The sequence below is a fragment of the Medicago sativa genome, chromosome 7 (genome assembly GCF_051527215.1).
Source record: "Medicago sativa cultivar Bolivia chromosome 7, Bolivia_mono, whole genome shotgun sequence".
Taxonomy (NCBI): Eukaryota; Viridiplantae; Streptophyta; class Magnoliopsida; order Fabales; family Fabaceae; genus Medicago; species Medicago sativa.
The window spans coordinates 4,782,953-4,846,393 of record NC_140755.1 but is presented as its reverse complement, the minus strand read 5'-3'; the positions used below and the strand labels follow the sequence as shown (position 1 = coordinate 4,846,393).

The window sequence follows — 63,441 nt, the reverse complement described above, 5'->3', positions numbered from 1 at the left end:
GCCATGCGCAGCCGTGTCAGCATCAGTTTTTAGATCAATGCAGTTCCTTATTATTGATAAATCCATGTCGACAAGAATGCGTGCAGAGTGTCCAAAAATTCTGTTCTTCGTAACATCATCAATTGCCAATGATGTGCCTACACCCGATGCAATTTCGAACAAAATTTGTGTACGCTAGTATTCTTGTGGTAAGTCCATTAAGAGGATCCAAACTTGTTCGCACGTCTGTTTCTGTGTATGTGGACAGAAATCAGCTAACCATTTGATAAGCCTCAAGACCCCAGGTTTGAGATTGAATGTTCCAATCGCCCAAATCTTTCTCATGTCTTCTATGGAGGGAAACTGAAACTCGCAAAACCCTTTTTTCAATGAAATTTGTTTCCAAGCACCAATTTCTCTCCAAAGAGAGAAAAGTTTCTTGTATAATTCACGTGCAGTCACCGGTGCGTCCCCCTTTTCCAACAAAAGACGGCCATGAAGATGTTTTTTGGCGTCTTTCAAACCATTTTTGTACTCTTCCTGGATGACTTTGATGCAGATAGCATCACCTTTGATGGATCTTCATGGAAGTCGGCTAGTATGTATGCCACAAGCGTTAGAAACTGCTTGTGCAAAGGCTTTTTTCGACTGTGATTTCTGTTTCGGCACCACAGCAGATAGTGGTGCCAGGAACTTCCAAGGGCAGATCATCTAGACAAGACAGTGATGATGATGATGACCATAATTGATGATGAAGCAAGGTCAGCGATGAGTATTGGTATGAGCCTTGATCCAATCTTGCAGCTTTTTTGAGTTAAACCATAGCAATCTGCTCACAATTCACTCTAGTACGTGGTACGGATTCCGTTACACGTTACAATATACATAATTGGTTCACTATCTAGGTTCGTGGTACGTCCTAATATTTTATTTGGTACGGCCGTACAGCTAACATTAATTTTTTATCATGCCTAGTTAAAAATAATAATTCTAACAGCTTACAATGATAAGATAAGAGAAGTCCATTTTTCAAAAAAAAAAATCAGTAATCATGTTGCTCCTCATGTTCCTAAACTGATAAGGTGTGTGTGTTGTGTAATCATGTTGGCTTATAAATAAATACATGATTAAATACTAATGTGTAATCATGAAGTTATTATTTTTAAAGTTTATAAGATTTGTTGAATTTGACAGTTTTACTAGTATTTTATTGTTAGGGGTTAATGGGATAAAGGGCAAGGTGATGCTTTGAACATGATTTACATGATATCTATGAATTTAATCATTGGAATTTGGAGCTGAGATCTCACTTTGTGGTTTTTATATGATGTCTTGAAATGGATTTGGTATGATGAGTTGGTTGTTTGTTTTTGTTAATTATCTAGTCTTTAACGGAAAAGCTAGATGGATGTTAATTATCAACCATAGATCTCAATTCTCAATTTGTATGATCATGCAAAACTACTGTTGATGCCTCCTCCACTAGAGGTTATCATCAACTTACTTTGAAGCTATATATGACAGATTTGGTTAGCTTAATGTTGCGATTTAGAGTGTGATTTACTCTCTTGATTTGTGAAAGTACAAATGTGAAAAATAAATAGCTTTGATGAGCTGTTGTTGTTTATGATGGGTTGTTTGATTTTCCATTTTTCACCTCAGCTGCAAGAGATCAAAGGTTGAGATCAAATGTGAAAAAGTCCCACATCCGGGAGCTTTTAAACAATAGATAGGAAGTTTTTATATATAAAATGATAGCTCCATTTCATCCTACCACAAAAATCATCCACAAGTGCTATAGTAGCATAACAAAAAATGGTTAAAAACCAACTTTTGTTCAAATTATATTCACATTTTCTTTCTTTTTTTCAAGAAAATAAAAAAGAAATGTGAATAGTTTTATCAAAAAGTTTGTTAAACTTGAAATTAGTTAAAAATTAATCACATTAAAATTGAAGTTTTTAAAAATATTTTTTATTAATGGTATGGAAAACACAAAATAATGCATCAATTTGTACTATTTCTCTCTCTATCTCTCTAGTATTTAAATGCGTCAAAAAAACTAATAAAAAACTCTCTAGTATTTAAAAGGACAAAAAACGATCGAAAACAAATACACAAAATACATGTGATACAATTTATTTTGAACATACCAAAATAAAATTATACACCCTCTGGTCACTAGTATAAGCAAAAGTTTAGTTTTTAGATTCATTTCTTAAATGATGTATGTAGTCTATAATAAAGATCATATACAACATTAATTGGATGAATGCAAAATATAAAATTTTGTTTATAATAGTGACCGGATGGTGTATTAACTATTTATTCCAAATAGCAGCAAAAAAAGCTAACAACAACAGGCACAAAAAATGAAAATCATAAATGAAATTATGATTTTTTGCTTTCAACCACCGATAAGAGAGCATTTTAACTTTGTCAACAAGAGATTGTTGCTCTCAATTATGTTACGATGCAATTAAATCAAATTTCTTCATATTTTATGTTTTTCAACAAGAGATTGTTGCTCTCACAATTGTCACCATACAATTTATTTTAACTTTCCACAATTTTAGGCAGAAAATCGTGACACGATTGCAGAATCATGTTACGATGCAATTAAATCCAATTTCTTCATATTTTTTGCTTTATGCACCTCCAAGTTGTCTCAAATTGCTACAGATTCCATACGAACATCAACATAATTCTAAAAAATTATGTATTGACAGCATGTCGTCAATTGTATAGATTTTTCCTTCTACTAGAAAAAAGTGGAAATTTCTATTTTTCCAAATTACTCAAACACAAGGTAACCATTTAAGATGTAACGACGTGCGCAAACATTCAAAAAAAAAAAGTCATAAATGGATGAACTGTATTAACTGATTCGAAAGGTACACCATATTAACTGCAATGCAACAACCAATGCGACACTATAGGCCAAATGCAACCAAAGATATCACAACCCAAAAGAAGATAATAATTGTATTTTTTTGAGGGATAAGAAAAAGAAAATGAAATGTTTCTCCTCGTTTTGCAGTGATAAAATTGAATTTAAATGATTTGATTTTGTAAAGTGAATTATGGCTAAAGATCAAATCATTTATTTTTTGATAATTTTATTTAAAAGTGAGATAAACAACAAATAAAAATGTAAAAACTAATTAATTCTAAAATATTAGCCTTTGCCAAATTCTAAAATAATCTCTGATTGTATACCACTGTTTCAACATCAGAGGTTATTTTAAGTGGCATCTAGAATTTCGATTAGTAAAAAATTACCAAAAACCCACACAAGTCACAAACCCTCTTCCCTCTCGACTCTCCTCTTCGTCTCCGCCTCTTCACGCGCCGCCGGTCCTCCCTTCCCTTTCCAGTCTCCAGCAGCTCTCCCTCCTCTTCTCTCTCTGTTAGGTAAATCCATAAATGTTGATTCATTTCTATTGTTCAATGTTGTTGATTTCTTCTTCCTGTTGTTATTGAATGTTGAAATTGCTGTTAAGATACTGATAAAATAATTGAATTATTAAAGAATTGTTGAATTTGTGTAATTCAGGATGGTTAACACTCGATATAATTATGTGCATGATCAGAAATATCCATCTGAAGATGTTGACATACACCATATAGTTTTGAGGAGGAATGGTGGGAAATACTTTTTTGTGTATGCTTCAGCACTTCTTGTATTAGCGTGTGGCATCTATTTGTATCTTTTTGAGGTATGTATGTCTGTCTTCAAACAAATTCTATGTTTGGTTCTGTAGTGGTAAAAATTTATTTTTAGTGAATTGATTATGTAAAATTGATTCTGGCTAAAACTGAGTTGAAGGTAAAGTGGTTTATGTTTTGGATATTTTCATGTAAACAAACATAAATTCATTTTGTAGCTTCAAGTGGAATAAATTTTTAGTGTAAGAATCAATTCTAGCTAGAATCGGAAGCTACAATTTCTAGCTTCAAGTGGAATTCATTTTGTATCCAAAATCAATTCTACTTTTAGAGGAACCAAACATGTGAAAATCAATTCTACACCTCTAGAATCAATTTTTGCCCTCTCCAAAAGTTGAACCAAACATACACAAAATTTCTTTGTCTGGTAAAGACTTGAGTTGGTCCTTGACAATTTTATGGTGACCCAATTTGGTCTTTGACAATAAATAATACCAAATTAGTCTATGACATTTTTTAAATTGGGGACAAATCAGTCTCTATGTTATTATGAGTCGGAACTAATTCTAATTTGTCCCGTGTAAAAACGCTAGAGACTAAATTGGGTATTATTTTTTGTTGCGAGAAAATTGTCAGGGACCAAATTGGGCACTCTTTCTGTTTCAATGACTTGAGGATTTTGATTTTTTTTTTTACTTTTTTGTCGCTTCTTTTTTGCTTGTTTATTATCTACCTTCTGTTGATAGGAGAAATCGATTAGCCTTGTGTATTACAGCTTGCTTTTTGACATATTTCTTGTCAAGTTGTTACTTCGCTCGCCAGTTAATAAAGGTGAGGAAAACAAATCTATAATGTATGTTTTATTTTTGAAACTTATTTGAGTCATTTTGACAATGTTGTCATTTTCATGCAGAGTCTGTTGTGATTATGCCAGCTTTTGGAGTACAGCTTGAGACTCACCATATGAGGTGATTTTTTTTGTTAATCGGTGTTTTAGTCAGTAATCAACACTATATTAAGATACATTGAAAGCTTAGTGTAGGATTATGTAACATGTTTTGATTATGCCAATGCAGAGTCTGTAGGATTATGCAGAGTCTGTTGTGATTATGCCAATGCAACACTATAGACCAAATGCGACCAAAGATATCACAACCCAAAAGAAGATGATATTAAAGACTTAAAATTAGGTTCCAAAAAGTAAGAAATAGAAAATGAAATGTTTTTCTTGGCTTTGCCGTGATAAAAATTGAATTTAAATGACTAATTTTGTAAAATGAATTATAGCTAAAGATTGGATAAAGGTCAAATCATTTACATTTAGATCATTTAATTTAAAAGCGAGATAAACGACAAATAAAAACGTATAAAAATAATTTTCTTCAAAAAAATGTAAAAATAGAATTACTTCAACGTAAGAGGTTATTTCAATTACACAACAAAACTTATTTAGAATTTCGATTAGTAATAAATTACCAAAAACCCACACAAGTCACAAACCCTCTTCCCTCTCGACTCTCCTATTCGTCTCCGCCTCTTCACGCGCCGCCGGTCCTCCCTTCCCTTTCCAGTCTCCAGCAGCTCTCCCTCCTCTTCTCTCTCTGTTGGGTAAATCCATAAATGTTGATTCATTTCTATTGTTCAATGTTGTTGATTTCTTCTTCCTGTTATTGAATGTTGAAATTGCTTTTAAGATACTGATAAAATAATTGAATTATTAAAGAATTGTTGAATTTGTGTAATTCAGGATGGTTGACACTAGATATAATTATGTGCATGATCAGAAATATCCATCTGAAGATGTTGATATACATCATATAGTTTTGAAGAGCAATGGTGGGAAATATTTTTTTGTGTATGCTTCAGCACTTCTTGTATTAGCATGTGGAATCTATTTGTATCTTCTTGAGGTATGTATGTCTGTCTTCCAACAAATTCTATGTTTGGTTCTGTAGTGGTAAAAATTTATTTTTAGTGACTTGATTATGTAAAACTAAGTTGAAGATAAAGTGGTTTATGTTTGGATATTTTCATGTAAAACTGAGTTGAACAATAAATTTTAGTGCAAGAATCAATTATAGAATCGAAAGCTACAATTTTAGCTTCAAGCAGAATCAATTATGGAGCCAATATAAATTCTTCTTTAGAGGAACCAAACATTTCAAAATCAATTTTGCTTTCTCCAAAAGTGGAATCAAACATACAAAAAAATTCTGTCCAATGAAGACCCAATTTGGTCCTTGACAATTTTCATTTTTCTCGCAGCCCAATTTAGTCCCTGACATTTTCTAATTGGGGACTAATTAGTCTTGCTTTCGGGGACTAATTTGTCTTCTGTATAAAGAATACAACAACAACAACAACAACGCCTTATCCCACTAAGTGGGGTCGGCTACATGGATCAAATGCCGCCATAATGTTCTATCAAAGACCATATTTGGATCCAACTCATTGACCTCTAAATCTTTTCTAATGGTTTCTCTAATAGTTTTCTTAGGTCTTCCTCTACCTCTTTTAACCTGACTCTCCTCCATTTGATCTACTCTTCTTACCACGGCGTCTACGGGTCTTCTCTCTACATGTCCAAACCATCTAAGCCTATTTTCTACCAACTTTTCTACTATAGGTGCTACCCCCACTCTCTCTCTAATGATGTCATTCCTAATCCTATCATGTCTAGTCTTACCACTCATCCAACGCAACATCCTCATCTCCGCTACGCTTACTTTACTCTCGTGTTGGCTCTTAACCGCCCAACACTCCGTACCATACAACATTGCCGGTCTGACTTCTGTATAAAGAATATTGGGATTAATTTTCTGTTGAGGACTAAATTGACCGTGAGAAAATTGTTAGGGACCAATGTGGGTCTTCACTCTTTCATTGTTCAGTGACTTGAGGTTTTTTAAAATTTTGTAACTTTTTCCGTGCTTCTTTCTTTATTGCTTGTTTATATACCTTCTATTAACAGGAGAAATCGATTAGCCTTGTGTATTACAGCTTGCTTTTTGACATATTTCTTGTCAAGTTGTTACTTCGCTCGCCAGTTAATAAAGGTGAGGAAAACAAATCTATAATCATAATGTATGTTCTATTTTTGGAACTTATTTGAGTCATTTTGACAATGTTGTCATTTTCATGCAGAGTCTGTTGTGATTATGCCAGCTTTTGGAGTACAGCTTGAGACTCACCATATGAGGTGATTTTTTTGTTAATCGGTTATTTAGTCAATAGTCAACACTATATTAAGATACATGAAAAGCTTAGTTATGGATTATGTAACATCTTTTTGTAAAGGATTGTGCACTTCATAATTATTGTGTTTCAAAGAGAAGGTTGGGACATTGGAATGCTGATGCTAGTTCAGGGTTCTTGTTTGTTTGTGGGATATGGATTCCTTGCAGTCAGGGAAATGCCATATTCACACAGGCAAGATCTCATCCACCATTTGATTCATCCAACTGTCCACTTTATTTATTTTTCTTTTCAGTCTTAAACCCCGAAGGAGTCGTTTCTTTTGCTCTAATACTCACATTTCCCGTTCTCTGGACTTCGAGGCCACGCCGAGGACACCTCTAGGATCAGATGATGTTCAGCTGCGTCACAACACCATCTTTTGAGTACACCTTTTGTCTCCGGTAATGGTTTTTCCTAGGAGATCCAATGTACAAGTTATGGTTTCAACCATCTTCTACGACAGAGAGTATAGGAGGAACCTATGTTCCAACATTTGACACGAATTTTGTCGCCCACTCCAGCATTCGCGACGTCAAGTCGGCAACAAAGTACTTGCATGGACTCAAGTTGCCGCTAAATACATTTGGAATAATTCAGGATTTTATGCTTTGGGGCTTTGTTAGAAAGTAACTCATACTGCTGAGAGAAATTGTGTTTTGAGTTTCAGTGAGATTTTAGATTAAAAACCAAGGTTTCAGTGGGGTAAACTGTGCTCTCTGCTTTGGGGTTTCAGTGGATAAATTTTCCACCTATAGCATTAAGATCCCATTTTCACAGGGGAGAGCAACTGCTATACCAACATTTGTAGCTCAAGTTGTATCAGATCCGTGTCAGTAAATTGTATCAGATTTTTTTATGTTAACTTGTATATCAATCTGTTCATTTCCGTTTATTGTATCAGATTTGTCAATGGTGTTCAATCACACGTCTTCATTAAATTTGACAGTGCTTTTTTTTGGCTCAAAACTGAAAACTAAAAAGGAGTTTATACGGGCCTTTGGATGAATCAAATGGTGGAAGAATATTTGACTGTATGAATGTGGGATTACCCTGACTGAAGGGAATCCACATCCATATATTTGTCATGAAAATATCTTCCAAGTTTTTCAGCTCATTTAGCTAGTTATTTTGTTTGGCTTTCATAGTGAGCACTCTAATTCCAGCATGGCTTTCCGATATTCATTTCTATCATTTGCTTATTTTATTTTCAATTCTTTGTTACAGTGGAAAAGTCATCCGACGCTTTGTTCCCATCGACAAGATTCTAAAACCTGTTTTACTAGAATGTGTGACTCCAGTGACTTGCTACTGGACTCTATCCTTGATTGTTCATGAGGAATCAGAAATGGTGTTAGTTTTCAAGGTAAATTTTATTTTTGTCCGCACTAAATTTGACTCTATGCGTATTTTTAGTTGGTAGTTGGTACTAGAATACTAGTCAATGGGCACTTGAAAAGGCATTTAACTAGGATACCATTCAGACAGCTGTTTTATGTTATTTTACCAATTAATGATAAATCTCAAAATTTGTTTGCTAGAACTTGCGACCACCAGTTAAAATGCTGGTCCATGTCTGGAAGGCTTTGTGTGCTGCAACTGATAATAAAGAAGAGACTTTTATACATGTCAAGTAGGTGATGGATAGGTATGAGTTCCTTATACTCTTGGATTCACAAGAAAAAACGACTGCTATGACTATACCGGTTCTGGACTCACGGAAATGATCTCAAGTTGATAGTTTGGAACGTAATGGACGATTTACTATAGAACTGCTAGAGCAACTGCTTTCTCATCACTCAAGAAATTAGTGCATAGACTCTCAGTTTCAAGTTTCAAACTCAGTTTCTCCAACTCAGTCACAACCTTCTCATCATGGGATCCAACCCATGATGCCTGATGGGTAGGGTAAAACCCTTCAGGTATGATCATAGGTAATTACAGGTAAAATTGAGCAGATATGAGTGCGGATACGGTTACCGTTGGAGTAATATTCTCATAAGCTGGTTGTTGTAATCTCGTTCTAAATTCAAATTGTAAATCCTAATCTAAGATGTTTGATGTAACAAGCTCTAGATATTCTCTCAACCTTTGCATTGTATCTATATATGATATGATATGATATGATGTTGTACTCTGAACTTTCATTAATGAATTGAATCATATTGATGTTGTACTCTCAACCGTTTGTTTTAGATTTTCTAAAAAATATTTTTGATATAAATAATTTGAAGATTATTCATTAGACTTTTAAAAAAATATTAACTATATATAATTGAAAAGGTATTCAAGATGACAACTATGCATGTTAAAATAGTTTTTCATTAATATAATTGAAAAATATAGACATCATAGGTTATGATTTTCTCTCCATTCTATTAAATTGATTCTACAAATGTAAATCAAAAAATAACTTTCATTTTCAACGTAAAAATTACTTTTCAAACATAACTAGAACATAAAATTGATTTTTAAAAAATCTAAAACAAATAGGCCCTTAGTTATATTGATTAAAGATATTAAAGATTTATTTGAAAAAGAAACTATAAATATATCTAATAATTTGATTGAAAATAAGTTTTATTCAAGGACAATTTTGTTAAAAAATGTTTATATTTATTAAGAGTTTAATTAGACATTTGACATCGTAAATTTATTTTACATATCTATTCAATAATTTGTTGTCACGTTAATCAATAAATATGAGTAATTATGTGTTTTAAATTTTATGTAGTATAAGTGAAAAAGTGAAAATATATTATTAAATATATATGTAAAAAATTAGACATTTAAATGATATTGTAGGTTTAGGAAAAAACCGTTTTGTTGGTGATGTTGTAGTTGATATGAAAAAAGTAATTTAATAATCAAACAATTAAATTTAAATGGTTAATGAACTCAACCAAAACAAATTGTTCAAAAAATCTTGAGTTTGATTTTTATGTAAAATAATTTTTGATTAAATTTTATTTATCTTCGGATCAAATTTTATGCTAGAGTCTACTATAATTCAAAAAATAAAACATACATGACAAGTAATTTAATCAAAACGGGGATTTAGGATATACTCACTCATAGCTTAAGTTGAGCTTAAGTAAAACTGTCTGAAGCTGCCATCATGAGCTGCTTCGCTTCACCAGTTACTACTACCACAACAACATTCTCCGGCACCATTGGCCGCGCCGGCGTTTCCGCCGATGGTGGTTGTGCTCCTCACCTCCACCTTTTCCGTACATCATTTTCTTCCCCTTTCCAATTCCAATCTCGCAGAAACTCTAAACCATTACGCGCCACAATCACAATTTCATGTTCTTCAAACAAAGCGAAGCAACTTCGCGAAATTCTCGATTCACCAGGACTTCATCAAGGTCCAGCATGTTTTGACGCACTCAGTGCGAATCTCGTTCAATCCGCTGGATTTCCGTTATGTTTCACAAGCGGTTTTTCTATCTCTGCTTCTCGATTGGGATTGCCTGATACAGGCTATTTGTCTTACGGCGAAATCGTCGAACAAGGTCGTCTTATTACTCAATCTGTTGGAATTCCTGTTATTGGTGATGCTGATAATGGTTATGGTAATGCTATGAATGTTAAGAGAACTGTTAAGGGTTATGTTAATGCTGGTTTTGCTGGTATCATTCTTGAGGATCAGGTTAGTTAAGGATTTTAGTTGTATTGTATGCATTGTCAGTGTAAAACTTACTTTTTTTACAGATGCATCAAATCATATCACACTGTATGTGTGGATATTTGTACAAGTGGTGTTTTAGGAACTTATATATTAATGTGGCATTATTAATGCTGGTTTTGCTTGTATCATTCTCGAAGATCAGGTTAGCTAAGGATTTAAGTTGTATACTTGATAGTGTAAAACTTTTTTACACATGCATCAAATCATGATGTGTGGATACTTGAGAAACTTACCAATAAAAATAGCATTATGCTGTGATTTGATTGGATGGATGTGCGAAAAAACTTTACACTATCGGTGCATAGAAGTTAATCTCTTCAAAATTCAATTCATTAAGGTGCTTGAAATTGTAGTGGAGTGTCAATTTAGTGTTCGACATTATTAATATATTAAAATGATATATGAAATTGTAAAATATTAATTAGGTTTGTTCTTCGGTTGGTATTTGTAGGGACTTTAATGACGTTAAGTTTGTAATGTCGGGGATGTAAGTGATATCATTGAATGTGTGAGGTGGTGTTACTATAGTCTCTGGGTGTATCAAGATTACAATAACATACTTGGTTGAGTATTATATTAGTCAGTTTGGCCCTTACATGTGTCTTTCGTTAGTTACTTTGATGCTCATACGTGTCTTCCGTATGTAGGTTATGAATTTGAAACTGAGTGAATAATGTCAGATGCAACTGATAATAGCAGAGAAAGTAGTCATTTTAATTCTAGAATGTGTAAGGTGGCTTACTAAAGTCTCTAGGTGTATCAAGATTACACAAACATACTTGGTTGTGTATTTTATAATTTAGTTTGGTATGTGCATGTGTCTTTTGTCAGTTAGTTTGATACTCATTTGTGTCTTCTGTTAGCTAGTTTGGTCCATAAATTACTGACAGAAGTTACACTCAGAAAAGTTTTTGTAATTTTAATACATTCATGGACTATAGTGACACCGACTCGTATGTTTAGGGATAAAAATTACACCCGGGGTCCTTTAAGTTTCAAGTTTGTAACAGATTGGTCCTTTAAGTTATTTTGGTCACATATAAGTCCTTTAAGTTTGAGGTTTGTTACAGATTGGTCCTTTAAGTTATTTTGGTCACACATAAGTCCTTTAAGTTTGAGGTTTGTAACAGATTGATCCTTAATTTTGGTCACACATAAGGACTAAATTGAAAACGTTTACAAACTTTAAGGACTTATGTGTGACTAAAATAACTTAAAGGACCAATATGTTACAAACCTCAAACTTACTTTATTTGGCAACTTCAGATATCATTTTGAAATATTGACAATGTGGAGGACTAGGTTGATACAGTTCTACAATTTCAGGGACCAACTTGAGTATTTACTCATTCATTCGCAAGCTTATTATTTCATATTCCAACACATTATAACTTGATATGTTGATATTTTTATCCAACTTTCTGTAAATTACTTCAATTTGTTGTTTCATTGCTAGGTATCTCCAAAAGCATGTGGTCACACACGGGAGAAAAGTGATATCGAGAGAAGAGGCAGTCGTGTGAATCAAAGCTGTGGTTGATGCCAGAAATGAGAGTGGATCTGATGTTGTGATTGTGGCTCGCACCAATGCACGCCAAGCACTGTCTCTTGATGAGGCACTCTATAGGTCATGGGCATTTGCTGATGCTGGAGCTGATGTTGTTTTTATAGATGCACTTGCCTCCAGACAAGAGATGGAAGCTTTTTGTCAAGTTTCTCCTCTTGTTCCAAAAATGGTGTGTTAAGTCCAAGTGATAGTAGTAAAAGAAGAAAGGGAAAGGACATGCTATTCTAATATTTGTGTGTGATTGTGTAGGCCAATATGCTTGAAGGAGGAGGAAAAACACCAATACTCGCTCCTCTTGAACTTGAAGACATTGGTTATAAAATTGTTGCGTATCCCCTTTCCTTGATTGGGGTTTCTATACAAGCAATGCAGGTGACATAGTCCTCCCTTTCTTTAACCTTGATAATCATTAATTAAAATTATTTATGCTGATTATATGTTCATGATTGAGATGAGACAAACCAAGAGCCACTTCTCTGTATACCCGTAGCCTGAGTATTTGTTGTTTTGTTTTTACATGTCATGAGAATCAATCCCAGCATATGTTAAATTAACCAAAACACTGTTTAGATTGATAAGCCTAGCTGTCCAATAATACATTTACCAAAATAATTATCACAAGAGTTTCTACTGTAATTATATTATCTCACAGTTATAAACATCTGCTACAAGATACACACACACACACACACAAAATCCATGAGTAGTATAGGAATATATAACTTTCAACCAGTGATAGTCCACTTATCCCTGGAACGAAATCTTTATTAAATAGACTAGAATAGATGTGCATTTTAAATGGCAAATCACAAAATCATACTTTGGTTGTTTATAATTTGTCAAATCACGTGCATTTTAAATTAATTTCTTATCCGAATGTTAATGATCATATTGAAAATAATTACTCATCACAAATCCTTAACGGCAGGCCAAAGTAATAGTGTTATAGTATTGAACTTTTCTTTTAAATAAAAAAATCATTTTTTCTGATATTTCTTTGAATTATTATCTAGATTTTTAACATTTTAATGTCTATGATTTTCTGTGTAGGATGCGCTGACTGCTATTAAAGGAGGTCGTATTCCTCCTCCAGGAAGCATGCCAACTTTTGAAGAAATTAAGGATATTTTAGGTTTCAACGCATATTATGAAGAAGAGAAGCGTTATGCTACAAGTACCGATCAGCTGCTTTCAAAGAGAGGTTGGAGAGACAAATCTTAAAAAAAATAAGTAAATAAGCAAACAACGGCAGTAGGCTTCATAGAGTCAAGTCAAATACACTCTGCATTTTTTCGGGTCAATTCATTATCTCATATAACAAATAGTTTCCTAATAGTTGAGTTTGTCACTTTACTACCATAAAGGCTTTGGGGGGGGGGGGGGGGGGGGGGGGGGGTCGGCTATGTGCAGGGAACCTTTTCAGTTTTCTCCAGAAAGTCCTGTTGGTTTGAACTAACTATATCTCTAGGATATGTTTAACACTGAATATCATTAATTATTAGCTTTGTATTTTATTGGCTTGAAAATAGGCAGCTACTTAATCATAGATAGTTAGTCGTGGTAAATTTAGACAGCTATGTTTTGTTAAGTGAATTTATCTGTTTTACTTCTAAAGGGAAATCAAATACAGAAGAAAAGATCTCATCCTAATATTCACACTATAAATGCAGGGAACCTTTTCAGTTTTCTCCAGAAAGTCCTGTTGGTTTGAACTAACTATATCTCTAGGATATGTTTAACACTGAATATCATTAATTATTAGCTTTGTATTTTATTGGCTTGAAAATAGGCAGCTACTTAATCATAGATAGTTAGTCGTGGTAAATTTAGACAGCTATGTTTTGTTAAGTGAATTTATCTGTTTTACTTCTAAAGGGAAATCAAATACAGAAGAAAAGATCTCATCCTAATATTCACACTATAAATGCAGGGAACCTTTTCAGTTTTCTCCAGAAAGTCCTGTTGGTTTGAACTAACTATATCTCTAGGATATGTTTAACACTGAATATCATTAATTATTAGCTTTGTATTTTATTGGCTTGAAAATAGGCAGCTACTTAATCATAGATAGTTAGTCGTGGTAAATTTAGACAGCTATGTTTTGTTAAGTGAATTTATCTGTTTTACTTCTAAAAGGAAATCAAATACAGAAGAAAAGATCTCATCCTAATATTCACACTATAAATGTACATTGTACATTCTATTCTCGCATTTTCAACACAATTACTAATTAGTTATTTATAAGAGAACAGTAGTGTATACAGTATACAACAGAGAGACCAAGTTGATACAGAGCAGACAAGTCAAACTATCGAAGATCCCGTTGTGGAAGTTATAACACCTGATGTGTACAATAAATATGGTGCAGATGGTTCAAGGGACCCTTTTTCTGGAATCTGGTCCCGGACTCTGAGAATTAAAATCACTGGCAGAGATGGAGTCGAGAAACTTGATCTCCGAATTCCTGTAAGTGATCACACTCTCCAACTGAACAAATTTAAGAGAAAATGATGGTTTATTTATGTTTACCGGTCAGAACTAAGTGCAGTCAAACTGTTTTTTGAAGGTGAGAAAAACACAAGAAGGGGGGTTGAATTGTGTTTTGAAAAATTCTTCGTTTCTCCTAAAAACTGAACACACTGATCAGAAGCTAAGTGAGACAGCTTCTGAAGTGATAATCAGAATCTAAATGCAGCGGAATAAAACAGATAGAGAGAAGAAGAACGACACAAAGCAATTATACTGGTTCCTTCCACAATCCGGAAGTAGTCCAGTCCCCCTTGCACTTCCAAGGAGATTTCACTATGAGTAATATCTGATTACAAATGCTCAAGCACACAAGCAAGAGACTTCCTTTGCTCAAGCACACAAGCTAGAGACTTCCTTTGCTCAAGAACACAATCAAGAGACTTCCTGCTCAAGCACAACTGCAAGAGACTTCCTAACTAAACAAAATTACACAGAAAATTGTTTAAGGTTGAACACTTGATATACAATCAGAGGTGCTCACAATACAAATCAGATACAGACTCAATGAACTTAAGAATTTCTAAGATATGACTTTGAGACACAGAAATTCTAAGTGAATGCAGAACAATTTCAGCAGAGGTTTGGTACTTGTGAAAATCTTGTGAGTCTTTTGTTTAGCGTTCTTGCATTACCAATTCTCTAGGTCTTCACTCCTTTATATAGAGGTGTGAAAGAGACGTTGTGAAATTGCCAGCACACCAAAGAGTCGTTGTTGAAGCTTGATCTTTCACCAATGATCTTTTGCCTGATTTGGTTGTTGTCCTATGAAGAACAAATTTGAAATCCATTCCTTATCCAAAGGAACATCTATGCAGGCGAAGCTGTATTCTGGAGCTGTTTTCTTGTCTTGTAGCGTGGACACAAAACAGAGTAGTGAAGAACGTGGTTGTACAATTCGTACAAAGTACAATGTCAACGCTTTCGTCCAAATTGCAAGCACAAGCCTTCAAACACCTTTGAAATGACCGTTGCAAAACTCCACTAATCCTTCGTTTGCGTTTTCGAATCCAATAGACAGCTTTTGCATTGATAATTCTTCAAATCTTGAATCTTTTGTAAATTCAGTTGAGATTCAGCTTCTGGTGAAATAGCTTCTGATGAGGCAGCTTCTGATGATGCAGCTTCTGATGATATGATTTCTGCAGCTTCTGGTGACGCAGCTTCTGATGATGTGGCTTCTGGACCTCTTGTCTTCAGAAGCACTATTCTTCAGGAGCAGCTTACTTCAGGAGCGCTATTTCTTCAGGAGCAGCTTGACTTCAGGAGCGCTTTGCCTTCAGAATCATCTAAGCTTCATTTCCTTTGCTCTTTATTTGCTCATTCAGAACCAATGATGATGTAACTTTATAATTATGGTCTTGTACACTTGAACAAATATTAGCTAGTCCAATTTACAATTTTTAATACCTTGTTATCATCAAAACTTTTTAAGGTTCATTGTTAAGCACATTTTGTTCCAACATTTTTCACTTATGCCATGAATGATTTTATACTATGGTCAAGATGCTGTGAGCATTTTTTATGGAGTTCTGAAACATTGTGGAATCCAGTTACATGATTTGTTTTTATTCATAAGTCATACATAACATATTCACATACTATAACATAACATAAGTCATAAGTCATACATAACATATTCACATATTCACATACTCATAAGTCATACATAACATATTCACATACTAATCACATATTCACATACTATAACATAACATAAATGTGTGCCTTCAGAGTTTTAAGCCAGAATATTAACAAAGAAATATATTTTTTATCTTGCAATGTGCCATCTTATAAGCATATAAATTATGTAACCATGTTGAGTCAAAAAGAAGTAATATTGCTATTAACAATACATTTTGTATAACAATGTAAAGTTAGTGGGACCTATTTAAGTATTTTTCATTAGAGTCTCTATTAGTGTATTATCATTGGAGTCATTGGATCCTTAATAAGTAATTTTATAAAAAAAAAAAACTATGAATAAATGATGTTTACACGTTAGGTCTATTTAAGGAGTCCTTATTAGTTCACTACTATTGTGGATGCTCTAATGAAAGGAATCAGATTCCACACAATTACTTTGTTAACGTAGTAATTGATGCCAACCGTCCGATAAAAAAAATAACGGTTGAGATTGAAACCGTGAGAAATTTGTTCAATTATAATCGTTAGATCAAATTTTAACAGTCAAGATTGCGTAATACATAAAGGAGGCAACAAGGTCCCTTCCACTAACAAGTAAAAAATTGTCTACATATATATTGCAATCATGCAGATGACTTCGACCTACATTACTTTTAAGCGACTTTATGCATAAAAAGCATGAGTTTTAAAAGAATAGTACTCCTCATATTATGCACGGTACAGTCCAAACTAGAGTGAATTGACAAATGGTAATGTTAACTAGTGAGACATATAGAATGTATTGCATTGAAAATTGTGTTGTCAATCTTTTAAAAGTTAAGAAAGTGTCATTTTCAATTCAAAACTTTCTATTTTTGGTTTCTTTAACCAGTGTCTCAGGGGCACCGGTTAACATGACCCTTGACAAATTAGGTATCAAAATTGCGAGCATCATGAAAGTGTAACATTATTGGAGACTAAATTGCATATGAAATTTATGTAAAATAATTATCATGAGTTTAATGTGTGAGTTTGTAGTGATATGGATTTACAAGGACTTAAGCATTCAAGGAAAGAAAGAGGGTTCTTCCAAGGCTAGTGGTTCAACCCAGCCCTATTCATTCATTCATATATATACCTTAACCAAACAACACATGATGCAGCGCCATTTCTCCTGAACTTGGTTACTTCGTTTCTGAAATCACTCCAAAGGTAAGAGCTTCGATTGAACTCTCCATCAATTTCAATCTAACTATGTTTTTCCTGTTATTACTCTACTCTATTAAAATTACTTAGATTGGTAAAACTTGTAGGTTAGGTTTAGGGTAATCTCTAATGAATTCAATTATCAATTAACAATTTCTGTCTGTCTATTCTCTGTTAAATCATGTCTCTCGTCATAGTTAGATTGTTTGAAAAGAGTTCATTTTCTGTTAATACTTTGAAAACCATCATTTTGCACATTTATATACTTGTTTAGTTTAGCTCATGGCCTGCCTGTTTTCGTGTGTGACATATTAATTAATAGGTTTAATTATTATAAAACAAACAATTCATGGCGCAAGTGGTTGAACATGGAAGTGAGGTGGGAAAGAGGAAGTTTGGTAGTAGGAACCAAGGCCGTAAAAAACCAAAAGTGGTGAAGCCACCACACGGACAGAATAAAGTTAAAACCAACCAACAAATGAAGAAACTTTTCCACAAGCGAGCACGTGAGTATAATTCTGATGAAGATCATGAGACAACTGCCCCTGCTATATGGAATACTAATAGAGATGTAGTATCTTTCACCAAAAAACACCACGAGGAGGAAGATCTGTCAGAAGATGAAAGAGCAGCAGGAAGACAAAGAACACAGAAGAAGAATGTTACTGATAAGAACGGTAATTTCTTAGAAGACGATGATGATGGTGATGACGAGATTCAGCCAGGAATTACTAAATTTACCCAAGGTTGTAAAGCATTCAAGATGGCCTTCAAGAGTATTATAAAGAAGAGTGTTTCTGATGACTTCTTGGTAAGCTAGGTGATCATATATCATTCATGTAAATGTTTTATTAGAGAATTAAAAAATTGGTTTTCTAAAACTTGATGAATAACTCTATAAGGTCCAGTACTGTCAGACCACAAGAATCTTGTTGTAGAAAAGCTTGCGGAAGAGGACGCAGAGCGCAAGGTCAAGGGAGAGGCAAAAAAGGAAAAGCTGATGGTAATTTTTAATTTCAACTTGACTCATTTTTATGATATCCCAATTACCACTAAAATTTATGTTGATCTCCAATTTTCGTAGCCCAAAATATTATCTATCAGGTAAGCTTTCTAACTTACTTGTTACAGCTTGCAGAAAAGGGACATGTCACACCTGCTAATTATTTGGACTCGCACCAAAAGTTTCTAATAAGTGTAGCGACAAAAGGAGGTAACTGAGTTTCTTTTTCTTTTAAATTGAGGTTTATTCTATGGCTTCTTTATTTTTATTAGTGACTTGCATTTCCTCTTACTGATTTCACTGTTGTTGTGAACATGGACTACTTTTGATTTCTTTCGGTGGTTAAGTTGTTCAACGCTGTAAGTTTTATCCTAAATTTTGTTTTCTTCTATTTTTTCTACTCTCTTTGTTCCTTTGTATTATTATCATTATTAAGGTTCTATATACACCTGTTGCAGGTCAACAAAACACAAGTTGCTCAGAAAGGGCTGGACCCCTCAAAGAATAGGGATGCATAGGGTAAGTTGTTTTATGCTGCAACAACAAAATGCAAGTAAAGAAAAAGTTAGTAGTTCACTTGCAGCAAAACCGTCACAAGTAAAGAAAAAGAAATCTCATTTGGGGATTCATTGTTTCGGTTTATCTTTTATAGAGGGAAATTTGATGCAACTGTTTTGTCAGTATTATGAAATAGCGGCTCTTTAGCATAGAGGATTTTGACGAATTCACTATGAAAACCGTGAGCTGCATATGACCTATTTGGGCCTTTGGCCATACTGGTTGTTGTAGCATCTATAGGGAAAAGAAAATGTTTTCTTTAATGATAAAACTTGAGGCAGCATGTGAGCTGTATATGACCTATATTTAAAATAGTAAACTTAAGAGTCAGGATGTGATTATTCCTTTAATCACCCTAATACGTAAACTTCTCTCAATATTTAAACCATGCTCTGCCACATTTTTTTTTTAACACATTGTCCTCCTCTTCCATTTCCGGTGAGGAGGATGAACCTTTCGTTTAGCGTTCTTGCATTACCAATTCTCTAGGTCTTCACTCCTTTATATAGAGGTGTGAAAGAGACGTTGTGAAATTGCCAGCACACCAAAGAGTCGTTGTTGAAGCTTGATCTTTCACCAATGATCTTTTGCCTGATTTGGTTGTTGTCCTATGAAGAACAAATTTGAAATCCATTCCTTATCCAAAGGAACATCTATGCAGGCGAAGCTGTATTCTGGAGCTGTTTTCTTGTCTTGTAGCGTGGACACAAAACAGAGTAGTGGAGAACGTGGTTGTACAATTCGTACAAAGTACAATGTCAACGCTTTCGTCCAAATTGCAAGCACAAGCCTTCAAACACCTTTGAAATGACCGTTGCAAAACTCCACTAATCCTTCGTTTGCGTTTTCGAATCCAATAGACAGCTTTTGCATTGATAATTCTTCAAATCTTGAATCTTTTGTAAATTCAGTTGAGATTCAGCTTCTGGTGAAATAGCTTCTGATGAGGCAGCTTCTGATGATGCAGCTTCTGATGATATGATTTCTGCAGCTTCTGGTGACGCAGCTTCTGATGATGTGGCTTCTGGACCTCTTGTCTTCAGAAGCACTATTCTTCAGGAGCAGCTTACTTCAGGAGCGCTATTTCTTCAGGAGCAGCTTGACTTCAGGAGCGCTTTGCCTTCAGAATCATCTAAGCTTCATTTCCTTTGCTCTTTATTTGCTCATTCAGAACCAATGATGATGTAACTTTATAATTATGGTCCTGTACACTTGAACAAATATTAGCTAGTCCAATTTACAATTTTTAATACCTTGTTATCATCAAAACTTTTTAAGGTTCATTGTTAAGCACATTTTGTTCCAACAATCTCCCCCTTTTTGATGATGACAAACAAAAGTATTTAAAATTGATCAATTGTTGTTAATCTAATTAACAAGTTGACTTTGGGGTTCTGAGGTTTGTAAGCTCAGAATCTGAGGTTTGTAAGCTCAAACTCCCCCTGAGTCTGATAGTCTTTAAGGTGAGGTTTGTAAGCTCCCCCTAAGTTCTATCCAGGTTAATTAAATTCATTTTACGCACAATAAAAAATATCAGAGCTTAAGAACAAAAATTTAATCATTGAAAGAATTAACTTATAGATAAGAAGAATGGTTCAATTAATTTTACTTGAATTTTGATACTTCTTCGTTCGTTCATAGCTTATACCAATAAGGTAAAAAAATGATAGAATTTTTTTCAAAAATTTCAAATGCCATTAATGGGGCTCAGAGCCTTTAAATACTTGTCACATATACTCCCCCTTTTGTCATTATCAAAAAAAAAGGTAAAAAATAAGCATAAAAGACAAAAAGATTTGAGAAAAACTCAAACAAAAGAGAGTATACAAGAATTTAATCAGATCAAAAAAATATATGAACATGAATATCAAAAAAAAATCAGAAGCAGCTAAACAGTCAGAAGCAGTAAGCATTCAGAAGCATAGAAAAGTAGAACAAGATGGTTTCAGAAACAAGGACTAAGAATATAAAACAAACAACAAACAAAAGATAACACTAAGGTGTGCAACTAAGGGTTGGTTTGTTGTTGTTTCTTCATCTCCTCCATTTCTTCAATTTTCTTCTGCAACATTTCTTCAAGCTGTTGTTGCCTCTGGAGAAGAGCTTGTTCCCTTTCTCTGGCTTCTTGCTGCTGCTGTGCCATCTGTTTCTTCAGAAGCTTACACAACCTGGCTTCTCTGGTCAAGTAGTCCGTTTCTGAGAAGAAAGGCTGGTTTGCCAGGAGCAGTGTAGAACTTCTTACTCTGAGACTCTGATTCAGATGCTCCATTAACTTCCTGACAGAAGCTTCCTTGCTTCTGATGCACTTAGCCCTTAAGCTTTCAATTAGCTCAGTTGCCCGGTTCTGAAGTGATGCCCAGGAGTCTTCATATGCACTTGTGAGATCAATTGTCCTTCGTTGATCCACAAGATTATGCAATTGACTAAGGATTGTCAGAAGCTCAGAAGTAATATATCCAGATTCCAGGATGTTTGAGGGTGGTTGTTCAAGGATTTCAAGATCAGAATCACTGATTTCCAAATCTTGAACAGGGTTAGGAACTTGAATGGTAAAGTGTGTTTGTGTGTTTGAAGATGAAGGCTGGTCAGAGGCAATGTGAGTGGTAGTGGTTGTAACGCCCGTCTTAATTATTTACTTAATTTAATAAGGATTTATATATTTATTTATATATATGTTTAAATGATTTAAGAATTTAAATAGTTTGCATGATTTATAGATAAATTATGTGATTTTCTAGAATGACGTGAAGTATATTGATGTTGCGAAGTTGTTATGTTGGTGTGACTTATTTTATTATTAAATAAAATAAGATTTGATAAATAAAATAAAAATATTAAAAATTGGGCTGTGTTGTGAGATGAGCAATTAGTAGTGATAAGAGTAATTAGGAGAGATAAATAGACAACAAAAGTTAGAAAACATAATACGTACGTTTTTGGAGAAAAAGGGAGAAAAGTCAGAAAAGAGGAGAACCAGAGGGAAAGCTGCGATTTCATCATAACCAGGTAAGGGTGAGACTAATTTTCATTACTATTAAGGGTATGATTCTATAGGATGAATTTGGCATGATTAGGTTAAGTTTTGGTGAGAATTGGGAATTAGGTTTAAGACCGAATTTGATGATTGAATCATGAAAAGATGTTAGGTTGATGCTAAATTAGTGTACAGAACTTAGTTATACCATAAGATGATAATTAGATGTTAAATTGAGGTTAGAATTAGGAGATTAAGTGAAAAGTTGTGATTTTTAGGTTTCTGGCCGTACTGACATTCATCGCTCGCACCTGCGAGCAAGAACACTCGCATCTGCGAGTTAGAACCCAGAACTCGCAACTGCGAGCAATGCAACTCGCAACTGCGAGTGACCTGTGAGCTCGCAACTGCGAGCAGAATAACTCGCCACTGCGAGTAAATACGTAGGAACCCAGAATGCACACTTTGCTCGCCAGTGCGAGTGAAGTTACTCGCCACTGCGAGTTAAGCTGTTAGTTGCCCAAATTGTCCCGATGCGATCCTTTCGCACGTGTAGTCTTGAGATGACCTTAGAAGTAAGTTAGAGAGCTGTTTAGGATGCTTTCATAAGCTCCAGAAGTCTGTTATGGTGACTGAAAATTAGAAGTGTTGCTGCATGAATGCTATAATGATGTTTTATGATATTTATATTGATGTAATTAATTCCTTATGTGAATGTTAACACATTCAAGCGTTGTTAATTGTTGTATGTTGCTGCTGTTTTCTGTTGTCGACTGTTAGTGTCTTGAGGTTGCATGAGTCGGTCTATGTTGTTGGAATTTAAGAAGTTGTCCATGATTATGAGTCGTATGAGTTGTACACGTTGTTGTCTAAGTTGTTGGAAGTTGAGTCCATTGCATACTCATATAAGTTGGTTGAGGGCTTGATGCCCTGGAATGCTTAGTCATTCACATGATTGGTGAGGGCTTGATGCCCTGGAGCTTTTGCTCACTATGTTGGGGGCTTGATGCCCTGAAGAGCCTAATTACGCTCATATAAGTTGGTTGGGAGCTTGATGCTCTGTATTGGTACCAAATGCATTTGCATATCAAGAGGTTCATGATGTTTAAGTTGTCAAGATGTTGTCGAGTTGATAGAGTTGCATGGTCAAGGATGAGTTGTGTCGTCAAGTTGAGTGTTAAGTTGATTATGATTTGTGATGAGAATTAGTAATGGTATTGATGATTGTATTTGTTATGTAATGAAAAATTATGCTAATTGTTAATTGTTGATATGTTATTAATGTTTAAGTTGTTAAATGCATTTTATTGGATTATATGCTTAATGTATTGATTATGAAATCTCACCCCTTCTGCGTATATGTTGCCTCGACCGTGGGTAATGTGCAGGTAATAAAGATTAGAGGCGTTCATGAGTGGACTCTCAGTTGGTGTCTAGGTGCTCTGATACGTAACGGGATGGGGGCTTGCTTTTACTTCTATTCCTTACGTGTCTCTTTTATGAACTAATTTATGAGATTTTTCAATAAGGCCTGCGTGCCAAGACTTTTAAATGTTGAACTATTTTCCGCTGCAATAATTTAAGATTTTTCATGATGTTGAATTTGAAGGATAATTATTATTATCCATTTTATGATTTAATTGAAGTATGTGACATTCCGTTGTGATCAAAATACTCTGATTTTAAATGAAATTTTCATGTTGGGAAAACGGGGTGTTACAGTGGTTGAGGCTTGAACATTGACTAGAGAGATGTCAACATCCATGGGAGTTGGTTCTGGGGAGTGTTCAGGTAAAGGTTGAAATTCAGTTTCAGTTGGTGGTTGTTGTGGTGAAGTTGATGTATGAGTGTTGAGTTGGGGGTCAGTGGTAGCTGTTGGTGATTGTGGGAGTGTTGTGGGTTTATGTGGTTCTGGTGTTTGTTGATGGGGGTTTTCTGAAACAACATTTTCAGAAGCAGCTGCTTCTGGAGTTGCTTCAGAGGCCTTTTCTGAAGTAGACTCAACATTTTCTGGAGGAATCATGTTGAGAGGTTGAATGTTAAGAGGTTGAGGGTTAAGGCGAAAAATAGTCTCAATGACTTTTTCTCTCTGCACAGCCATTTCAGCCAACTTCTCATTAATTATGTGACCAACTGGTTCATAAGTAGTTGACTGAGAGGACTTTTTGTTGGTTTTGGTTGGTGTTGACTTGCTTTTTACTGGTTTTTGAAAGAGTTGGGCTAAGGGTATATCATCATCAGAATCATCAGAATCTGATAATGGTGTGGATGCGGAATCTGATGATATATTAATTACCTTCTCTGGTTCAGGATCAGAATCCTCTTTAACAGACTCACTGGTCATCAGCAACAGTTGCTTGGCTTCTGAAACTACAGACTCTTGTAGCTCAGCAGCAATCTCCATAGCTTTTCCAATAGCTTCTGACACACTAGTAGCAGCTTCAGTCTTCTTAGACACATGAGGGAAGTTCTTGGTTCTCCTTACTGCTTGCTTCCTTTTCTTCTTTGGTATTGCAGGTTGATCAAGAGTAATGCCAACATCCATGATCATCCTGGAATCCATGTCTTCAATGGCTTCTTCAATAGAAGGTACTGATGAACTACCAATTTTGAGCTTGTCAGTAGCAACTTTTGCCTTTTTAGCAGATTGTTCAACCTCTAGATATTGTTCTGCAATCATCTTTCTTTTTGATTTTCTGCCTCTGGCTCGTGGCAGAGCACCACCATACATTTCCTCTGGAATATCTTCCAATCTGATTCTCTGATTGGTTGCCTCAAAATGTTCCTTGATATAGTACATCTGCACTTCAATGGGATCCTTCTTGCAGATGGGTGGAAAGTCCTTCATAAGATCAGACTTAACAAGTGATTCACTTAAATCTGTATGAAGCTTGGTGACAGCAGGGATCAACTTCATATTCTTGAGGGTTTGTGCATTAATGAACTTTCCAGTTTTAGTATCAAGCAGCTCATCTGTGAAGGCTTCAGCACTGCTCAGCTTGTCCAAGACTCCTCCTTGATAGAATATTTCTGATAAGAGTCTTCCATAAGGTACCCAGGTTCTATTCTGCAGCTGACTCTGTTTCAGACACTCTATCAAGTATTTGAACATATATTTTGGCACGTTCACTTTCTCCTTCTTAATGAAGTGCTGAAGAAAGACCTTCTGTGCCAAATTGGGTTTCTCACTTCCACCACATGGGAGTAAGTCCTCATTCTGAATCTTCAGAAGCAGCTTCTTATCCATGCTTAGATCAGCATACTTTCCTGCTTGCGTTGAGTTGTACAGTGCCAAGTTTACTTTTTCCTTCCAGAGGCGTTCTTCAGCTGTATTTGAGAGATCAATTCCAGAGTATTTTCCAAAGGCCTCTCTACAGAGTACAGCTTCTATCTGCCATTCCGCAATTCTTACTGGAATACCACAAATACTTGACCTGATTTCAATGCCTGTAAATGGCTCAAGTCCCATTTCTTCTCTGGTCTTCCCTTCCAGTTCGGGATAAATCAACACCATTTGACTTTCTTCAGTTATAGACGCAGCTTTGTCATAAACCTTAGCCCTCACCCAGAAGTGTCTTACCAATGCTTCGTATGTTGGTCCATTCAACATCTTGAAGTAATGCATAAGTTCCTGCTTTTCATAGTAGCTTCTGATCCAACACTCATGGAAGGCGAGTGATTCAAAATCCACCGGATTTTCTATTTGAACCTGTAGTTCCCATTCTTCCAATTTCATGCTTCTTCCTTTGTAGTCATATTCAGGGATCATTCGTGAAGTAGATACTGAAACTTCTTGTTGCGAGCTTGATGATGCCATTTGATGATTGACGAAGATTTGAAGAAGATGAAGATTTTAGGGTTCTAAGGTTGAGAGAATGCGCTTACTTCGCAAGAGGTTTGAGAGCAAATGTGTTTGTTGTGAGTGAGTAGTGTGTGAATTGTCAAAGTGTTAAAAGTAAAACGATTGCAATTCAAAAGAGACAAACAAACATAACATTAATGACAAAAATTGGGGGCGCGTGAAAAGTACTTTCAAAGCTATTAAATCATCATTGCCCTTTTAGTTATACACCAACACATACAGGCCACGTAAGAAGTTCACAGAGTGACTACTAAGTTAGTGGGCCAGAAGTTACTTTTTAAAAGGTAACTTCCAACGTTTCCACTAATTCAACTATTCAGAAGCAACAAATCCAGCTTTTGGACTTCAGATGCTGACGTCATCATCAGAAGCGAGTTTTCCTCAGAACCTCAATAAAGAGCTTCTGATGGACTACCGCTTCTGAACTAACTTCAGAACCTAAAATCCTATTCATGAGCACGCAAGCATTTAATCAGATACAAAGTGCATGTTCAAATTTTTCTTTATAAAATCAAATCTTTCAACAGTTAAAGGCTTAGTAAATATATCAGCCCATTGATTTTCAGTATCAATGAATTGTATATCTAAAATTCCTTTTTGAACATAATCTCTGATAAAATGGTGTTTGATTTCAATGTGCTTAGCTCTTGAATGCAAAATTGGATTTTTAGACAAACAAATAGCAGCAGTATTATCACAATAAATGGGAATACTGTTAGCAGTTATCTGATAGTCTTCCAACTGATGTTTCATCCAAAGTAGTTGTGTACAACAACTTGCAGCTGAAATGTATTCTGCTTCTGCTGTAGACATAGCAATAGTTGTTTGTCTTTTGCTAGCCCAGGATATAAGATTATCACCCAGAAATTGACAATTGCCACTGGTTGACTTTCTTTCAATCCTATCACCAGCATAATCAGCATCACAGAATCCAATTAGCTTATAATCTAAGGATTTCCTATAAAGGAGTCCAAGATTAGTTGTTCCTTTCAAATACCTGAAGATTCTCTTGACAGCAGTCATATGAGATTCTCTAGGATCTGATTGGAATCTTGCACACAAGCATACACTGAATAAAATATCTGTCCTAGATGCAGTGAGGTATAACAAAGAACCAATCATACCTCTATACAGCTTCTGATCTACTTTAGCTCCTTCATCTTCTTTGCTTAAGGTGCACGTAGGGTGCATTGGAGTGTTCATCACTTTACAATCTTCAAGTTTGAACTTCTTCAGAAGCTCCTTTGAGTACTTTGATTGATGAACATAGACTCCATCTTTGCATTGATTAATTTGAATGCCAAGGAAGAACTTCAGCTCTCCCATCATGCTCATTTCAAATTCATCCTGCATTAACTCAGAAAATTCCTTGCAAAGAGATGCATTAGTAGAACCAAATATTATATCATCAACATATATTTGCACAACAAGAATATCTTTCCCAAGGGTCCTTCTGAAGAGTGTAGTATCAACCTGTCCTCTTTTAAAATCATTCTTGATTAAGAAATTACTTAGTCTATCATACCAAGCTCTGGGAGCTTGTTTCAAGCCATATAGTGATTTCTTCAGTTTAAAAACATGGTCAGGATATTTAATATCCTCAAATCCAGGAGGTTGCTTGACATACACTTCTTCTTCTATGACACCATTTAGAAAAGCACTCTTGACATCCATTTGATATAATATTATGCCATGATTAACTGCATAGGAAAGAAGTAACCTGATTGCTTCCAATCTTGCAACTGGAGCAAACGTTTCAGTGTAATCAATGCCTTCTTGTTGACTATACCCTTGTGCAACAAGCCTGGCTTTGTTTCTTGTTACTTCACCTTGCTCATTCAGCTTGTTTCTGAATACCCATTTTGTTCCAATAATGTTCTTGTGCTGAGGTTTGGGTACCAGATCCCACACATCATTTCTTTGAAATTGATTCAACTCTTCTTGCATAGCTAGGATCCATCCATCATCTGAAAGTGCTTCGTCAACTGTTGTAGGTTCAATCATTGAGATTAGTCCAATCATTGACTCCTCTTGTCTGAAATGTGATCTTGTTCTTCTTGGACTATCCTTGTTTCCAATGATTAGCTCCTCAGGATGTGAAGACTTGTGTTTGAATGTGTTTCTGGGAGGATCTGCTTGATGTGAGCCATCTTGTGCTTCATCAGAAGCAGCTTCATCTTGTGCTTCTGATGTGGGTTCAGCTTCTGGACTATCTTCAGACTCAGCTATCTGATCAGGTTCTGGAGTAGCTTCAGGAACCTGTATCTCTGCAGAACTTTCACCTTGCTTTGAAGTTTTATCTTCAAGCTCCTTGTCATCAAATTTAACGTGCATAGATTCTTCAACACAAAGTGTTTCTGAATTATACACTCTGTATGCCTTTGACCTTTCAGAGTAACCTAAAAAGATTCCCCTTTGGGCCTTGGCATCAAATTTCTTTAGGTAGAGCTTGTTGTTCAGAATGTAACATGTACATCCAAATTGATGAAAGTAAGAGATATTGGGTTTTCTTCCTTTAAAGAGTTCATATGCTGTTTTCTCCAAAATAGGTCTAATATAGATCCTGTTCTGAACATAGCATGCTGTATTCACTGCTTCTGCCCAAAAATGTTTTGGTAAATTGTTTTCATGAATCATGGTTCTGGCCATTTCTTGTAAAGTTCTATTCTTTCTCTCTACAACCCCATTTTGTTGTGGTGTTCTAGGAGAAGAGAACTCATGGAAAATTCCATGTTTTTCACAAAAAGCTTCAAATGGCTCATTTTCAAATTCTCCACCATGATCACTTCTGACTTTCAAAATTTTTGATTCTTTTTCAGATTGAATTTGAGTGCAGAAGCTACTGAATACATCACACGCAACATCTTTACTCTTTATGAATTTCACCCAAGTCCATCTGCTGTAATCATCAACAATGACTAATCCATATCTACTTCCATATAGGGATGCAGTACTCACTGGTCCAAATAAATCAATATGGAGTAATTCTAAAGGTCTTGAGGTTGAAACAATGTCTTTGGTTTTAAAAGATGATTTCACAATTTTCCCTCTCTGACATGCACCACAGAGTGCATCTGAATGATAGTCAATGTCTGGTAGCCCTTTCACAAGTTGTAACTTACTAAGCTTAGAGATTAACCTCCAGTTAGCATGTCCCAACCTTCTGTGCCACATCCATTTCTTATCATTCACTGATAGTAGGCAAACCACCTTCTGATCAGCCAGTTCAGAAAAATTGATTTTATAGACATTGTCAACTCTCTTTCCCTTGAACACAATGGATTTGTCTTGCTTGTTGATTACTGTACAGTTGGGTTTTTCAAAAAGCACATCATAACCATTATCACAAAATTGACTAATGCTCAAAAGGTTATGTTCAAGACCATCTACCAACCATACATTATTAATTGAGGTAGAGGAATTACCAATAGTTCCTGTACCTATGATCTTGCCTGACTGGTTGCCCCCAAATTTCACATTTCCTCCCTCTTTCATTGTTAGGCTGAGGAACATGGACTTGTCTCCTGTCATGTGTCTTGAGCAACCGCTGTCTAGGTACCATGATCTTTGCTTTGGCACTGCTCTTAGACATACCTGCATCATTGACATTTTTAGATTTAGGTACCCATTGTTCTATGGGTCCTGGAAGGTTAGTACTTAAGGCTTTACTCTTCACTTCTTGTACCTTGTGCTGTGAGTTGGGTTGCTTCTGATTAACCATCACCTTAGGTTTTGGTACTTCAGAAGCAGTAACTATCTTCTTCTGAAACTTAGACTTTAGAACCCCAGATTTTGGTTTCACCAGACTCTGAGGAATAGGTTCTGATCTTTTCAGGATCCTGACCTTTGAAGTCTTGGAATCAGATTTGATCATAGCCTTTGACTTAGAGTTCTTTGGCGTTGAAGTAATCTTAGCCTTAGGACTAGAAGCTTCAGGTTCTGATTGAACAACAGTTTCCAACTCAGCCCCTTCTGGTACAAAGAATGTTTTCAGACCTTCCTTGATGCATTCACAACAAGATTTTAGATTGGTTTTCTCAAGTTTCACTTCTGGAAAACCAATTCCTCTGCCATTGTTCTTGTAAATGCTATAAATCATAGAAGCTACTCTGCTTCTGTCAATGCCAGATATAATAAAATCTTCAAGAGCAATTTCATAGTTACTTAAAGGTTTTTCATTACACTTTTCTTGTAGCTTCTGACATAAGAACCTAAGCTGATCTTCATATGTTTTACACATGAAGTCAAAGCCCCTAAGTCCTTGTTCAGAAGCTTTCAGATCCAATAGAGTTGATTTTTGCTGTTGTACCAAATCAGCATATTTTTCTTTTAAATCCTTCAACTCATTGGTTCTTACTTTAAAATGTGTAAGAAGTTCTTTAAGTGACTCAACAAGTTCATCTCTGGGAATTTTGGAATATACCTCGTTTTCATCTTCTGAGTCTGAATCTGATCCAGCTTCTGAAGTTGCTGTTGCTACAAAACCAACAGCTACCTTTGCATCTTCATCAGCTTCCTCTTTATCAGATCCAGATTCACTACCCAAATCATCCCAGGTTGCCATTAAACTCTGCTTAATCTGCTTCTTGAGTTTGCTTGGTTTAAATGTAGACCTCTTTGACTTGTCCTTTGACTTTTCTCTTTGAAGATCAGGGCATTCAGCAATGAAGTGTCCAGGCTTCTTACAGTTGAAGCATCCCTTCTGATCTTCTTTCTTTGAGCTTCTGGAGTTATCCCTTCTGGAGAGAAACTTTCTGTTCTTCTTGGCCAGATATTGAAGTCTGTTTGAGAGCATGGCCATTTCAGCAGCATCTGGTTCAGAATCTGAACTTGACTGTTCTTCCTCTTCAGATTCAACTACTTTGAGAGCTTTTGATGACTTGCCTTTGGATGGAAGAGCTATTGATTTACTCTTCTTAGTAGACTCATGTTCATTAAGACTTAACTCATGAACTTTGAGAGAACTAACAAGATCTTCGACACTTAAAGTGTTTAAATCTTTAGCTTCCTCAATGGCAGTCACCTTTGGTCTCCATCTGGCAGGTAAGCTTCTGAGTATCTTGCTTACATGATCAGAAGCAACATAGCTCTTCTTTAGAATCTGTAGCCCAGAAACTAAGGTTTGAAACCTTGAGTACATCTCCTCAATGGTTTCATCATCCTTCATCTTGAATAGCTCATACTGATGTACAAGCAGGAGAGCCTTTGCTTCTTTGACCTTCTTGCTCCCTTCATAATTTGAACAGAGAGAAGCAAACATAGCTTTAGCAGTGGATTTGTCACTCATCTTCATATACTCTGCTTTGGGTATGGCAGTGACAAGGGCTCCTCTGATAATATGATGCTTCTTGTAGAGTTTCCTCAGTTCTGGAGTATGTTTCTTTCTATCCACAGCAGCTCCTTCTTCATCAAGGACTAAATCACCAACACCATCTTCCAGAATATCCCATAATTCTTCATCCAGGCTCATGATGTAATTGTAAAAGTTGGTCTTCCACCAAGAGAACTCTTCAGCATCTCCATTGAACTTTGGAACTTTTCCAACACTGGTTTTCTTACTATCACTATAATCATGTGAGACATGTTTATAGCTAGTATCACTAGAACCAGTAGGAGGAGGAGGAGTAGACATGTTTTTCTCAGATCTTTGACTGTTGCACGGTTAAGTGTTACACAACAGACCAAGGCTCTAGATACCAATTGAAGGTGAGAAAAACACAAGAAGGGGGGTTGAATTGTGTTTTGAAAAATTCTTCGTTTCTCCTAAAAACTGAACACACTGATCAGAAGCTAAGTGAGACAGCTTCTGAAGTGATAATCAGAATCTAAATGCAGCGGAATAAAACAGATAGAGAGAAGAAGAACGACACAAAGCAATTATACTGGTTCCTTCCACAATCCGGAAGTAGTCCAGTCCCCCTTGCACTTCCAAGGAGATTTCACTATGAGTAATATCTGATTACAAATGCTCAAGCACACAAGCAAGAGACTTCCTTTGCTCAAGCACACAAGCTAGAGACTTCCTTTGCTCAAGAACACAATCAAGAGACTTCCTGCTCAAGCACAACTGCAAGAGACTTCCTAACTAAACAAAATTACACAGAAAATTGTTTAAGGTTGAACACTTGATATACAATCAGAGGTGCTCACAATACAAATCAGATACAGACTCAATGAACTTAAGAATTTCTAAGATATGACTTTGAGACACAGAAATTCTAAGTGAATGCAGAACAATTTCAGCAGAGGTTTGGTACTTGTGAAAATCTTGTGAGTCTTTTGTTTAGCGTTCTTGCATTACCAATTCTCTAGGTCTTCACTCCTTTATATAGAGGTGTGAAAGAGACGTTGTGAAATTGCCAGCACACCAAAGAGTCGTTGTTGAAGCTTGATCTTTCACCAATGATCTTTTGCCTGATTTGGTTGTTGTCCTATGAAGAACAAATTTGAAATCCATTCCTTATCCAAAGGAACATCTATGCAGGCGAAGCTGTATTCTGGAGCTGTTTTCTTGTCTTGTAGCGTGGACACAAAACAGAGTAGTGGAGAACGTGGTTGTACAATTCGTACAAAGTACAATGTCAACGCTTTCGTCCAAATTGCAAGCACAAGCCTTCAAACACCTTTGAAATGACCGTTGCAAAACTCCACTAATCCTTCGTTTGCGTTTTCGAATCCAATAGACAGCTTTTGCATTGATAATTCTTCAAATCTTGAATCTTTTGTAAATTCAGTTGAGATTCAGCTTCTGGTGAAATAGCTTCTGATGAGGCAGCTTCTGATGATGCAGCTTCTGATGATATGATTTCTGCAGCTTCTGGTGACGCAGCTTCTGATGATGTGGCTTCTGGACCTCTTGTCTTCAGAAGCACTATTCTTCAGGAGCAGCTTACTTCAGGAGCGCTATTTCTTCAGGAGCAGCTTGACTTCAGGAGCGCTTTGCCTTCAGAATCATCTAAGCTTCATTTCCTTTGCTCTTTATTTGCTCATTCAGAACCAATGATGATGTAACTTTATAATTATGGTCTTGTACACTTGAACAAATATTAGCTAGTCCAATTTACAATTTTTAATACCTTGTTATCATCAAAACTTTTTAAGGTTCATTGTTAAGCACATTTTGTTCCAACATTTTTCACTTATGCCATGAATGATTTTATACTATGGTCAAGATGCTGTGAGCATTTTTTATGGAGTTCTGAAACATTGTGGAATCCAGTTACATGATTTGTTTTTATTCATAAGTCATACATAACATATTCACATACTATAACATAACATAAGTCATAAGTCATACATAACATATTCACATATTCACATACTCATAAGTCATACATAACATATTCACATACTAATCACATATTCACATACTATAACATAACATAAATGTGTGCCTTCAGAGTTTTAAGCCAGAATATTAACAAAGAAATATATTTTTTATCTTGCAATGTGCCATCTTATAAGCATATAAATTATGTAACCATGTTGAGTCAAAAAGAAGTAATATTGCTATTAACAATACATTTTGTATAACAATGTAAAGTTAGTGGGACCTATTTAAGTATTTTTCATTAGAGTCTCTATTAGTGTATTATCATTGGAGTCATTGGATCCTTAATAAGTAATTTTATAAAAAAAAAAAACTATGAATAAATGATGTTTACACGTTAGGTCTATTTAAGGAGTCCTTATTAGTTCACTACTATTGTGGATGCTCTAATGAAAGGAATCAGATTCCACACAATTACTTTGTTAACGTAGTAATTGATGCCAACCGTCCGATAAAAAAAATAACGGTTGAGATTGAAACCGTGAGAAATTTGTTCAATTATAATCGTTAGATCAAATTTTAACAGTCAAGATTGCGTAATACATAAAGGAGGCAACAAGGTCCCTTCCACTAACAAGTAAAAAATTGTCTACATATATATTGCAATCATGCAGATGACTTCGACCTACATTACTTTTAAGCGACTTTATGCATAAAAAGCATGAGTTTTAAAAGAATAGTACTCCTCATATTATGCACGGTACAGTCCAAACTAGAGTGAATTGACAAATGGTAATGTTAACTAGTGAGACATATAGAATGTATTGCATTGAAAATTGTGTTGTCAATCTTTTAAAAGTTAAGAAAGTGTCATTTTCAATTCAAAACTTTCTATTTTTGGTTTCTTTAACCAGTGTCTCAGGGGCACCGGTTAACATGACCCTTGACAAATTAGGTATCAAAATTGCGAGCATCATGAAAGTGTAACATTATTGGAGACTAAATTGCATATGAAATTTATGTAAAATAATTATCATGAGTTTAATGTGTGAGTTTGTAGTGATATGGATTTACAAGGACTTAAGCATTCAAGGAAAGAAAGAGGGTTCTTCCAAGGCTAGTGGTTCAACCCAGCCCTATTCATTCATTCATATATATACCTTAACCAAACAACACATGATGCAGCGCCATTTCTCCTGAACTTGGTTACTTCGTTTCTGAAATCACTCCAAAGGTAAGAGCTTCGATTGAACTCTCCATCAATTTCAATCTAACTATGTTTTTCCTGTTATTACTCTACTCTATTAAAATTACTTAGATTGGTAAAACTTGTAGGTTAGGTTTAGGGTAATCTCTAATGAATTCAATTATCAATTAACAATTTCTGTCTGTCTATTCTCTGTTAAATCATGTCTCTCGTCATAGTTAGATTGTTTGAAAAGAGTTCATTTTCTGTTAATACTTTGAAAACCATCATTTTGCACATTTATATACTTGTTTAGTTTAGCTCATGGCCTGCCTGTTTTCGTGTGTGACATATTAATTAATAGGTTTAATTATTATAAAACAAACAATTCATGGCGCAAGTGGTTGAACATGGAAGTGAGGTGGGAAAGAGGAAGTTTGGTAGTAGGAACCAAGGCCGTAAAAAACCAAAAGTGGTGAAGCCACCACACGGACAGAATAAAGTTAAAACCAACCAACAAATGAAGAAACTTTTCCACAAGCGAGCACGTGAGTATAATTCTGATGAAGATCATGAGACAACTGCCCCTGCTATATGGAATACTAATAGAGATGTAGTATCTTTCACCAAAAAACACCACGAGGAGGAAGATCTGTCAGAAGATGAAAGAGCAGCAGGAAGACAAAGAACACAGAAGAAGAATGTTACTGATAAGAACGGTAATTTCTTAGAAGACGATGATGATGGTGATGACGAGATTCAGCCAGGAATTACTAAATTTACCCAAGGTTGTAAAGCATTCAAGATGGCCTTCAAGAGTATTATAAAGAAGAGTGTTTCTGATGACTTCTTGGTAAGCTAGGTGATCATATATCATTCATGTAAATGTTTTATTAGAGAATTAAAAAATTGGTTTTCTAAAACTTGATGAATAACTCTATAAGGTCCAGTACTGTCAGACCACAAGAATCTTGTTGTAGAAAAGCTTGCGGAAGAGGACGCAGAGCGCAAGGTCAAGGGAGAGGCAAAAAAGGAAAAGCTGATGGTAATTTTTAATTTCAACTTGACTCATTTTTATGATATCCCAATTACCACTAAAATTTATGTTGATCTCCAATTTTCGTAGCCCAAAATATTATCTATCAGGTAAGCTTTCTAACTTACTTGTTACAGCTTGCAGAAAAGGGACATGTCACACCTGCTAATTATTTGGACTCGCACCAAAAGTTTCTAATAAGTGTAGCGACAAAAGGAGGTAACTGAGTTTCTTTTTCTTTTAAATTGAGGTTTATTCTATGGCTTCTTTATTTTTATTAGTGACTTGCATTTCCTCTTACTGATTTCACTGTTGTTGTGAACATGGACTACTTTTGATTTCTTTCGGTGGTTAAGTTGTTCAACGCTGTAAGTTTTATCCTAAATTTTGTTTTCTTCTATTTTTTCTACTCTCTTTGTTCCTTTGTATTATTATCATTATTAAGGTTCTATATACACCTGTTGCAGGTCAACAAAACACAAGTTGCTCAGAAAGGGCTGGACCCCTCAAAGAATAGGGATGCATAGGGTAAGTTGTTTTATGCTGCAACAACAAAATGCAAGTAAAGAAAAAGTTAGTAGTTCACTTGCAGCAAAACCGTCACAAGTAAAGAAAAAGAAATCTCATTTGGGGATTCATTGTTTCGGTTTATCTTTTATAGAGGGAAATTTGATGCAACTGTTTTGTCAGTATTATGAAATAGCGGCTCTTTAGCATAGAGGATTTTGACGAATTCACTATGAAAACCGTGAGCTGCATATGACCTATTTGGGCCTTTGGCCATACTGGTTGTTGTAGCATCTATAGGGAAAAGAAAATGTTTTCTTTAATGATAAAACTTGAGGCAGCATGTGAGCTGTATATGACCTATATTTAAAATAGTAAACTTAAGAGTCAGGATGTGATTATTCCTTTAATCACCCTAATACGTAAACTTCTCTCAATATTTAAACCATGCTCTGCCACATTTTTTTTTTAACACATTGTCCTCCTCTTCCATTTCCGGTGAGGAGGATGAACCTTTCGATTCACTTTTTTTAAAGAGGCAGCATGTGAGGTGCAAAACCTATTTTTAAACCTCTCAACACTTTATTATGCAGCATACCATTGTTTTTTGGGTAATTAATTTCTTTCAACTGCTATGGTACTTCTGCTATTTGTCTGCAATGCTATATCTGCTATTCCACATAGCAGACTTTTGGTGTTTCACTATTTTCCACTATCCTCTATTGATAACACTGAGTTTTGTATATGATATAACTACTATGCCGAAGATTTTTTTGTGATATGATGCTCTAAGTATGAGTTTAAAAGGTTAGCAATTAACCTTATAATTATATAATTATTGAAAAATAAGAGGGGTTGGGACTTGGGACCATGCTCTTCCAAATAGAACCATCCCTGTCAGAGTTCTCAGTTTCACCTTTTCTTTTGTTCATACCTATCTGTTCTATTTCTGTGTTTCCTAATATATTCAAAATGATTGCCCAATTCTTACTATCTAATCTGTGTGTTCTGTCAGTTATAAAGAAGCGCACCAAAGAAGCCTTCTTTTCAGTGTTAGGGAAGCCAACTATTGGCACCTCTGCAAAGGTGATTGTTACAACTTGTTCTCTTTCAGTCAGTTTTTCATTGGAAGTCCTTTCTGTTGATAACTTCAAACACTGTTTAAAACTAGGGTTAGAACTGATTAGGTCTATGAGTATGCTAAATTCCGTTGAAGAACAAGGAGGACCAAAATGTATATAAGTTGAATGCTCAAGTCCAAATTATTTATTTACTCTATTTAGACTTGAGCATTTGCTTTTGTACACTTTGGTTCTCTTTATTCGAAGAAATGTATGAAACTCAGAGAGCTTGAAGAAATTTGAATTTCTTTTTTGCAATTCTATACATCCAATTTTATGAATTTATATACATAAATGTCTATTTTCTCTTTAGAACTATTAGTTGATGACCTCTAAATTAATGTGATATCAAACATGTTTATTTTTATATTATTTTCTTTTTTTATTAGGTCTTCCACTGTAAAATTGTTCTATTGTATATGTTTAGACAAATTACCAAACTGGTTGAACTTTGAACATGATGTTTTTAGTACACTCTGCTTTCATGGAAGGAGTAACATAATAAGAAATTGTTATATATCAACATTATTATGTTTAAAACAAGTGTTCCTTGAACGAGGTATAACTTCCATCGCTTGCCTAATTATCAAATTGCTTGGATTTTGGATATGCAGGCCAATGCAAGCACAAGCAAGGGAGAAGATGAACAACCTTCTTGGGCTCCATTACGAGATAATTTTATGCTGACAAGTTCGAGAATAAAGGATTGGGACAAAAACATGCCAGTAAGTATATTTTGAAGTTACTATTATACTATGATCCTGCTACCTTGTACTCATCATATTGCTTAACTGCAGGGTAAAAATGAATCAGATGACATTGAAAAGGTTTTGAAACTTGAAAAGGGTGCATTGGCGTGTTTCTAGTGGGACAATCGGTCAGATTTTGAAAACTGTGTTCCATTTCTGTTCATTCTGTTACTAAAGAATGGAATTGGAGAAACTTGATGGATGATTGGCTGTCCGTTGGTATAAACCAACCAATTTTGAATTTGTTCACTGAAGCAAAGTTGCTGAACATCATGAATATAGTATCTTTATTATCCAATTGTATTAGGAAATAGGAATATGATTCTCTATAGTAATAGACTATTTATGGTTTTATTGCCGAAAAAGTAAATCATCCAATTAATCGAAAGCTTGGAAAAAATTTAATTTCCCATTTGGAAGAGGAACTTTTAAGTAAAAGATTTAGGATTTGATTTTGTGGTAGGGTATTGGAATTGTTTTTTTCTCTCTTTTTAACAGAAAAATGATACCGAATTTGATTAATAATTAGAGAAACAATACAATGCGGAATGGAAAGTCCGAGCCCTCAAGCTCGAGAATGTATGTTGAGAGTTCCCAGTTTGTGAGGAATGATGTTGAAAGTTGCAGGTTCAAGAGGTTTGGTGAAAAAAAAATTGCACCTCCCTATCATGCAATCATACAAACTAAACCTTTAACAATTCCATCAGAGACTTCACAATTCTAAAATCTTTTACAGTTAAATTCATCATCCTAGAGCTCCCTCCATCAGTGAAGTTATTTGATAGCCTCCTCATCTCCAATGGTTAAAATGCAATACAGATGGAGCTTCTTTAGAAAAGCCCAGTACTTCTTCTTGTGGAGGCATTTCCAGAGATTCTGAAGGTAATTGCAAAGGTTGCTATGCTGAGTTTTTGGGTTTATCTACTTCTTACCAGGCTAAAATTTGTAGAGCAATCATGGCAATATAGATCGCCTATGATAATAATTGGAGTAATATTTGGATTGAATCTGATTCTTCTTTGGTTGTGCAAGCATTTAAGAACTCTAGCCATATCCCTTGGCAGGTTAGGAATACATGAAAAAATACAATGTTTAGACTTTGTAATATGAATTGTATAGTTACGCATATTTTTAGGGAAGGAAACCAAGTCGTTGGTCCCCTGCAAACTTTGGCTTAACACTAGACACTTTTGTTTACTGGTCTAGTATACCTTTGTTTGCTAGGGAATCATATGTCAAAAATAAAATTGGCATTTCAAACTTTAGGTTTTCTTCTCATTGTGGAAGTTTTGGTTTGTCTCCTTCCTCAATTTCATATATGCATCAATATAATTGTTTTTGAATGAACCACATAATTACATTTCTTGTGGATGAAGATAACGAGAGAGGATATTCAATTAATCAACATTAGACGGAATTTGTGTTGAGTTCTTTTAATGATGTTTACGTTGATATTTAACATATGAATGAAAATATAATATGATTTATACAAACAAAAAAAAAATCATGACTTAGCCGAATTGTATCCGAAATTTTAAATGCATATAAATTTTAGTATAATTTTTTTGTTAATGTATCTTAATTGGATAGTATCCTAAACTTTAAACATCTTACGTGTTCTTATATCCATATCGTATATGCTACGTTTGTAAATGGTCAATTTCTCTCCTGAAATTGTAACTTTCGTCAAAACCTCCCCTGAATTTTGCAAAACTTCAAAACTCGTTGAAAACTTAATATTGTCAAACGTCTGTCAAATACCTCATTTAGTTAATTTCCTGCATCCAACATGCTGACGTGACAGTTAACTGCAACGTGGCAATGCCACATGGTCAGAAAAGACATGCCACGTCACATGGGGTAATTGACTATTTTTATTTTTAGAGACTAAAAAAAAAAAAAAAAACCTAAAACAAAAAAATGGTATATTTGTAAAACATTATAAACAAATAACTCTTTTTACAAGAACTAATGGCCTGTTTGGTTGAAAAGGAACAAGGAAGAGAGAAAGTGATAAGAGAGAAATAGAGAAGAGAGAACAGGTTTCTTTAGTTTGGAATGGAGAGAAAAAGGAGAGAGAGATACAAAAGTGGTGGGACCCATTGCTTTTAGCAATCTTCGCTCATTAGGGAAGAAATGAAGGGAGAAAGGCCACATTTTTTAAATTTCCAATTTCGCCCTTTTCTTCTAATTTTGTCTTGTTGTGCTTATTGTTTTCTTTTTTATTTTGACAATTGCTTTTTGCTTTGTTTCATGCTCAGTACGTACTGTTTGCTAACCACATATTAGCTATCTATTCATTTGATCAATTTTTTTTTTTTTGGAATTTTCATTTCATCTAATAATAGTTTATTAGTATAAAACAAATATGTTAACAATTTAATCGACCAATAAATTGCTTATATCTTATAACAAATTTTTTGACATATATCTCAAGAAGTTAAATTTGATTAGATATAATAGTTTAATTAATTACCTTAAATTGATAAAAAAAAAATAGTTTAAATAATCTAATTATACCAATTAGATTTTATAAAATTTATTTATAAGGTTTTTTAATTGAGGGGTATTTTGGTACTTTTGAAAGTAATCAACACTTCTCTCTCTTCTATTTCTCTTCAATCTCTCTTCTTCCAAACAATACATCAAATCTACTATATTTCTTATCAACTTCTCTCTTTCCATACTCTCTCTCATCTCTTTCTTTCTTCTCATTTTCTTCTCACAACCAAACACACCCTAAGTATATACGTAGGGAGACAACACAAAATTAAGCTTAATATTATTTTTTTATTTGACAATTAGCCTGGCCAAACATATTGAAATCAATACGCACACGAGAAAGGGGTGATTCAGATTCGAATTCGATCAAATCTTCTCCTTAACCATTTTCATTTCTCCAAACCCTAATCCCTAGAAAATGAACAATCTCATCAGAAGAACCCGAATGGTAACAACCCTAACATCAAGAAATCCAACAGCATTTTCTACTCTCTCCGACGAAAGCGACGGAGACGAAGGAGGAGGTGTTTCCACCGGTGGAGGTGGCTCAGTTTCCGTTCATCTCAGTGGTTCGGATTCGGATTCGATCGGTCAGAACAAACCTGGAAGCGTTCGGATCGAATTGGTCACAAAAAACCATTGTGCTATCCATTTGGGTATCCATTTGGGAAAGAGTTGAGTGGACTCGGGAGAGGAGAAAGGATCGGCGGTGGCAGAGAACCTGATGTTTATAACAGGTTTGTCGTAACACATCAATTTATTAGGGTTTCCTTCCTTGTTCCTAACTTGTATTTTTTGATTTGATTATGTATGCAGCAAAGTTTCTTATTGTAGTTACGCTCGAAATTTGTAAAATCGTATACCCGCGCTTTCAAACAGGTACGAGAGATCCGGAAAAGTTTGTGGCGTTGGAGGCAGGGGCCGCGACATCGATTGGGGGTGGTGATGGACGTGACTTCGATATGGAACGCTTCTATTGGGAATTTGCTGGAATTAAAGAGGGCTCTGATATCCCAAATCATTTGGTCATCTTCATGGAAGCTATGCTTAGATGGTATGAAGATTCCAAAGATGAGGAGGGAAAGTGTCTTCTCATCTTTGGAATCTTCATACCATCTAAGCATAGCTTCCATGAAGATGACCAAATGATTTGGGATATCTGAGCCCTCTTTAATTCCAGCAAATTCCCAATAGAAGCGTTCCATGTCGAAGTCACGTCCATCACCACTCCAATCGATGTCACGGCCTCTGCCTCCATCGCTACAAACTTTTCCGGATCTCTCGTACCTGTTTGAAAGCGTGGGTATACGATTTTACAAATTCAATCAAGCGTAACTAGAATAAGAAACTCTGCTGCATACAGAATCAAATCAACAAATACAAGTTAGGTACAAGGAAACCCTAATAAATTGATGTGTTGCGACAAATCCTAAGAAGATGCTTCCCCTTAATAGTGTAATTTAATTGGTCCTAACATTTGAAAATAATTATCAGTTTCTTGGTACCTCTGCAGAAACATGTACATCAATCTGGCCAAAAAGATATTGTTGAGGTAATTATTTGTAATCTTAAATAGCCATATAACCAGTGATGATTGATGAACTGTGTAACTCTGTCCTTAAGCATATGAAATTATGTGCTGAGTTTAAAAACTCTGCTCAGCTTCTCCCTTTAATCAGAAGCAATATCAGAGCGATGTACACCAATATTGATTTTCTCCCAACTTTGACTAATTATCTAAACAACCTCTGACTTCCCCCTTCTACTTAAGAATCAACTAGTCATGTTCAATGAAGTAGTCATGTTCCAACTTCAAGCCAAGCGAACAATATCTCGATAAAACAGTGTATCAAATTTGAGGTCGGAACATTGACGTCATTTTAACAAGAACTCAACATTTTGTTCTGTAATGTAGGAGTAATTTCTTGTGACCTTTAGAAGTGGATAGGTGATTAGGTAGGGTGGTGGTTGGACAGATCTTGTTATTTTAAGGAGGAATCTGCTATTTTGCTACATGTTTGGCAGATAACATTGTATGTGACTTGTGTACTTGTGTATTCGTTTTTGATCTATTATTTGCGCTTCTTGTGCTTGGGGTAGAACCTATCAATATATTATCATACTTCATACTTACTTTTCTGCTTAAGTTTTCCCGCTGCTTAGCTTTTCTGCTTAAGTAAATAGTTTATTCTTATGTTTTGTTTTGCTAGATGCACATTTTTGCTTTACTTTTCTGCTTAAGTTTTCCCATTGTATAGCTTTTCTGCTTAAGTTTTCCCATTGTCTAGTTTCTTTTTACTCATTAGTCCTTTTGTATGTTGCAGATAAAACTGAGTATGCAAATGAGATGGCTGATTTCATAAGCTCATGTGTTGCATCATCTGCTTCTGCTTTGGTATAGATTTTAATTCAAATTTTTTAGCCTTTTTTGATTGAGAGTTATCTGTTGTAGAACCTTAACATGTAGGTTCTATATATCTGTTATAGAACCTTAACCTCACATTTATGTGAGTTCTATAAAATTGTGAGATTTTAACCTTTGTTGTGTCTATTATATGCAGGCAAGCAAATATGCGAGTTCTTTGCCTCAACCTACTTCCACGTTTCAGCTTGAAACAGCTTTCCAACAGTTTCTAGAAAAGGGCGGTGTCAAATTGGACAGAGATACTATGATACAAGCACTTAGCGCTGCATACGTGAAGTATATGTATCTTAAATCATTGGGACATGTGGAGAACAAGGTAAGAAGATTATGAGTGTTTTTGCTGTTAGTTTTGTAGCATTTTTTTGGAAGCAAATAATGTTGAAATAAACTATTATCAGTACCCCTAAGGATTGGGCGGTACAAAACTAATTGTGGCACAAAACTATTACTGCAATCTTCATTTTTTAGCTAACATTGTAAAATTTAAATGACAGAGCACCCCTGAGGACTGTGCAAAATTGGTGGAACATTTAATGTCTATGTGCAGAGAGCAAGCAGGCAGGCAGACGACCCAACCAGCTGAGGTATGCATGGTCCCTTTTCCCATTGAGTAATATAATATTTAACCATTAAATGTTGCTAGAAATTTTGCTGCTCAATTGCTGGAACCGCGTACCTTTGGTCTGCGAAATTTTAATTATTTTTGCAAAGGAGATAAAGCTAAGCATTCTATTCTCCATATTAATTTTATTTATTTCTGCATTATGTTAATGGTGCAAGCTAACGGATCTTTATTTGTTGCCCATGCTTCAGGAACAGTTATCAGATCAGGAAGAGAAGAAAGGAAACTAGTATTTTTGTGTTGGTTGTTATGACTAGTTTCTGTAAATGTTTGAACATCTTCCTGTGTTGGAATTTTTTTAATTGTAGGTTGTCAAAATTATATTGATTTCAAGATTTAGACATGTTTATGTATATTTCAAATTAACCACCTTACCATCTTGCACCAAAACACCTCTCAAACCTTATTTAAAAGTGTCACAGTAAAGCACAAAAAGCTTAATTGGGTCTACCAATATCAGATCAGCACTTGAGTTGGTGTCAACTTTTCAAACTTTATTTGCGTTTAGCGTCTTGCGCTCATTAGTAACCTACCCATAGTCAACCTAGTATTGACATGGTGGATACCAATAATAATGAGTTTGGTTTAGTCCCCTCAACGTTAGTTTGACAGATAATTCAGCCTTGTAAGTGTCTGAGTTGAGAACCTTCCTGATAACGTTGTTGTATATCTCTCTAATAACCATCTCAGAAGCTGTTTTCACATTTGTAGACCAAAGCAGAGGTTTCCATGAAAAATAAACCTTCTGATTCCGCTAGGCTTTTGCCTTCTTCAATGCTCATATCCCTTATATTATCCAAATCACACTTGTTTCCCACCAGCACCATTGCCACTGTCGTCTCCCATTTATCTGCATCACAGTTATCAAACACACAAAATGGCACTTCAACCTTCTAGCTGTACATAAAGCTTCATTATAATCAAACAATTTTAAATAACAATGCACAACAGCAATTAAAGACGCAAATGTAAGGGCCAGTTTGCATAGGCACATTTGAGCTTATCTACTGGTAGTATAAACACTTGACTTGTGAGAATGTTTGGGAGAACTTATTAAAACATTTTATGACATATGTTCATAAGTTGTTTTGAGCTTATATCTATAAGCTTTCCAAATAGCTTATAAAAACAACTTATAATGAAACAGTTTAACTTTATTTTATCTTTTGCTATGGAAATAGCTTATGATATGTGCTTATATATGGTAAGCGCTTATGCTATAAGAAAATTAAGTTGCTTTTCCAAACAAGTTCTATACATAGTTCTTATGGAAATAGATTATGATTCAGTTGTTTTTCCAAACAAGGTCTATACATAGTTCTATAGGTCTTCACCACATCATGACAACAACAATTACAAGCATCGGCCATAATAGCTCATATTTTGCCTATATCAAAGTGTGCAATGTAACCGCGACTGCAATCTTGAAGCATGAACCAAATAGTATTGTCTATCTCTTTCCTATTAATTTGTAAAAATCAAATTGCGCGCAACAAAAGGAATTAAAAGACAAATTAAACAATAGAAAGAAAAAAAGAAAAAAAAAACTATATCTGTGTATCGATGAGTTTATATTTTGAAAACATGTGAAAGGAAAAAAAGCGACAGATCCAAAATCAAAAGCATCACATAACAGTAAATTAACTATGTGATCAGATCTAGAAATAGAAAGTGAAGTAGAAGAAGGTACTGACTCTTGAGTTCATTGAGCCATCGACCGATGCTATCAAAAGTGGTTCTCCGGCTAATATCATAAACAACGAGAGCACCAACAGCACCTCTGTAACAGGCAGAAGTAACAGCGTGGAACCGTTCTTGACCGGCGGCGGTATCCCAATTCTGGGCCTTAACTTCTTTAGAATCAATTTCTAAGCTCGGTGTTTGGAATTCAACCACCGATTGTAGCTTTGGAGTGAAGACTGAACTCGTTACGAGCGAATCACAAGAGTAGGTTGGATTTTACGACTGAGGAGTCGACGGTTATGATGACTTTGAAGAGACTCTTCTCCTCCTTCCTCTTCTGAACTTGACATTGTGTTTGCTTCGCTATGATTGAAATGATATGATAACAACCTGGTATGGACAAACTGCGCTTCCCATTTTTGGTAAGGCATGAAAAAGACGATTTGAATCGAAAACAAGATAAATGACCTGTTTGAAACTAAATTAAGTTAAAAGACCGTTGATGTCGTTTTGCCGAAATTAAATGAAAAGAAAGGGCATTTCTGGAAGAATTTTTCTTATAATTGAGTTTGGAGGGAGTATCAAATAAGGAGAAGGATAAGTAGGTTACAAAGTGTAAATCATAAATTGTGACGATTAAATATTGCCTGTAACTAAGAATTACAACTTCTGTATGATATATTTTGTAAGAATTATTCAATGACTTTACAAACTATTGTTTTTATAACTTTGATGTTTTGTTAGCAGGTACTTCTGCTACTGTATTTTGTAGAGTATATATTCTTGTTTTATTTCCATGTAATCGGAAAAGAAACAAAAATAAAAGGACGTCCAAATTTAAATTGCAACAAACTTAAACTTCTCAAGTTCAAATACAATATTCATGTTATATTAAACAGGCAGCAGCAAGAAAAACCTTTTTGAATTTGTCTCATTTATATTACTTACACATTCATATTGCATATCATTTTAAATTAAATCAGTATAAAGAAGAAATAAACCTACATACAATGACATTCTGGTAGTCAATCTGTGTTTCTTTTCTCTTTGAAATCTGTACAAGAAACAAACACAATCTTTTCGTGAAATAATCCAAAAAAAATGTTTCAGGTTAAAGTCCAAGCAAAATAATCCAAAGCACATGTGATTATGCTTCACCCTTAGGTATCACCCAGACAGGATTTCAAACTTGTTAGGATAACGCCAAGCACCAGCAGTCAAAACTGACTTGGGATAACTCCAAGTACGAACCATCAAAACTGACTCGCTACTTTTGACATTGCCCTTTTCTAGCTTTTAGAATTCGACTTTAACTTTGAGACGATATACATGGGTGGTGTCATTCCCTTGGAAGTCATTTCATTGTACAATATAACTGCTTTCTCCATGTGCCCTCTGTTTAACAAGCCAGAAACTAGAGCAGTGTATGTTACATTATCCGGTCGCAGACCTCGGTTAATAATTTCATTGAAGAGTCCAGTTGCATCTTGGAAGTTATTGCCTTTTACGAGTCTATCAATCAAAACAGTGTAAGTAAAAACATCTGGACTAATTTTCATTTCCTTCATGTCTCTCAAAATAGTCGAAACATTGTACATTGCATCCTTTCCTTTTGTCTGTTGAGAAGAGAAATGTTTGAATCTCCCAGTGAGAAGAACTGTGTAGGTAATTACATCAGGTTTGATCCCTCTCTTCTTCATATCTTTAAAGAGTCTAGTTGCAACTTGAAAGTTATCGTCCTTTATGTGTCCATCAATCAAAACAGTGTAAGTAAAAACATCTGGGCTTATATCCATTTCATGCATGTCTCTCAAGATAGGTGAAACCTTGCACATTGTATCCTTTCCTTTTGTCCGTTGAGAAGAGAAATGTTTTAATCTCCCATCGAGTAGAACTGTGTAGGTAATAACATCAGGTTTGATCCCTCTCCTCTTCATATCCTGCAGGAGGTCATGTGCCTCTTGCAAGGAATTCATTCTACAATAACTGTTTATCATAATTGTGTAAGTTACAACGTCGGGAGTAAATCCTCTCCCGAGGAAAAAATCAAGCAAAGAGCGAGCACATTCCAAATTCCCTGCCTGACACAATGCAACTAATACTTTCGAATACATTACTTTGCTAAGTTGCTTAAAACCGGAACTTTCTTTGACAATATCTCCTTGGTTTGAAATCTCACACAAAAGTTCATATGATTTTTCAATAAGGTTAGCTTCGCAATAACCATTAACCATGGCAGCATAGATCTCGACACTTTCATCTTTCCAACAGTTAAAATATGCATCAGTTTCTTCAACCATGCCTGCTGAACATAAACCTTCAATGAAAATCTTATGTGTAGTAGAGTTCTGCTTCACACCTTGACTATCCATATCACTCAATAGGTCCATTGCGTCATCAGCAAGGCTATTTCTAAACAAACCAGCAGCTAGTACATTATAAGCAACAACATCAGGTTTAAATCCTTTTTTCTCCATTTCTTTGAAATAACTGCGGGCTACATCGGGTTTACCCTGAAGACAGTATCCATTTATAAGGGTTGTATAATGTTTGATATCTAAATTGATAAGCTTAGATTTCAACTCTTCCAACATACTTACTGCATCATCCACCTTACCCAATTTACACAGAGAATCAAATACAATATTATAAGCTACCTTGTCAAGATCCATGCCAGATTGCTTGATCTTTTCAAACATATCTACCACTTCTGAAGCCCTTCCCATCTCATCCAAGCAATGGAGGATGCAACTGACAATCACACACTTACAATTTTCTTCTATACCCCTCGAAATCATGCGATCATATGTGGCTAAAGCTTTATCCAAATTACGAATCTTACAATAACCATGGACCAATGCAGAATAAATATACACATCATCAGGAACAAAACCTTCCTTTTCCATCTCCAAAAGCACACTCTCAGCTATATCTAATTTCATTTCATTACAAAACCCGCGAATAATCGCGGTGTAAGCATAAACATCTACAGGAGTGTTTGTCATTCTGCAATCTTGGAGCACCTCATATCCCCAATCAGACCTTTGATTTTTGCAGAATCCCTCTATCAAAGTCACATAGCAATAAGAATCAGGATTCACTCCCGCTACCTTCATTTCGTCAATTACACCACACGCGTGTTCCAGATCACCCTTCCTGCACCGCGCCTTGATAACAATGGCATAGGTGTATTGGTTGAAGATCAAACCGAAACTCTTGAATTGCTCAAATAAACACAACGCCGTATCGACTTTATGGTTATTAACCAAGCGGTTAATAAGAAAGTTAAAAGAATGTATACTTGGCAAAATCACAAAAGTCTTGCTAGTTTGTAACAAAAAATCAATAGCTTCATCAAACATGTTACGACTAACACAAGCTTTAACAAACCCATCAAAAGCTCTAAGCAAGTAATGGTTTTTTTGATTCAAATCAACATTTTGAAACAATGAATCAAAGAAATCATTCATTTTAAATGATGGGTCTTTCTTAGAATGAGCTATAATATGAATAAACAAAGAATCAAACTTTCTAGTCCATTTCCAATGGCAATAACACATGATTGTAATGATGGAAGCATAGGTTTGAATATTGTGAGAAAATAATCCATGTTGGGTATTGAGTTGAATGAAGTAAGAGTGTGCAAGAGAAGGGTTGTTTTGGTAAAGGATTTTGAAGGTGTTTGGGTCAAAAGATGAGATTTTTGAAGGTTTTATGAAATGGGTTTCTGAGGAAGATGAAAACCTGAATTTGTTGAAGCGAATGGTTTTGGAGAATGAATATTTGAAGAGAGTAATTAACATACCTACCTACCTCACCGGTGGTGCTGCTTCTATGGGCAGGTACAAATGTTTTTCGACAGTCCAGTGACGACGCTAATGTTTGAGCAATTTTCCCCTAAGCTTAAGTGCATCATACATATATCCCTCTATTTTTAAAAATAAATAAATAAATAAATTTTGTTCCCTCTATTTTAAAAAAACCTGTTTCCAGATCCCTCAATTTAACTTATTCCCAAATTTTGGTCTTTTATCTTTTTTTTATGATCCTTCAAAAAAATACTTTTTTTTATGATGTGGCTGCGTTTAGACAATACTAAATATCAATATTAGTAACATAAAGTTTGTGGTAGAGAGTCACGATTCAAACTCCGTACAGCACACTCTTGAAGAGTGGTACACAACTTTTAAGTTGCACCCTAAACACTCGAGTAAATATTAAGCTCATAGCTGGTTCAAATTAAGGGTCATTTCATTGTTGTGGAGATACTCCGTGGAACCACTAAGATGTCAAATAACCTAATCATTGTTGTTTTCTATATTAAAAAAATGTTGGAGAGCTTCTAAAATGTGGCGAGATTTACTACTATGAAAAGAAAGAAATATCAAGCTCCACCTGGTTGTGGACTTGTGGTACTACCACACCCATTGCCATAGATTTCATTGGAGAAGATGACAGTGTCTCTCAAGTCCTCCTTTTTCTTCAATTCTTTGACCTCATAACGTTTACATTAAGTGGACAATCTATGTGATGATAAACTTAATCTTGTGGTGAAATCTTCCATAGTTGGATTAAGAATGTGGTTTGATAGGACCTAATGTTCTCCCTCTTAATTATCTCGTTGGTTAGAGAGTGGATCGCTAATATTTTTGCTAAGCTAACTACATTGTGAAATAGACTCCAAATGTTTATTTTTTGTACAAAAACTCCAAATGTTTTAGTAACTACTACGTTTTTATATTTCAAATTGCTTTACTATTAAAATGACGAGTTTAGTTTCGTAAAACTAAAAAAACATTCCTTATATTTCAAACAATAAAAAATTTAACAGCATAAATTACACAGTTGACTCCTTAGTCAAAAGTATATAAACATCAGATTTGGGATAATAGATGCGTTGCCTATTAGATTGAAAAGCTGCCAGCCAAAAGTTCAAAGTACAGACACCCTTTATATAGGGTCATTGTGAAGTCAAACCTATAAGTGTACCACAAATATCCAATACACCAAAACACAGGCGACAAAGGCATGTACAGAAATTACAGGGAGCCAATACACCAAAACGCAGGCGACAAAGGCAAAGAAAGACAGACAGCAGCTGAACCTACCAAAAACAACAGCCAATACACCATGATGCAGGTGACAAAGGCAACTAAACCAAGATCAAAAACCCAGCGGCTGCTGTGACTGCTAAGCGATGCAAACAGCAGCAGTTCACACAAGCCAAAACAGCAAAACAGCTCTCCCAAAAAACCCCTGCTGCAAAGAGGCACCTATCAACGCCTTCTACTCAAGCAATCCCTTACATGATTAAGAATAAAAGTGAAGTAGTAATGTATAGTATAGTTGATGGAATTTGATTAAAGAGGTGTGATACATTACATCATTACAGCTGAGTTCATAATTTATTTATGATATAACAAAACTGATAAAAAGTGAAATGAAATATTCTACTAGTCTACTGAGAGAGAAATTCGAATTCATCATCTTTGAGATGAGCAACAAACTTGAGAGGACCACGAGGACCTTGAATATCATCAGCAACAAATTCAAACTTATAAGGAAGATTAGCAGAGATTCGCTTATTATCTTTCCAGAAAGTCACGTTCTGTTTGATTTGCCCTTCTCTACCAGTGAGATTAACTTCAGGAACTTTGGGAACATGGTAGACTTTGAGAGGAACCTTAACCCTAACACGCGCTCCAATCTTCGCAGTTGATGAATCTTCTTCTCCAACATCACACCATATCTGAATCATTCTTCTTCTCTGAATCTTGTTCTTGTATTCATGAACAGTAACGGAATCACCAATGTTGCAATTGAAGTGCTGCTAGTCATGTTGCAATTGAACGGTAACGCCAAAGAAAAACAGAGGGATAAGGAATACACAAGATTAAATACAAAGAATACATTACAAATAAGAGGTGCCACATAGAAAGATGCACAACTCACTCCACCAGAGGCAAATATCGGAAGGCCTGAAGACAGAAATAACGCATGAATGTGTGGTAGAATTGCAAAACTATAAAGCACTCCAATTATCGGATCCTTTTCTGGGAGTTTGACTTTCTGATGAAGTCCTAAAAGACCCAGAGCCAAAGGGATCTGAGTCATCAAAAACAGGAAAACCATGATCAAAATCCGCAATGCTGCGGACAGAATCAAACCGTACTGGTGGTTGTGCTTCCCGAGCAGGTAAAGATACACTATCGTGTGTGCTAAATGAATCAAATCTTGAAAAGTCAAAAGCGTTTTCCAACCAGTCTTTAGGCCTTTGTGGGGAACTGTTTGAGCTGAAAAGTGGGGTGCTTGGAACAGAATCATCAAAACTGAATCCACTGATCTTCTGGAAGAGATCAGCGGCCTTTGGTGAAGATGTTTTCATGGGGTTGATGCCCAGGTCTCCAGAACTAAAGAAATAGTTGTCTCCAGCTCCATCAAGCTCTCTCTCCTGTTAAAGTATAAACAAATGTCCAAAAGCAATCAGTAGACTGCTAAGAGTATAAAAGAATGACATCTAACCATTTGATACTAAGGCACGGTCATCAAATTTTATAAAAGCTATCAATTTCTAAAAACCAAATAACCATGAATTTGTATCAGTCATAAGTATTGTGTAGCTATCGAGATCTCTTGAACCTTACAAAAGGAGTTGAGACTCGATACAACATTGATCACCTTCTTTGGAGATTAGCTCGTGTTGGGATATCAGCTGTATTTGTGGAATTGAAAAGAAAAGAAAAAAAAAAACACACACACCACTGTTATTTTGGGCATTTTTGGAAAAATATTGTAGACTTGTTCAATCGTCCTCTAACCCGTGAGTCTAATTGAATCTACTCAAGTTTATACAAATGATATTGTACGTGAGTTAATCCAAACTTTGATAACTAGAGTCTTAAACTCATACGAGTGTATGAATCAACTAGATAAGACAACCACGGTGCTGACAGTTCTGAATGGTGACCTGTTCCTAGTAAGCATCAGTCCAACATTGTCTTCTTGCCCATAGCTATGGAATACTCTGACTAACTCCTCTACACGTGCCTCATCCCAACCACATTTTGTTTTACAAACATTATTTAAAAGCCCTCCTTGAGGTCTCAAGTTCGATTCTCTCTAATGTCAATTTAGGTGGCTAATTTAGCTTCTTCAAAAACAAAAAAAAAAAAAAAACATTATTTAAAAGCCCTTTTTAGGGAAGCCTATTATATGTTTTGTTATCTTATAGTTACTAAGTTTATAAATTGTTTTTTTTATTGTTGTGTGGGTTTATTTTTAACTTAGCTTTTTCTTGACAAAAATTTATAACAAGCTGAGACCTTGGTAATTCTTCAATTTGAGGAGAAAGTTTTAGAATATCATATTATCACTTTTCTGCTAGGAGTCTTATCATGTTGAGTAATGGTACTAGTTTGGCGACTTTTCCTAGATCACTGGTATAAATAGGTGTGGTGTGCTAGACTATGATCAGGTTAGCGTTTCCAAAATATTACAATAACATCACTATCAAGTTATAATCAAGCAGGAGAAATGCAGTAATTAAACCGCCAACATTGGTGCTGACAATTTAGAATATAGCAGGAGAAATTTAAACAGATGTGTCCTTCAAAAGAAAGGATTTTGCTGACAAACCACTTTATATGCAAGAGCTTGCATACCTCCATAGTGATCACTATCCTCATTTGTGTCGAAGGTCCCCAATTAGGTTCGTCAAAAGCTCTTTCTTCAGAAAACACAGACTTCTCACCACCATGATCACTGCATATGCAAGATTAAATACCAAACAATTATTTTACAAGATCACAAAATCTATCTAATACCAACAAAAAAAAATTAAACATATATTGCTAACCGTGGACACTGACATGAACCAAAACCAATTTTAAACAAATAAATAAAGTTTCCATTCTACAGTTGGGAATAAACTACCTTATCACGCATAACAACAACAACCACCAAACCTCAACTCCATATCATGCACATGCTTGTAAAAGTCACATCAATCTAACGCTATTTTCTAATCCGTCAAAGAGTTTATAATGCATACTATAACTAGTTCATAATATACTTTGTTGCTATTTAAATTTTCTAGGTAAGTAAGACCCCTATATGACATTTAGCATCGAAGTGACAAGGTGGAATGCAGTCCTCATTGTGTTCTATATCCTTTTTTTGCATACAAACAACTGATTTTCCTTTAATTCTATTTTTTCAGACTTATGCTCTCAAAATCCTTGAATGGTATGGTGCATATCCCATTTTCACTATGTTTCCTTTCCTGCCCTCGCAGATGTGTAAATTTCCTTTATGTGAGATTTTATCCAAAAAAAGTTATATTTTTTGTGCACAAGATTGAGTTTAAAGGAAACAAATTAAATCGGTGATAAAATCGTACAAAACCTGCATGCGTCCTTTCCAGTTGCAAAAACCACTCAATGAAAGTGAGAGGGGATGATTTAGTCAACAAGGAAATAAACAATTAAGTAAAGAGAGTGTGTAGAGGATGAGTGTGTGGAGGATGCTAACATGCTCGCTTCAGTTCAAATATGAGGAGGTTCGCATCCTCATATTTGACCGAGTTTTGACAGATGGGTTTTCTGTCAAGTTGGAAAAATAGGTTTTTTGCCCAAGCAAAAGGGGAGGATAGTAGCCTCAAATATACAAATGTGAGGAGAGGTATGCGCACGCGCACATGGGTGTGTGTTGATGATAGTATTACTGTTCAGCTATGAATTATTTGGGAACACACATGTGGAGACAAAATCCCTTTGAGTTGAAAAATGTAAAACACACATGAACACTTTACCTTGAATTAAAGATATACGATTAGAAAAATGGGGCAGCAAGGATCAAACTCCTATCCTATTGTTCAAAATCACTGGGGCTCTAATACAATGTCATGCATAAGCTACCCGAAAAGAATAACTTGCTAGGTGGAAGCAAAAGTGTAATACAAATAATCACCATTTTATACAATGACAATCATTCTGATCACCACAAACTTCAAAAAGGCACAGAGAATATAGATGATCAGTAAAATCCAAATGAGCAACTTGAGTTACTCATGATTTGGAAAACTAGTGTGCAAATCTTAAAATCCATACCTTTGGGTTTCTTGCGCATCATCTTGATTACGGGGTGAGCTATCTTCACCAGAAGTCTTTCGAATGTCAGAATCAATAAAGTCCCTACGTGGACTTCCGATAGTACTGCTTGCAAATGGACCATTAGGAGCACTTTTCGCAGACCCATCGTCACTTTTATTATAAACAGATCTGTTGCCTGCTCCCTGTTCAGTTGTAGTCTGAGGTTTTTCTGATTTATTATCACTCTTAGGCGACGCTACAAATTTTGGACAGTCAATATCCAAAGCTTTTGCGTTTACAGCCTTTGGTTGCTTTTGTTTTGGAGGCGCTTTGGTGTTTTGCACATCAAGAGTGTATTCTTTGACAAGAGTAAATTCTGCCAGAAGAAAGAAAGCATGGTAGATAACTAAAAAATTATCCATATATTTCCAACATTCTTCAAAAGAGAATGGATAGAGACCGGAAAATGAGGAAATTGCAGTGACCCATAATTTTAATCTCACCAATATCATATAACATCTCTTATAACCTAATTTTGGATTACCATTTTTCCTAAACCATATAACTGTTCAAAATGATCAAACTCTTCCATTAGACAAACAGGTAAGCTTAGAAAATGAATACATAATATAGCACAAAGAAGTATAGTTCAACAGCTGGCGAAGTAGTGTAAAAGAAATACAGAACTACAGATGCAAGAGAGGTGTATACGCAGGCAGAGTAAGTGAGAAAAGCTAGGAACTGACCATATAGATAAGAATAATAATATCCTTAAAGATAAGACTGGCTAGCTTCTTCAAGTTCTACTTATGTAGCACCCAATTGCAATATTCAACTGAGTATACTACTTCATTGTCTCATCCATTAATTATATAGTTACAAATATCATTAACTCTGTGTGTGTGTGTGTGTGATCGGATTTTGACTAGCTTGCTTAGTATTTTGTTATTATCATTTTCAGCTGATAAAAATGCATGTGTCGTGAGTAGGCATTGAAATTCAGTTTTGACTCAATACAGGTAAAAATTGACAGCCTTAAATTGTGCATCACATGTACATACGCATTCGATCCTAATAGAGAGGGGTAAATACAGCTAAGAAGAATAAAAGTATACCAAGCGAACTAAACAAAAAGACAACAAAAGAAGAAAAAAATGCACACTGTAATACTTCACACACGAATTTTGTTTTAAGATAAACTGTGCTGCCTAAATTATAAGAATAGTGATAGATTATTCTTATCAAAACCAAAAATGCAATAACAACAACAACAACCATGCCTTATCCCATTAAGTGGAGTTGGCTACATGGATCAAACTACACCATAATGTTCTACCATAAATCATATTTCGATCCAACTCATTAATCTCTAGATTTTTCTTAATAGTTTCTCTTATAGTTTTTCTATGTTTACTTTTGCCTATAGTGATCTGACTATCCTCCATCTGATCTACTCTCCTTACTACAACATCTACAGGTCATCTCTCTACATACCCAAACCACCTAAGCCCAGTTTCCACTATAGGTGCTACAACATCCAATATGAGATTCATATATCAAATAATCCCCCAGATAAAATGATAATTAGCCTAGTGTTCATGTCAATGTAGTTTCATAACCTTTCGCAAAAAATCCTCAAAATTTATGGCAGATGCCACACAATTTGCAAATCATTTTTATTTTATTTTTAGTAATTAATACAATATCAGATCTAATTAGTGTTATTTCGGTTACCTTTATCTTCAAGCTTATCCCAATCAGCAGCTCCTTTTTGGATACCAGGTTGCCAGCCTAAAGGATTAAGAGAAGGTATGACACAACAAAGCAAAGAGAAATGGTATGACACAACTAAAACAAGCAAAATAAGAGGTGATAACTGAATCAAGAGGCCAACAATGAACCTAGCATGTGAAAAACAATAAAGCAGATCCATTTAGCAAAAATTAAGAGTCGATTTGCAGGCAATGAAGAATTTACTGAGCTTAATTCAAATAAAAGTAAACAAATGCAACAAAAGGATTTTTATTTGGATCAAATATGTAGTTTATTTTGTACACGATTCTCAGAAACATCAACCAGTTTCAAGTTTCATATCTTTTCATACAACCAAATCACTAATACAACATTTGATAACAATTATAGTAGTCCCTATTAAGAAGAACCATATAGCTAATTTAGTGTCAATAGCAATCCATTATCATATTTTGCTTTAAATGGATTCTTCAAAAAATAATGATGAGAAAACTTTTGTGATAAGCAGCAACAATAGTTATATAAGATTATATACAGGGGCGGAGCTACCCCTTGGTGAGGGTGTGCACCTGCACACCCTGAAATTGTCTATATTACCCCCTATTATTCAGCTCTACTACTACTTTGCACACCCTCAATTATTTAATTTGCACCGATCAACTGGCTCTCTCACTTTCTGCGCTTCAAAGTCGGCGTTTCAAACTAACTTTTTGCGTTTCTTGTGTTTTTACGGGAGGTTTAGGCATGGAGCTGCATGACTTGCATATCAACTTGCCTTTTACTTCTTATTCATAGTAGCTTTTGGCTTTTGGTTATTAATTTAATATAGCAATCCTCTTTATTTAATGTTTGAATCATCTAAATCTAAAGTCTGACATAAGTAAACTTAATAACTCACATAGCGGCACGTATATATTATGTTTTTTTTTTTTGGTGGCCGGGGTTTGATCCCCAGACCTTGTATATACTATGCATTGTCCCAACCAACTGAGCTTTGCTCACGAGGACATATATTATGTTTTTAGTTAAACCACAAAACTAATTTAGACATTTTTTTTCCTTCTTTTAAATGAGAAATATTATTAATTAGTTTGATGAATTAATATCTACTCTTTTGTCATGTTGGTCAAAAAAAATCTACTCCTCTATCCTAGTTCAAGACCTTTAACTATTTTTCTTTTAAGTCAAACGAGTTAAACTACTCATCTCTCTATTAGTAGAACATTTTTAAATAGATATCGAAGACTATAAGTATTTTAGAATGATTCATTTTTCTGTCAAATTTCACTTAAATTAGTCTTCCTGGTATGTTAGAATTTAAATTGATAGTAATTTGTTTAATATATAAGGAATAAATTCAGGGTATATTGTTAAGATATAAGAACTTAATTGAGAGTAAGTTGTTAAATATATGAACCAACTTGACAGTTTAATTGAGTCGGAGACCTTTTAAAACATGTATAATTCAAGGATTCTATTTGAGACCGCCTAAAAAGTCGGGGACTAATTTGTGTTTGCACTCAAAATTGTAATATTTCAACATACATATATATCGGAGTTAAAATTTTGCACCCCCTGACTCAGGGTCCTGGATCCGCCACTGTTATATAGAGCTTTTCCCTACAGAATTGTGCCACAAAGTAGTTCAAAGGTTACATAAGAAAATCATTAAACATTATGTGTTAAATGCCATGCCACTTGATCAGGCAACTAATATCAAGTTGTACTGGCTCAAAAAGTTTTCATGCTGATACAAAACCAGTACTTCAGCAATTGAAGGGTACATACCTAAGCTAGCTACACTGAAATCAATTTAAATGAACGCTGCTAATAAGTCTAGCACCAAGTCGATCAAGCTGCTTGACATTGGCAGAAGCATTCAAGTTTCCTTCGTTTTGAAAAGCTCGAATCATGTGTTGAGCAATGATGTGTCCCTTTTCCTCATTATCCGTGACAGCAACCGCAGTAGGTCCAGCACCACTGATGGTGCAGCCAAAAGCTCCAACTTGAATGGCAGCCTTCTTGACAGCATCCATCCCAGGAATCAATGGTGCACGGTTGGGTTCAACAATCTTATCGGATGACAGGGCCTTCCCTAACATGAACAAATCCCCCTGTAACACTGAGGCCACAAGAGCAGCTGCCTGGCTAGAATTCCACACATGATGCGGCATCCCTATCCTCAAAGGCAGTGCTAATCTCATCTTGTTCGTTGGTGCTTCAAATTCAGGTGTGACAAGTACGAAATAAAGCTCCTTTTCAGATGGGAACTTCAACTGCATCAATTCCAAGGGTTGGTAATTGTGAATCAACACAAAACCACCCATGATGGATGGGGCAACGTTGTCGGCGTGGTAACCAGATACCTTCTCTTCTGATTTTAAGCATGCTAGAACAAGGTCATCTACACCCAACCTGTTACCAAAGATTTCGTTTACGGCGACAGCAGCTGCAGCAGCGCTGGCAGCACTAGATCCCAAGCCACTCCCCAAAGGCAAACCCTTGTGGAGGGAAAGTGAAAGACCCACGGAGGATTGAACGCCGAGCATTTTCATGGCTTCGATGGCCGGCGCAGTTGTTGAGAGGGTTTTTGCTGAGATTTTGAGCTCCTGATATATCTGAGATACATAACTCACCGGGGTTGACATTTGGGTCGAGCTTGAGTGAGACTGTGTCGCCAATGCCATCGACTGCGCAGCCTAGGAAATCAAATCCCGGACCTAGATTGGCCACCGTGGCCGGAGCAAAGGCCTTGACGGACGAATACACTGCTTCTGGCTCTTGTTCAGTGGTCGTGAATGGCTTCTGAGCTATGCATCTGATTAGTGAGATCTTAGCTCTTCTATTTTTTGTGCCTTTCTTCAAATTCAAATTCGGTAAAGCTGAAAACGTTGGGTGGATCCCTGTTGTCGCCGCCATTGGACTTGGGTTTGCTCTAATGACGACGGAATAACGTTGTTGGTTGGGTGGGAGACAGATGATTTTACTTTGCACTTCGATTTTTTAAGGAACGTTAGAAACAAACTTTGTTTAGATAAAAAAACAAACAAACTTTGTTTCAAAAAGAAAAAAAACTCATTTTAGTTTTTCAAATAGATAACATTAATTAGTTTTATCAAAAAAAACAAGAGTCCTACCTTTAAAATACCAAAGACGGTTAAATATCAACGGGAAATTCACTCTAAAAATACACTTAAACATAAATGGAAGAAGTAATAATCGTGAAATAAACACATGTTCAGCGTGATTCTCACCTGAACTGAATTTAGACCTTGTCACCAAAGTGTTTTTTTTTTTTTTTTGTCGGGTTTTAAACTTCGAACCTTGCATATATTATTCATTGTCTCTAACAACTGAGCTAAACTTACGAGGCACCAAAGTGTTTTAAAAATACTTGTTAAAGATTTAAAATTAAAAACAATTGATAATTTTTTAAAAAAAAATTGATTTTTGATGTTACAAAAAAAACCATTCGTTAAATTTCAAACAATAAAAAATTTAACGACATAAATTACACAGTTGACTCCTAAGTCAAAAGTTGACAAAATCAGTTCAAGTTTATCACAAAATTTATAGTAGAAGCATTGCTTATTAGATTGAAAAGCTGCCAGCCAAAAGTTCACCCTTTTTATAGGGTCGTTGAGAAGTCAATACCTATCAGTGTACCACAAATATTCGCCAAAATCAAAAGAAACTTGTGAACTAAAACCAACTTCTTTCTCGTTGACCATTGACCAAGTACAAAAAAATTCAGTACATGCAAATTCTCTAGCAAACCTTGAATGTAACATTGACAAACAATAGACAAATGAGAAACTTGTAAATTATACCACCGATTAATCAAGAACAACAATCATGTCTAAGAATTCATCAAACATGCCATAAATGGATGTCCACTTCATTAACTGAAATTACAATCTCTCTGTACCCCCCAAATTATACAATTGAAACCCGTTTACTTAAAATTGAAGATATATAAAATTTCCATTGCTATATATAGTCTTTTGTGGTTGTAATGTAATCCAAAAACTATTCAAAGATATTCCATGCAAGAAAAAGCCAACCCAATTCAATTTTAATTCATCAAAACCAATAAAAACCAAATTCAGGAACAGCAAGAAAAATAGCCTTTGCTTTGCTTGGATGTAGAGTTGCCATTGTTAACAAGACTGACCCTGTTGACAGATAGTTCAGCCTTGTAAGTGTCTGAGTTCAGGACCTTCCTGCTAACATTGTTGTATATCTCTCTGATAACCATCTCAAAAGCTGTCTTCACATTTGTCGAGTCCAAAGCAGAGGTTTCCATGAAAAACAAACCTTCTGATTCCGCAAGACTTTTGCCTTCTTCAATGCTCACATCTCTTATATTATCCAAATCACACTTGTTTCCCACCAGCATCATTGCCACCGTCGTATCACAATGAGCTGCATCACAGTTATCAAACACAGAAAAACTTCAACCTTCTAGCTATACTTAGACATTAATTATATAATCAAACAGTTTTAAATTACAGCCCACAACCGCAATTAACCATAGCAATTATGCATAGTTTTTAGAGAGGAAATTGCATTGATCCACATGAGATCTCTTTAAACAACATTCACAACCTCTATGATATTCAAAAAGCACTCACCTCCTGTATACTCACTAAAAAAAACACATTGAACATTTTTTCACAACACTTACTATAAGGAATATGGAAGGTCTAGTTATGTTCCTAGCAGCACAACCTGAATGTGTACTCTAGTGTTTTATGGTGAGTGTCAGATAGAGACGTAACAGGAAAAAAAAAATGTTAAGCACAAATTTGTAGGGAGTACAGGCGAGGTGAGTGCATTTTGAAAACTAAAAGGGTGTGAGTGTCACTTAATGAGACACCTCAGAGGAGGTCAATGCAATTTCTCCTAGTTTTTATAGGTCTTCACAACATCATGACAGCACCAATTACAACCACATTGGCCATATTTGCTCATATTTTGCCGCAACCGCAATATCAAAGTTTGCAGCGCGACTGCAATTTCGAACCATGTAATCAAATAACTTCCTATCATTGATATATACTAGTAGTTCAAGTTTTATTATCTATTTTTTTCCTATTAATTTAATTCCATCCTTAGAGTGTACTAGTGAGATTATATTATACTACAAACTGCAAATTAAGCAGATTATCCAAACAGGGTCTATATATAGTTTCTATAGGTCGTCACGACATAATGACAGCAGCAATTACGACCACATCTGCCATATTTGCTCATACTTTGCCGCAATATCAAAATTTGCAGCAAAACTGTAACCACAACCTCAATTTCAAACCATGTAATAAAATATATATCATAATTTTTTTCTCAAAGATACATAGTTCACTTCCTTTAGAATGTGAGATTAATTAAGCTATGAACAATCAAGATTATATATAATCAACACAGTCAATTTCACATAGCAAAATCAAGATTAACATAACCTAACTAAGAGTGAATCGATATTATATATAAGCTATGAATTAATTACGAGATCTCAAAAGCATAACAACATAAGAGTGAATTAAATTAACTAAAAGATTAGATCTAGAAATAGAAAAAGAAAAGAAGAAAAGTAGACAGACTCTTGAGTTCATCGAGCCAACGACCAACGCTATCAAAAGTAGTTCTGCGAGAAATATCATAAACAACAAGAGCACCAACAGCACCACGATAATAAGCAGAAGTAACAGCACGAAAACGTTCTTGACCAGCAGTATCCCAAATCTGAGCTTTAACTTCTTTAGAATCAATTTCTAAGCTCTGAGTTTGAAATTCAACACCGATTGTTGCTTTGGAATGAAGATTGAACTCGTTGCGAGCGTATCGTGAGAGGAGATTGGATTTACCAACGGCGGAGTCACCGATTATAACGACTTTGAAGAGATATTCTTCTCCTCCTCCTTCGTCTTCTGAACTTGACATTGTGATTGTGTTTCAAGTGAACAACCCTGCGATTCAAGTGGAAACAAACAAATCTAGTGCTAGCTACTTTTATGCATTGCATTCAATCCATTACCTATATTTCCCTTTTCTTTCTTTTTTTTTCATTTCTTATATCTGTATGTATATAAATAATCATTTAATTTCACTATAAAATTTATCTGTAAGTATAAGTTGTTTTTTTAAATTATTAGATACCTTTATTGTTTCTTTTTTAAATAAATTTGGTGCACAGGATAGGAAGACAGGATATGATAAAATTATCATATCCTGGTTTAATTTGTTGTTTGATGCGCCAAAAGGAAATGATAATTTAAACCTATTTCTAATTATATCATACTCACCATTTGTTATTTATATCCTTAGTTTTTGGTGGGTTAGAATTATCTTATCATGATTAGCACTAAAATCCTTATTTTGCCCTCTCTCTCAATTCATCGCTCATGTTTTCTCTGCTCTCCATCCATCGACCTCTACCTCTTCCTCCATAACTCTTCAACGCCATCTCTTCTATTTGTCACAAATCTAACCCCAATTCTACTCTACAATCACTTTTTCCTCCATTTGCTTAATTTTTTTGTCTATTTCTTTCTTGAATATCTTTTTTGTATTCAAGTCAAATTTGAAAAGAGATGAAACAGAGAATTTATGAATTTCGTATTATCTTCAATAGAGAAAACAATTGGTTTGGTTAAGAGTTTGGACTGTGATTGTAAAAAAAAATTAATTGATAGAAATTTGTTGTAATTGAAGAAACGATTTTGTTTTTAATTAAAGAAGCCATTAATTTTTTTTAATTGTATTTGGAATTGAAGAAGAAGAAGAAGGCACCCCTTAAATAAAGGAAGAAGATGATTCATAATTAATTATAACTTAATTGTATTTCAATAAAAAAAAAAGGTTAAAATATACATAATTAATTGCAATGGTAATTTTGTCATTTAATTGTATATATATATATGATATTATGCTTGTTATCATGTATGCATCAAACATGTGATAGGATAAATGTTTATCTTGTCTATATCTTTTCCTATCCTTATCCATTTTCATATCATATCTTATCTCTATCATATCATGTGCACCAAACGGGCTCTAAGTGTCTTGAGATATGAAAAAACCAAATTTATTGCATATACGTACGAAAGAGTACTCCCTTCGTTCCAAAATGTAAGCAAGAAAAAATTATTTTCTTTGTCCAAAATGTAAGCAAAAAGACAAATTTTTATCCTATTTAATCATGTTTTTAAAAAAAAAATCATATTTTTCAAGAAAAACTTTTGTTTATTCTCATGGAATTAAATGCACATTACGTTCAATTTTCTCCCTCTTCCATTTTTTCTATAGTCAATAGTCAATGAAAATTGTTTTTACATCTTTCTATAAAATTTATTCCAAAGAAACCACAAACAACTATACTTCAAATTCTTATGTTTTAGTTTTCTTAATAAGTGTGATTTGGTTTTTTTTCCATATAATTTGGAACATAGGGATAATGCATAATATATGCGGGGGTGGAGGTTCATACCTCGGACACCCCATTTTTTTTACATTTAAAATGTGTGAGTTTTAACCAGTTGGCTACTTGACAAAAAAATATTAACATATTAATTACACTACCAATTTTTCTTGAGGGAAAAAAA

At 35.1% G+C, this 63,441-nt stretch overlaps 4 protein-coding genes and 5 pseudogenes across 14 annotated transcripts; 4 read left to right on the top strand and 5 right to left on the bottom strand.

Moving 5' to 3' along the window:
- Positions 1–3,259: 3,259 nt before the first annotated feature.
- LOC146903692 (uncharacterized) lies at positions 3,260–9,065 on the top strand. Of its 6 annotated transcripts, none has more exons than XM_085725812.1 (9): positions 3,260–3,393; positions 3,573–3,698; positions 4,395–4,479; positions 4,562–4,616; positions 5,396–5,558; positions 6,620–6,704; positions 6,793–6,847; positions 8,110–8,248; positions 8,424–9,065. In XM_085725812.1, exons 4-9 carry the CDS (start codon positions 4,576–4,578, stop codon positions 8,517–8,519), a joined length of 579 nt encoding a protein of 192 aa, XP_085581938.1. In that variant the 5' UTR covers positions 3,260–3,393; positions 3,573–3,698; positions 4,395–4,479; positions 4,562–4,575; the 3' UTR covers positions 8,520–9,065. The 6 variants fall into 6 exon arrangements, with proteins under 6 accessions (XP_085581938.1, XP_085581939.1, XP_085581937.1 ...); XM_085725813.1 differs by having other exon boundaries at positions 3,536–3,698; positions 4,409–4,479; XM_085725811.1 differs by having other exon boundaries at positions 3,536–3,698.
- Positions 9,066–9,921: 856 nt separating this feature from the next.
- LOC146903691 (uncharacterized) lies at positions 9,922–17,964 on the top strand (annotated as a pseudogene). Its single transcript, XR_015018689.1, has 6 exons — positions 9,922–10,534; positions 12,030–12,309; positions 12,390–12,512; positions 13,191–13,341; positions 14,509–14,606; positions 17,821–17,964. The product of XR_015018689.1 is annotated as an uncharacterized LOC146903691 (transcript).
- A 16,261-nt stretch (positions 17,965–34,225) lies between these two features.
- On the top strand, positions 34,226–38,176 carry LOC146903690 (uncharacterized; annotated as a pseudogene). Its single transcript, XR_015018690.1, has 9 exons — positions 34,226–34,399; positions 34,716–35,208; positions 35,296–35,396; positions 35,525–35,604; positions 35,734–35,755; positions 35,855–35,915; positions 36,910–36,980; positions 37,630–37,740; positions 37,813–38,176. The product of XR_015018690.1 is annotated as an uncharacterized LOC146903690 (transcript).
- Positions 38,177–41,556: 3,380 nt separating this feature from the next.
- Positions 41,557–43,703, top strand: LOC146903689 (uncharacterized). The gene is made up of 5 exons (XM_085725817.1): positions 41,557–41,818; positions 42,591–42,661; positions 42,828–43,007; positions 43,186–43,275; positions 43,505–43,703. Exons 2-5 carry the CDS (start codon positions 42,614–42,616, stop codon positions 43,541–43,543), a joined length of 357 nt encoding a protein of 118 aa, XP_085581943.1. The 5' UTR covers positions 41,557–41,818; positions 42,591–42,613; the 3' UTR covers positions 43,544–43,703.
- A 154-nt stretch (positions 43,704–43,857) lies between these two features.
- Positions 43,858–45,542, bottom strand: LOC146903688 (ras-related protein RABA5d pseudogene; annotated as a pseudogene). The gene is made up of 2 exons (XR_015018404.1): positions 45,008–45,542; positions 43,858–44,163 (listed from the first exon to the last, which is right to left on the bottom strand). The product of XR_015018404.1 is annotated as a ras-related protein RABA5d pseudogene (transcript).
- Positions 45,543–46,015: 473 nt separating this feature from the next.
- Positions 46,016–48,884, bottom strand: LOC146903687 (uncharacterized; annotated as a pseudogene). The gene has a single exon (XR_015018688.1). The product of XR_015018688.1 is annotated as an uncharacterized LOC146903687 (transcript).
- A 1,450-nt stretch (positions 48,885–50,334) lies between these two features.
- Positions 50,335–57,457, bottom strand: LOC146903686 (uncharacterized). The gene is made up of 5 exons (XM_085725809.1): positions 57,383–57,457; positions 55,820–55,876; positions 54,104–54,461; positions 52,658–52,757; positions 50,335–51,447 (listed from the first exon to the last, which is right to left on the bottom strand). The coding sequence occupies exons 4-5, from the start codon at positions 52,679–52,681 to the stop codon at positions 51,019–51,021; spliced, it is 453 nt and encodes a 150-aa protein (XP_085581935.1). The 5' UTR covers positions 52,682–52,757; positions 54,104–54,461; positions 55,820–55,876; positions 57,383–57,457; the 3' UTR covers positions 50,335–51,018.
- Positions 57,345–58,756, bottom strand: LOC146903685 (homoserine kinase pseudogene; annotated as a pseudogene). The gene is made up of 2 exons (XR_015018686.1): positions 57,626–58,756; positions 57,345–57,457 (listed from the first exon to the last, which is right to left on the bottom strand). The product of XR_015018686.1 is annotated as a homoserine kinase pseudogene (transcript).
- An 890-nt stretch (positions 58,757–59,646) lies between these two features.
- On the bottom strand, positions 59,647–61,819 carry LOC146903684 (ras-related protein RABA5e-like). The gene is made up of 2 exons (XM_085725808.1): positions 61,441–61,819; positions 59,647–60,262 (listed from the first exon to the last, which is right to left on the bottom strand). The coding sequence occupies exons 1-2, from the start codon at positions 61,778–61,780 to the stop codon at positions 59,943–59,945; spliced, it is 660 nt and encodes a 219-aa protein (XP_085581934.1). The 5' UTR covers positions 61,781–61,819; the 3' UTR covers positions 59,647–59,942.
- Positions 61,820–63,441: the final 1,622 nt, after the last annotated feature.

Excerpts from the sequence above, each read along its gene's own strand:
- LOC146903692 (XM_085725811.1), top strand. The coding sequence starts at position 3,537 with ATGGTTAACACTCGATATAATTATGTGCATGATCAGAAATATCCATCT. Across the intron at positions 6,705-6,792 it reads TCGCTCGCCAGTTAATAAAG|AGTCTGTTGTGATTATGCCA; the intron begins GTGAGGAAAACA and ends ATTTTCATGCAG. Across the intron at positions 8,249-8,423 it reads AAATGGTGTTAGTTTTCAAG|AACTTGCGACCACCAGTTAA; the intron begins GTAAATTTTATT and ends TTTGTTTGCTAG.
- LOC146903689 (XM_085725817.1), top strand. The coding sequence starts at position 42,614 with ATGGCTGATTTCATAAGCTCATGTGTTGCATCATCTGCTTCTGCTTTG. Across the intron at positions 43,008-43,185 it reads TGGGACATGTGGAGAACAAG|AGCACCCCTGAGGACTGTGC; the intron begins GTAAGAAGATTA and ends TTTAAATGACAG. Across the intron at positions 43,276-43,504 it reads AGACGACCCAACCAGCTGAG|GAACAGTTATCAGATCAGGA; the intron begins GTATGCATGGTC and ends CCCATGCTTCAG.
- LOC146903686 (XM_085725809.1), bottom strand. The coding sequence starts at position 52,681 with ATGAGGATAGTGATCACTATGGAG. Across the intron at positions 51,448-52,657 it reads GGATAGTGATCACTATGGAG|GAGAGAGAGCTTGATGGAGC; the intron begins GTATGCAAGCTC and ends ATACTTTAACAG.
- LOC146903684 (XM_085725808.1), bottom strand. The coding sequence starts at position 61,780 with ATGTCAAGTTCAGAAGACGAAGGAGGAGGAGAAGAATATCTCTTCAAA. Across the intron at positions 60,263-61,440 it reads TTGGCTCGATGAACTCAAGA|CTCATTGTGATACGACGGTG; the intron begins GTCTGTCTACTT and ends ACTGTGATGCAG.